This window comes from Dendronephthya gigantea, unplaced genomic scaffold (genome assembly GCF_004324835.1).
Source record: "Dendronephthya gigantea isolate DGI-Jeju-01 unplaced genomic scaffold, DenGig_1.0 000418F, whole genome shotgun sequence".
In the NCBI taxonomy this organism is placed as follows: Eukaryota; Metazoa; Cnidaria; class Anthozoa; order Malacalcyonacea; family Nephtheidae; genus Dendronephthya; species Dendronephthya gigantea.
This window is the reverse complement of record NW_021163428.1, coordinates 3,306-70,667: the sequence shown is the minus strand read 5'-3', so window position 1 is coordinate 70,667 and position 67,362 is coordinate 3,306. Positions and strand designations below refer to the sequence as shown.

At 37.0% G+C, this 67,362-nt stretch overlaps 4 long non-coding RNA genes across 6 annotated transcripts; all 4 read left to right on the top strand.

Moving 5' to 3' along the window:
* Positions 1-22,272: 22,272 nt before the first annotated feature.
* Positions 22,273-22,948, top strand: LOC114543215. Its single transcript, XR_003689929.1, has 3 exons — positions 22,273-22,286; positions 22,416-22,629; positions 22,769-22,948. It is a non-coding gene; the product is annotated as an uncharacterized LOC114543215 (long non-coding RNA).
* Positions 22,949-24,643: 1,695 nt separating this feature from the next.
* LOC114543214 lies at positions 24,644-25,999 on the top strand. Its single transcript, XR_003689928.1, has 3 exons — positions 24,644-24,914; positions 25,164-25,226; positions 25,960-25,999. It is a non-coding gene; the product is annotated as an uncharacterized LOC114543214 (long non-coding RNA).
* Positions 26,000-31,202: 5,203 nt separating this feature from the next.
* On the top strand, positions 31,203-31,644 carry LOC114543212. Its single transcript, XR_003689924.1, has 3 exons — positions 31,203-31,242; positions 31,443-31,518; positions 31,601-31,644. It is a non-coding gene; the product is annotated as an uncharacterized LOC114543212 (long non-coding RNA).
* A 585-nt stretch (positions 31,645-32,229) lies between these two features.
* On the top strand, positions 32,230-38,629 carry LOC114543213. Of its 3 annotated transcripts, XR_003689927.1 has the most exons (4): positions 32,230-32,275; positions 32,425-32,595; positions 32,943-33,023; positions 38,590-38,629. It is a non-coding gene; the product is annotated as an uncharacterized LOC114543213 (long non-coding RNA). The 3 variants fall into 3 exon arrangements; XR_003689925.1 differs by lacking the exon at positions 38,590-38,629 and having other exon boundaries at positions 32,943-33,160; XR_003689926.1 differs by lacking the exon at positions 38,590-38,629 and having other exon boundaries at positions 32,236-32,275; positions 32,428-32,595; positions 32,943-33,160.
* The last annotated feature ends 28,733 nt before the right edge of the window (positions 38,630-67,362 follow it).

Genomic DNA, 67,362 nt, shown 5'->3' with positions numbered 1-67,362 from the left:
CTTCAGTAAAGTTGAAAACTCACCGTGCAATGAAACATTGCATGTCGGCAAGTTAAAAGGCAGAAAATAACTGTCACCGTACATGGTGAAGACTGGCCGACGGTCACGTTCGGCAGACGAGGCTCTGCGAGCAAATAAAATACTCAGTGGCGAAGCCAGCACGACAGTTTAGCAGCATGACTGAAAATGCTTCATGGTAAGATCACATCACTAGTTATTCCGATAAATAAAAGAACAGGGGCCGGTTGTTCGAAAGGTGGATAAGTCGCTATCCAACGGATAACTCACTATCCAACGGATAAGTTTTATCCAGCGTGTGATTTGGGTTGCACGAAGCTTGTATAACTTTACCAGAGGATAAAAATCGCTATCTACCGGATAAATTTATCCAAGGTCCGGAGGTGGTTTAAATCCACTATCCAGTGGATAAATTCAAAGATACAAGGTAACACTGTAAACATTTATATAAAATAGGACAAAAATGCAATATTCCTCTTACTGTGTTTCAACAAACTAATACACATCATGATTGTATTCACTATATATTAAAAATGTTTTCGAAGTGCAATTTGTCGCAGCAGCGTTTCACGTTGCCTACACATTCCGTTCGACCGGCGATTTTTTGGACATCCTCGCATTTATAACAGGTGGTAAATTTACTATACGCTTCTAATCAGTTTATAAACGCGAATATGCAAAGAAAGATTCAACCTATTCCAAGGAAACTTGCTAATATCTAAGTAATTTCATTCACGAACATTAAAATAGTGTTTCTAAATTTGCTATTGGACCGAAAGGCAAAGCGTTGCAAGGTCAAGGAATAAAATTGCAATGTGTTTAATTAATAAAATCACTATGATGTGAAGTGCAAAGTTCGAGCAAATCACTTGTTCAAGCCTTTTCCATTCAGTAACTATACTCGAGAATTCGTAATGATTATGAATTCAATGTTGTAAATGCTTAGCAACAGCTGACGTTGTGGTACGAAATTTCAGAATAATCCTGTTTTCTTCTGGTAAATTTTAACTTATCTATTGGTAGCTATCCACTTCACTATCCACGCTTCCTGCAACGCGTTTTTATCCAATGGATAACTATCCAGATTTATCCGTTGGATAGGACTTATCCGTTGGATAAGTTATCCATCTTTCGAACAACCGGCCCCAGTTCCATACCTATACTTTTGTACGTGTGAAACTTTTCGCTTGATTTTCTTTTAATTGTGAGAATCCGACCGTGCAGCAAACATTGAAATAAAGCGATAACACTAAACTTGATTGTGATAGCCCTGAGTATATACCGCTATAATAGCTTTGTTCCTCATAATGATATGCTGGATTCCTCGTCCAGGTATAACTTCTAAAACACGCCTTATTTTTACTTGTATTCCAATGCACCTAAGTTAGTAAAAAACCTGACAAACCCGCTGGTAGGGTGTAAAGAATTTATTTCTAAATCAAAAACTCGCTCTTACATAAGCCACTTATTGAAAAATTTTCGCTATATATTTCAGTCAGATGGATCTCTCAGTCATTTCTCATTCCTTAGTGAACAAATAGTATTTCAGTGAATTGCTAGAACATACCTGAAAAACAGCTATAAACTTCAATTCTCAAAGATATGTTGCGTACCATGTCTTTGGATGAATGCGGATGTAAAGCGCGGTTACAGTTGGTGATAGGACATTTTCCACCAGCGAGTCTCTAATGAAATGAATAATTTGTTAAACAATTAATCTTAATCACACATTAAAAGTTATATATGACCGCATGGAAATGATGTGATGCATATAACGTGACAGGGTAATCTGTAGAAGCCTTGCTTATTAATCCAGCTAACCCTGACTAGTCCATTTATTTTGTAATGATCGAATTTTTGCCCGTCGGAACTACAGGACACAGAATAGGTCTTCACCCACTAATTATAATCACGACGACTTTGAGTGAAATCGCTCCGACAAACATCTTTCTTGCCGAATGCATTTGGTCCTGGTTATTTTTCCGTGCAGACCAGGAAGCTGCCTCATTTAAGCGACCATGTCCTGTCGACTTATCCGCATTCCCAACACTTGTTGCTATTATCTGGGATGTTATGTGTCTTCAGTACGTGGGCCAATAATTAGTATCAATTATCTTCTGGCACCAAAACACCATCGAACAATCATCAACAAAAATGAAATGATAATGCATATAATTTTGCCATACACGGCTCCTCCAGAATTGAAACCAGTCGAGGTACAGCGTTATTTCCATTGATTTTGTGAAATCTTTACTTGGGGGTTAACATCGAATTTTATCACATTCCCATATAGGGGAATTACTGAATAAAAAAATAATGTCCAACAGTCCTAATATGACATAATAATAAACTGAACATATACCATGTAGCCTGCAATATTTACCTTGCTTGGTATGTCAGTCCATCAAATCCATGTATGGCACAGCGATGGATGGAGGTGTAGTCAGTGATAAGAGAAAGGTAATAATTGTTAGCAACTCCTGGGTTGCCATACTTTATTTGATCTAAAATTGAAACACAAGGAACAAGTAAATTATTATATTATTGTCCAGGGTTGTGAGGCTATCAGCATTGTGATATCCCAGGTTCATGCGTACCGCTACCATGGGACAACATTCCTTAGCGAACAAATAGTATTTCAGTGAATTGCCAGAACATACCTGAAGAACCGCCATAAACTTCAATTCTCAAAGATATTTTGCCGTACCAATTCGACTCTATATGCCATAGAATCTACAATTGAGATTACAAGAACATAACTATCACACAATTGAAACTATAATTGTATATGAATCACAAGGGCCTATACAGTATAGTAACAGCATGTATTTTTGACTTCTATAACACAAGAATATACAGAACAAAATGCAGGTTGTTTTCTTTCATATTCACATAATACCTCCAACCCCTGACAGTTACATATATATTGGTAAATGCAATTACATAATAGGAAAGGAAGAAAAAAAATCTTTTTTTTATAACACCAGTGAAATATTGTGTACGCATAATACTTAGCGCTATGACCCATGCTGTCATGCTTCCATCACCAGATATCATGAAATCATCTTGGTTTTTTAATGTTGAAATTAATCCGTTTAATTTAAAAAGCACAAAATACCACCAAAATATAGCTCGAAAATTTCTAATCAAGAAATTAATCAATATTGCTGTTAACCTGACACTGCAGTGCAGCTCTAAAAATCATATCAAATTACACAGGATTACAAAATGGAAATATAACTCGCCTTTGGAATTTCGTTATTTTCTTCGTTATTTTTTATCCTGTCGTCTTTTAACCGTTACATATAAACTGTAAAGGCATTAGTTATCTTTTCTGATAGGATTTAAGTCAGGATGGGCAGAAAAACTCGAAAAATATAGATTTTTTTATTTGTTATTGTGTATAGCGAGGCGTTGCTCAGCCGCATGCACAAGTGGTTGTCGCGTGAGGTTAGAGGTGTCAAAAACGTAATGTTGCCTACCCCGTGGGGGTAAAATAAGCCCAGAAATCGATTTCTGGGTAAAATTGTCCCTAGAGGTCATAATTGTCAAATTTTCGCTAATATGGTGATAATTATATGCACATTTTCGGGTTTCCGTTTGTAAACACATTTGTTGGAAATATCACTACAAATCGCCAAAGCAACTGTATTTCGAGTAAAATATATGAAAATATTGATCCCAATGTAAGCTACAAATATTTGGAGGTTTTTAGGCGAGATTTTTGGAAGGCTTTGCGTATTTTTGCTTCTCTAACATTCAATTTAAAAAGTACAAGTTCTGCAATAAATATCTTGGCTTATAGGAAAGCTTTTGAAATGAACTAAAGTTATACAAATAGGTAAATGTTTTTTCTTTAAGATAATACAATTTCTAGTTGAATTGATAAAACACTTCCAGATAAAACCGAAATTATCTGTGTGCGCCGTTTACGACCGGACAGCAATGAGTTTAGTGGTCTCATATTTATTAAAATGGGTGAAGTATTCGCAGAGTAATCACAAGTTTAAATGAGCTTACCACTTTGAAATATCCTCTGATCGGACGTCTAACTGAGAGGATCCCTTAAACATCGAGAATACTTCATTAACAAGTGCCGCATTCTGTCCTGTTTGAGAAGGTACAAGAACTTCATCTTGGGTATTGGTTACTCTTTGCTCCGTTGGAAGTTCCATTCTGTTGTATGAGGACAACACTTGTAGTTGGTGTGATGAAAGGATGCAGATTGTCCGTTGGATGTTGTGCTTTTGTATTTGAGACGGACCACATTAGATATCAGCGCGAAATTGACACATTCATGGGATTCGAACCCATGAACTCCTAAAAAGGAGTATCCGCAAAATGTGTTCTTTGTGTGGCCAGGAAAAAGAGAGAGCTACAGGGCTTCTCCCAAACCGACTGGCAGACAATACGAAACGTAGAGGACAAGACAGTACAACACAACACAACACAAAACACACAACCGACGACACAACATCCAACAACCCACAACCCACTAACTCTGTAGCTGAAACGACAAAAAATATGGTGAGTTGTTCCTAGAAAATGAAGCATCACAATTAGCATGAAGGCAATTGCTGGCTGGGGTTTAACTGACGGCATGGATATGGGGTGGCTTCTTAGGGTTGGATACTGAAACTAAACTACGATCGTCTTTGTCTGAAAAACACAAAAAAAAATTATTAGTAGCTCCCTAGAAAACGAAAAGCAAAACACAGTTAGACAAGCAGTGAGCCGTGTTTCCAGATACGGGGACAGAGATTCTTAGCTAACAGCGGGGCCACGGGGTCTACTTCTATTTAAAAAATTAATTATACATACCTTGATCCTACCTAAAGAAAGAACTCACTTACCTGAGAAAAACGGTCGCAGACGGCTCTGTTTTATAGCCTGTAGGCTCTTGCATAATTCAGCAAAATTAAGACAACTTGATTGGTTATTTCTGTACACAGGTCAATTTGTCATTGGTCAATTTTTGTACTCCACGATTGGTTCAATAAAAACCAATCAGATTGGTTAATCTATATTCAAAATTTGATACCGTTTCTTTGATATTTGCAAGGTGATTGCACAACAAATGTTCGATTTCACACGTTTTGGAGCATATTCCAAGCCAATGTATCACAGTATGAGTGTATTTGTTCGATTATTTCTCTCATGAAGTTCACAAGAAATTACAGTTCAATCATTATTAAAAGGCTTTATTCCCCTACCAGCTTTAGAACCCCATCGAACAGGAAAGTCGGAATTTAAAAGGCAAGTAAATCTTTCAAACTGTTGTAGCACTTGAATTCTGTGGTACATTTAACTACTGAACCTTTCAGAATATTGTAGAATTGGGCATGGCATGGAATAATAGTAAATATAGCAAACTGACAAATTCGCAAATGTAGTAAATTTCAAGGCTAAATATTGCAAATTCCAGTGGAAATACGGCGTTTTACCGCCATGCATACATAGCTATTCACAGCTACGATATTCACGTGTTGTATATATTCAATATTACACATCAAAGCGGCCTAATTCTTTGGATATTGCCCAAATGCAAACGAAAACCGGTTGCAGTGGTTTAGCTCACATATTCAGGATTATTTTGATATCTTTAGCGTCAAAATCAAGCCTTTAGAAGATTTTTGCCCATTTTTTATATAAACATACCTGATGATATGAATTATCGCATCACCGGCAATAATATTTCACAATAATAAAAATTTCGGGCCAAAAGCCGAAAATCTGACCTAGGTCCGATTCGAGCTTGCCTTAAGCACGTGATTAGCAATGATTATCGCTTAGAACTTATAAAATGCTCTTTCTTTGATTATTTTGCACATACTACACACAAGAATTACTCAGAATTAAAACAGAATGATAACATGTCAAATTCTAGACATTTTGAAGACAACAGAGACCAAAAAAGCGAAAAAATATGGAATTTCCAAAATATATCTTGCAATGGGTGAGTAATTTCAGATAACAAAGCAAGCTATTATTTTAATTCTTGTTTTCACGTATAATACAAATGCAGGTTATAACTATATGCTGGTTGGAATATACTATTCAAAGAATCGTTTTAACCGCTATCGTTTACTGGTATTCCGGGGTCTTTAGCCCAAATACTTGCTGAGATATTTAATGTTTTTCTTCTGTGCGACAATATTGTCAGGAGTAATAGCCTAATAGGGACCAGACGGGAATTAGATATTATAGTACTTGTATATAATAATTGTAGGAAAAAATTATTCCCTGTGATATATCTTCATAGGAAAAAGTATCAAAACGGATTATTTTCAACATTAAAAAACCAAGATTATCTGATGATATCTGGTGATGGCAGGCATGACAGCATGGTTCTTAGTGCCAACTACTTCGCAGGGCCACGTGTTATGCCTACACCATATTTTGCTGTACAGTTCCATCATTCATTTTACACTGATGTTATATAAAATTTTTTTTTTATTCTCCCTTTCCTATTATGTAATTGCAGAACGAATATTCAATATATTAGTGTACCACATAAAAACTCATTATGACAATGGCTATCGGACGTCTATTGCATCGGAGATACGAATTGTGGTAAGCCAAATTCAATGTTATTTCTTGCGATTTTTCTATGATATCTTACATTGTTTTTTTGTAAAGATTCTTCAATGTTTTCTCAGTCTGCGAGCTGACAACGTCAAGGCCTTGTGCAAGACAAAAGTGGAAAAGTCAAATTCACTTCGTATGTTAATTGTTCTGAAAGGAAAACGTTGGTTAATGATGATAGTGCAAGGCATGTCAGCTATTCTGCTTCCAAAATTCCTTTTCTTGTTAGTGTAATACATTCTCATTTTTGTTTTAGTTCTGCAGAAGATAAGACAACCGGGATTGTTTCACTGCCTTACAGCGAGGCGATGAATGTTATTCCTGTGTGCTTACAACAGGTAAACTTTTCTATCATAATATATCATCTGGCATTAAGTTTCGATTGAAGTTCAACTTTCTTCATTTTCTAGAAATTGGAATGGGAGGTGTTGGATGTTGTTCTGAGAAACTTTCCGGAGGCACTGCAAGATAAAAACTTGATACATTCTCGAAAGCACTACTTACGTTCAATATGTACAGTGTTATCTAAAATGGTAAGGGATGTAAAGTTGTGCACTTTTCACACTAAAATCATGAACTAAAAATTTTACTTTGCATTCAGGTTTGAAATTATGATTTTCTTCCTGGATTATTTCGTGTTCCTCATGATATGCGCCGACCTCATTTGTACGCTAGAATTTTTCCAGTACGGTTCTTATCATTCAGTTTTTTGCATCTATCATAATATCTTACCATAACTATACCAAAACCATACCATACCATAACCATAACCATAACCATATAATCATATCATATAATCATATCATATAATCATATCATACCATAACTAACCATAACCAAATCATACCATACGATAACCATATCATACCATACGATAACCATATAATCCTAAAATTATATCACACCATACCATACCATACCATACCATGACCAAATCATACCATACGATAACCATATCATACCATAATTATATCACACCATACCATAGCATAACCAATTTATACCATAATTATATCATACTATACTAATGATTTAATTGGATCTTTTATTGTAACATGTGCAGGTATTAACAGAGCTGTGTACGTACCACATTTTTATTGGGCAAGATGAACAGGTAAGAACCTGCTTCACTTTATTTTCAGCGGTTGTCTGTTCTCGCTTAAACGTTGTTGTATATTTCGTCTAGTTTTGTCTGATGCGTACTTTGGAGATTGGTTTGGTTGCTCATTCCACGACGTTAAGCGTATCTTGTCTCACCATATGTATGTTAGAAATGTCTTCAGTTATGGCAAGGTATGGCTACTTAAGATTGTCTGGAATTTGAGACGTTTTTTATGTCCATTAGTACTTTGTAAAGAATGAAGTTGATTTAAGTAATTGCAGCGTTTTGAAGTTTATTACTTTCGAGATATTTGAAATCGTGCCTTGATAATGTGCTCAGTGAATTTACAGAAATGTTTTTCAATAAACTCCAGCCTAAATGTAACGTCTCTTGTTATGCGAGATACTCCTTCACAAGATTATTTGGGTAATAATTTCTAAATTTTCTGTCCTTAGGCTGCTCCCAACATATCTGGAAAAGTTTACTAAACTTTCGCCAACGCCTCAAGTTGTCATACCACTGTTAGAATTTCTCTCTGGTATGTTTCTTGAAGTTACGTAAATTAAGAAATCTTTTATGAAATATCAATGTACCCCCTAAGGAGAGCTAGGTTGTATAAACACTCAATCGTATTCGACGAAAAGTTGCTAACATTCTTTTAAAACGTTTAAATAGCATTGTCAAAGCTTCGTGATTAGTACAAAAACTTCACAGCGATCCATTTGAAACAAGTCATTGGAATATGTTTGCCTCACACAGCATCATCGAGGTTTGTTTAACGCGATAACATCTCAAACTTTTTATTATTGGCTTTGTGAAATTGAATAAAATATAAACGAACTGATATGTTTCACCTTAGATACTCTCAATACACGGTAACTCTTGCTGATAATGTCATTTCATCCTGGTTTGTCAACTGTCCACTGTTGTTAAGAAAACAATTCGTGCCATTGATTACAAAAGTAAGTCCACATGTCATTCTATGGCCACGGAGATTGCTTGCTAAATTTTCAATAGATATTAAGAAGTGGTGTTTAAACTTTATACAGCTTAGGCAGTGTTGTTACATAAACTTGTCCATTTCATGTTACATAATTTTGCTTATATGCAAGCTCGTTTTCAATCATTTGTCCTTGTATTCCTTTAGAGTCTTAACAACGCAGATATATCTTCAGATGCTGCAAACCCATACCCTTAGTCACTAATCCCCCACCAAATTCCATTCACTCCCAAACTCCCTTGAGAAATCAAAGGAAGACTCAAGCAACACACTTAGTTCAGAGATGATGGAAATCGTGGGTGATATGATGGTCAAATATACATTTTCTTCTTATTTGACCCAACCAAAAAGGTCTGTATGTTGGTTTCGTATTTTTCTGCACTGTGTTTCAGGGAAGATGACTATTTTGTGTTTTTATAGAACTGCAGTTGTTGAACGACTCCTGCGCAATGGAGCGTCAAGAAGTTGGTTGCTTGGCAATGTGTTGATCACGGTTACAGTCAACAAGCGGGCAACTTCGAACATGTCATGCGCATATTGTTCGGCAGGAAAAGTGTTTGTGTGAGATGATTCACTGCAGAAGGGCACGGAGCCTGAGGTTTTAAAAGTTGAGCTTAGAGAAACAAAAACGAGGCCTCAATTAGTCAGGTAAGGAAAATTCTTTCAGTATCATTGTTTAAATTGGCATACACTGTCTGCCCAGCGTATTCATGCTTAAACAACAAATATATTTGCAAGAGCGACCAAGTTTTAATATTCTTCTAGTGAAAGCTCTTAGGAACGTATTTGACATTTCCATTGATAACGACAGTAATATCGTGTGTTTGAACGTTAAAGATGAACTCAGGGATATTCTAAACAATACAAATTATGGCCCTAGAGTTATTTCCGATAAAAACCTGTCGAAGTTGGTTCGTCATATTGCAATGCATGTTAAATAAATTTGGTCAGTAACTTAGGGTAATTTAAATGTCCGGATGTGATATTGACGGTATACGAATGTTTTTCTTTTTAAGATTGCGTCAGTTATTCACCAAAATCAGAAGAAACTACAGATACCTAGGCTGTAATTGGTTACAAAGAATACGTCAGATCAAGAGGATTCGAGCTAGAGTTTCTCATGCGGTACCGGAACAATGTAGGTCGCTAGACTTAAGGAAAGACGCTCGTAATATAATAGATTTTACAAAATATATCCTTTGGTAATTCTTATGAGTTGCAATAAAACCTTTACAATTGTTCATCCTTCACTGATGAGCTCAGAATGTTTCGTTATCACGTGGTCAATGCACGACTCTTGCCCTGGAGGAGGAACCCAATCCGGATATAAATGACTTTTTTATCTAAAGTACTTCACGGAAATGCCTTCAGTTGAAATATGAAGAAAGTCGGGCTGATGTTTCAAAGATTTTATGACGCGAAGTTGAATCTTGGTTCATCGTTTCTTCAACGAAACGGGCACTGATAAGACTTCACAGATAAGATATCACAGTGGAAGCCAGTGCTCTTTCGCTGTAGCTTGCCTAGCGGCACAGAGGTCTCAACAGATGGTAGGAAATGACAACAGAGAGCGAACATGATAAAATTTTTATGAATAAAATTATTCCGAAAATAACAAAAAAGATCAACCTGGTTGGGTGACATCTAGAGGTCTAATTTTATTCTTTCTCCAACTATGAGATTTGATGTGAGCCTCATTTTTGTTTCTTCTGTCCATCTATTATTTCTTGAAAACAAATACCATGAAACATGGTTCAAAATATTGAGACATTTTATAAGCACGATGTTTGTAGAATACTTTGCAACGCTTAACAAAAATCCGTAACTGGTATTTTCAATTTGTGTTTATAGCTTCAATCTCGTTCTACTGCAGTTTCCGATAGCACAAATGAAAGGTAGGATACATTAATTGTAATTTAAATTTTAATCTAAATTTGATGAAGTATCGTATACTTCAAAACCTTCAACACACTTTGCTGGTATTACTAAATGACGCTCAGAAAACTTCGAAACATTAATTTTGCACTTTAGCGAGTTTCGAATTATGGAGTTTTTTATTGCTGAGAGAAGAAGCACTGGCTGAAGCCGTTGCTAGATCATTCCTCATTTTTTTCATTTTCAGTAATAATCAGTATTATTCACTCGCATATATTTATGTATCTTTCTCTCTGTAGTGGCATTCGCAAGTAAGTGAAAGGAGTGAGCCGTTTGAACCCGTTCTTACTTACGGTCACTTATTGAAAATTACTAGCTATACTATTTACAAAAAGTGCTGAAAGACTTCTCTTTAGGCCTCCACTGAAAACCATTATTCCATTGCACTCTTTCATTCATCTCTATAAAAAAAATCACTTTATATTTTGAAACATCTATGACATGAAGAGAAAGTGCAACATTTGGAGAGAAAAACTCACCAAGTGGAAAATTATCAAAGAAAGCCAAGTCAAACCTTCCCAACCTTAAAATTTGCAACCCGTCACCAGAGTTGTCGATGGGAATTAAAACATTTGTTGAAGTTTGCAAGTCGATTGTATTGCTACAAATATCACGAACATTTTTTTTTTAATTTGTTTTTATTCTAATATCCATTCTACTTTACATATTTCAGTATAAAGTTGTTTTGTATTGACAAGCAATTGCTTTTGACTTACAGATGTGATTTACTACAATATTGAAAATGGCTTGATGACGAAGGTGGACTTGGTGGAGTTGTTGAGGATTATGCCATTGCAATGGCGACATAATTGATGAAATCAATGGCGAAAAGAATTCTTTAGTCAACTAGAGTCGTGTTAGAGTACCATGTTTAGAAGGCGCTTGCGACGGACGACGAAAAACAGCGATTAAATTTGCAAAATATTGCTGAAATTGTGTTTTAGTGGGGGTTAAGTGAAATGAAATATGTCGTATCGCAACAAAACATCGTTATTTCTTTGGAAATTTATAATAAATATATTAAAAGCATTTTTTTCATAATATGGCGAACATTTTTAGAAATAGAAAAAATTAGACTTTTCCGGGTGAATCAGTAATTTTATGCCTAATTAGCAGTTGACCTGGAATGGTAAACATAATTTGCTTGTAAAATATAAAACTGATGATAATTTCACCCTCCAGTGACCACCCCTAAAAGCAACCATTCTGAACCATATAAGCAATTCAGAAAGACTGTAGCTTTGATAATTCAGGATTTAGAGCTATGGCGGTTATGACCGCCATGGTCATTTTACCCTAAAACAATTGAGATAACCTGTTTTGCATGAAATGCACACAAACTCCTTTACAGGGCCTTGATAGTAAATATACCTGAGTTACACGGGCTGTTGATATCACAATTGTTTATCTCTTCACGCACTTGCATAAATCAATCATTAGCAGGGGATGGGTTAACTTGCAATTCCGGACTTGACTTGATATGTTCATATCAGAGAGATGTCGGTATTGGAGAGGTACATATTAAGACATGTTTACATTTTTTAATTGCTGCTGCCATCTTCTTTTTGGATATATGTGAACGAGTAGATAAGTTATGGATTTTTTCTGATAACAGCACCGATTCATGTATTGAAATGCAACGCTCAATACCCTACACACAACTAGTAGCGTAGTAAAATTCAAGATAAATAGTACGATAATTTATTCAGCTTTAGAGAGATTACATGTTCTGACGTTTTGGGTTCATTACGAGAGCTAAATCCCAACAAGGCTACAGGACCCGATATTATACCTCCTATTGCTTAACGAAAGATAGTCTCTACTATGCTTAATGCTAGCCTCCTCCGCAAGCATATCTTATGTATTAATATTAGGCATTTATATTTCGCTTGGGTTAGCTGTGTCGGGGAAGGCAAGGAAAAAGTGGGAGAGATCAGCAATTTTTTTTCTCGCTCCCCGACAAAGCTAACCAAAGCCAATTATAAATGCCTAATATAAATACATAAGAGATGCCTGCGGAGGAGGCAAGCTTAATGCATTATACAATAAGTAATCCGACATGGAGTGTGACCGTTGGACTGGAAACGGGATGAATGGATTTCAGTGCACAAAAAGGGCGATCGCCTTTCCAAAACCAATTAGAGCACCGGTTACCATACTGATAACCGTTGACAAAATTTTCGAGCATCTTCTTTGAAAGCAATTGAGTGAACTGACGGAAAAGATTTTGACAATTTAATTGGTAAAATACGGAAAATAGCCATGCCAAATTGCCATATTTTGTATTCGCGTGGAAATTGAGAAACTAATTTAGTTACAAACTTCCAGCCGTAAGATTCCGGCTTTTCTCTATCCTTGTTTTAAGATTCCGGCTTTCTCTTCCTTGTTTTAAAGATCCGGCTTTCTCATTCTGTTAAAAATTTCGGCTCTTCCATTCTTTGTTTTTAAGATTCCGGCTTTTCTCATTCCTTGATTTAAAGATTCGGCTTTTCCTTTCCTTGTTTAAAGATTCTGGCTTTTCCTATTCCTTGTTTTATCGTCCCCCGTTCCCTTCCTCGATTCCCCGTAACTGGTTTTAAGGCTAGTTTCCACTCAGGAAAAATCTCCTTTGGATCGGAATGGACAGTAAAATTTCTTTTGTCGCTGAGTTCTCAGGCGGCGTTTATACAAAAGAGAACTTTTCCCTGCCGATCCAAAGAGAATTTTCCTGAAGTGGAAATAGCCTTTAAAAGATAGCCCTTTTCCGCCCCTCCCTTGCATATGAACTAACCGCTAATTAAAAATTTTTGCGCTATCACATGACCAGCCTTAACCAGGGTTTTCGCCGCAGCGTGGGTCGTGGAGCGTAGGTAGAATAGCCTGGCCTGCGAAGTTGGAATATGTCAATGTACACACACACCCGAATTACGAAAATTGCACTTGTCAGCAAATCGTCACAAAGGTTTAGTAAAATGTCACGTACCCTCAATATTCCATTATGAATAGGAAAGTTTACTTGAACGAGATCCGCATGTCTTCGGTTATTTGATACAAAAATCAATTCATATGAAGAAACATTGGCGTTGAATTAAAATCGTATCATCATGCACATGGGATAGAAACTTCGTCATAATTATTAAGTCGTTTTTTGGCTTCACCGAAAAAATAAGCCTGGAAAAATTTGGCATAAAACGATAGACAAAAACATGATTATCTTTAATTTAATTTCAAGATCAAAGAACGTTTTTTGGATCAATATTTAAATATAAGTTACGCTTGTGTTCCTTACAACGGAAACAAGACCACGTGAATGAAACAGCTCACAAATTTTATAAATCTAGCAACATCTATTGTTTGCTTTACTTTAGTTTATTGAAAGGTTCCTGTTACTGTTTCAGGAAAGTAGCGGTAGTATATTTACTGTGTTTTAGGCAGAAAATGGTTGTTTATAACAATTGAGTCTCATCATAGGTAAGTGAAGTTTCCTTCTCTTACAACAACAATAGGGCCATTGGGATACCAGATATGGATACTGCACATCGACAACTTTACAAAAGAAGGTAAGAGTTTCCAGCTTCCCGCCTGCTTCAGGGTAGCGCAGAAAGAAATAGGAATTTTTTCCCCTACCACGGTTAGAACCAATATTTTACAAATAACCTAGTGAAATGCCACTCTGACAACTTTATGATGGTCTGGGACTTTTATTGTTGTCTTCAGATTTCCTTCCTTGGTGTATTTTGAACTGCCGTATGATCGTTTGTTGGTATCATGATTTCATTCTGCTGGGAAATACTCAATGAAAATGCCTCACTTGAGTCGTTGTCAAATTTGTATTTCAATTGACACATCTTGTTACAAACATACACATCAGGCCTCTGTGTTGGATGATGATGATATCATCGTCTTTGCATATTGCGATTCTAACTACAGAAGATATTTTGTCCTCGAGCAAATCTAATTTGTCTTCTGCTTTTACATTGTAATTCTCGTTCAATATCGTCAACAGGAATCCTTCACCAGTATGTTTTTAGCACGTAAACATTGTTATTGATATCAACAGAAAGGGCCATTAAAATATTGCCTGTAATTTCAGGTAATTCAATCTGTTTAATTTTTCCTTCCTCCTGGATAATCATGATTTTCTAATAAGGCGGAGTACGAGGGAAAGTAAGAACACCCCCTGACTTTTCACAGCATATGGAGAAGCTCTTTTTTTTCATGAAGGGTCTGTTCGTTTGGAGGATGAGGCAATTCCTCTTTTATAGAATTTCTTGCTGAAATTTCGTGCCAGCTTATTATTGGATGAAAACTGCGAGTGGGAAGTTCAATCGTTGGCATGCAGGCGGACACTTCAAATGAACATTTATTACTGAATTTGCAAACATATTGAAACAAAACATAGTTGATTAACATAACCGACAGACGTTCTCCACCCGTTGAGTTTTATTCAACAACGATTTGACTCCATCGTTCAAAGACACTGAGAATATCTCTTGAATCAGTTGAATGGCTTGTAAGCTATGCAGCTTCTTCCAAAACGATAAACATTCGGTGATTGCGGTCTCAGGACAATCGAGATGTTCCACTATTTTTGAAACTATTCGTAGCTTCGCTGCAAAAATTCGATCTTCGATACTAAATGCCTCATTCCAGAAAGCAGTGGTTGCTGCCTTGCGCGCTTCCTCGAATCTTTTTCTCGCAGTTTCTAACTCTCTGTCCGAGTTGATTTTAAGCTTTTTCCTGGCTGGAGGAAGCTCTATTGCTTGGTTTAAGATACCAGACAGAATAACGCTCGAAAGTTCACCTGGTTCGTCCTGAGTTTCGCTCTCTTTCTGCTCAAGATTTGATTTATCGAGAGAAACACTGAGTAACTCTACTCCTTCTTCTAGAAAATTATAACTGGCGAGTGAAGTTGATCTAGAAAGGCCATCGATTTTAGACTTGATATCATTTAACTCGCGTACGACAATCTTACGAATTTCGCCGTCTTTCAGTTTGTCTGCCGTCGAGGCTATGACCTTATTCCATAATAAACCAAGTGTTGAACTGAGTATACTTGTCACAATTAAAGTCGTATCGCGTTTCTTATTAACTGTACCCAAAAATTAAGGCTTTATTAAAAGCATCTGCTAAAAGGTGAGGAGGCAAAACATCATTTAGAACCAAAGCTTCTTGAAGCGATACCCTTTGTACGAAGTTCATAATGAAAAACGGTTATGGTAGGATTCGAACCATCGATTTACCACTTCTGAGACCATTGTCCTCGCCACTAGACTGCAAGATCTTGTGCTGGATGGCCATGGTTATTTAGTTTACTTTATCCTTTTACGAAGTTCACAATAAAAAATAGTTTTGGCAGGATTCCAAATATCGATTTAAAACTTTGGAGAAAATTGTCTTGGCCACTAGACCACAAGTTTTCGGGGAACGGCTATGTTTATTTGATCTACTTTATCGTTTTCACGAAGATCATAATGAAAAAACGGTTATGGTAGGATTCGAACCATCGATTTAACACATGGGAGACCATCGTCTTCGCCACTAGACCAAAAGGTCTTGTGCTGGATGCCCATGGTTATTTAGTTTACTTCATTCTTTTCATGAAGTTCATAATAAAAAATGGTTTTGGTAGGATTCGAAACATCGATTTACTACTTAGGAGACAGTTGTCTTAGCCACTAGTCTGCAAGGTCTTGTGCTGAACGGCCATGGTTATTTAGTTTACTTTATTCTTTTCACGAAGTTCATAATGAAAAAAGGTCATGGCAGGATTCGAACCATCGATTTAACACTTGGGAGACAATTGCATTAGCCACTACACAGATCTTATGGGGAATGGCCATGGTTATTTAATTACTGTATTTCTTTGACGAAGTTTATAATGAAAATCGGTTATGGTAGGATTCGAACCATCGATTTACCGCTTGGGAGACAATTGTCTTCTCCAATCGACTACAAGTTCTGTGCTGAACGGCCATGTTCATTTAATTTACTTTATCCTTTTCACAGATTTATAATGAAACACGGTTATGGTAGGATTCGAGCAATCGATTTGCCACTTGGGAGACCATTTCAGTTTGACAACCTTCAATCCAGCTGTTTTTGTAGCATTCTAGTAAAATTTTGTATGTTCCTTCACAGGCAGCTAGTGATCTAGAATAAAAATAACCAATGATTCAATATTTTGTCCACCACCACCCAAGGTGTGTGTACATAGCTTTTACTTGTAAACAACTCTAATATGTCTTTCCCTGAACAAGTAAAGTTGTCGGGTTTAAATAGAAATAAACACACTTACAATGATTTCACAACTTCTTCTTCTTCTCGTTCCCGTTTGCTTCTATCCGATTCGTTAAACAAGTTTTTAAAGAAATTCTCTAAAGCTGATAACGTGATGTTATCATTGAATCACCATCTTTTGGTGTATGGAAATGAATATTGTGTTTTCGTACTGCTTAATTCACGACCAATATGTCGGTTGGTCGGCAGCTCTATATATTTTTTATGATATTTATCTCATCTAACGAGTTTCGTACATCTCGACCAATTAATATGGCATTTAAGAGTACTAATTGCACGGATTTGGATGGATTGGCTGCGGATGGCATAACCTTGAGTATTTGTGGAGATATTGCTTTTCGATGTCGGGTCAACATACAACGAGTTGGTTTTGAATCTAAATACAAAGTCTCATTTGCGATTGCTAAAGAAACGAAACATGGATTTGTTAGTCTAGTCCTGTGTACGAAGCCTTCAAGCAGGATCTAACAATGTGTGTGGATGTTTCGTCTAATCCTGGTCCTCAATCTTTTGATAATAATCAGTCGGATGAGATGTATCAACATCGAAAGCAGTTACGTTTGATGAACACGTTTCGACCCGCTAATAATCCTGAGGAGCTTAGTTCAATGCTTGGGCAGTTGAATCTACAGAAAGGTTGGTTGTTCCATATGACCTATAGGAATATTTGCTATAATACCTACTTCGCAAACACCACCGCCACACTATACAATCACTATCATCCTGCAAATCATCAGGAAGCTATCCCTGTTAGAATCACGGACCGTGTCCCAAAGCCTGTAAATATATATGGCAGAAATTATATTAAGAGAATCAATCTCATCAATATTCCTTTATCAGGCATTGCCAACACTCCTGATACAGCTGTTACTCAGCTTTGTTCTTTTGGTCTTCTCAACTGCGGTCTATTCGGAACAAAGCGAATTTAGTCAAAGACTATGTGGTTGAGAATGAATTTGATATATTTGCGATTACAGAAACCTGGCTTCACCCTGACAAATTTGATCATATATCTTTTGGGAATTTCACCCCGAAGGGCTACTCCTTTAACAATATCTCGAGACAACAAGGTAGAGGGGGAGGCATTGGTATACTATACAACAACACTTTAAAAGTGAAGCTGGACTCGGCGAAAATGTTCTCACACATTAAGTCTTTCGAAGTGATGGGTATGCAAATCAATGTGTCATCTCAAATTCTAAATATAATCGTATTATATCGACCTCCATGTAGACGATAAGTCGGAATTAACAACAAAAAAATTCTCAATCTTGTTGATTCTTTTAATCTGGAACAACGTGTACAACAACCAACACACTTTGCTGGTCACACGTTAGACCTTATCTTGTCTCGCCATGAGGAAAATATTGTTCAATCTATTGACGTTCATGATCCATCTATATCTGACCATTACACGGTTACATATGAACTCAATTTTAAAAAACCATTGTTTCAGAGAAGGGTCGTGGAGTCACGTAAAATTAAAGCAATCAATATGGACTCGTTCCTTAATGAAATTAGGCTATCTCCGATTAACACTGGGAACACGGCTGATATAAGTGCGAAAGTCAACCAGTACAACTCGGAGCTGCCCAAAATTCTGGATCATCATGTACCACTTATTTCCAGAGAGATAATTATTCGTCCAGCTGCACCTTGGTACACTGAACAAATTAAAAACGAAAAACGTATCAGAAGGAAACTCGAGCGGGTATGGCGTAAGTCAAGACAATCCTGTGATCGTCTAAAATACAGTCAGCAATGTCGCCGTGTCAGTGAGCTATTATAGGAAAGTCGTACTCGTTATTATTCTGAAATTGTTAGAGATAATGGGAGTGACCAAAAGAAATTATTTAAAACCGTTGGAAAGTTACTACATTATACCCCTGATTCTCAATATCTGTGTGCCAATCTGATGAGAATCTAGCTAACAATTTTATGACTTTCTTTGAGGACAAAATTAATAAAATATATGAAATCTAACGGAATCCACTTAGCTAAATAAAATGTCGTTGTTTGCAGCTAAATGAAATGTCGTTGTTTGCAGTAATCCTCAGTTATTCTCCTGGTTTTCATCGTTCCCAGTCTCTTCATCCTTACTGCGAAAACTGGTTTGAAAATATTAAAGATTTGGTGGAGAAATACTTCAAGTGTGTGGTCTTCTTTTTTCTTTATATTTTGTTATGTAAAAATGTAATATTTTGGTATGTTGATTTTTTTAAGTTCGTGGTGTATTTCTATGTAGCCTCAGTCTTATCCTAATGGGAATTTTTTTTAGATGTGAAGAGAGGACGGCCAACCGAATTAAAGCTCTAAATGTGCTTTGTAACATATTAGGAACGTTATCTCCACTATATGAGGTATAAAATTTTAGTACTTTGAATAAATTTTAGTCCATTTTTCTAGACATTAGCGATATTATGAATCTTTTTCTAGTTTTATAACTCCTTGTTTTTTACAGGAAGAAATACTTGAGAATTCAGTGTTGCCACATTTAGACCACATTGTCAAAGATCGGGATATTTCTGTGCGGATCCGAGCTGTCCAGCTTCTGGTCGATGTTATTGAATCCTCTGATTCACCGAAAGTTTGCGATGTTTTGCATATAATCGAGAAGGTACTCAATACAATCATTTTCAGACGGTTTCATTTCTCCACTCCAATTTCCCTCTTCATTCGTGATGAGCTGATACTGTACTTCAATAGAAAACTCTTTCTTATCAGTGAAAGCTTCCTGACCTGAACCTAACTATATATCCGCAAATTGGATCGTTTTACACGGGGGTCGTGAATGCAAACGCATCAGTGAAGTAAAAGGATATATATTTCATTTATCAATTCCAGATTGCCACTGTCCAGTTGATCCTCTCAAGCGATACGTTAAGCCGTCATGTAAAGAACATGTAAGGTAATTATAGAGACTGCAAGGTATATGTAGGAACATCTAGAGACATAAAATTACATCTAATCACTGTAATTTGTCTTTGTTGCTGCAGCCTCAGGATGAAACAGCATAGAAAGACATCAAGGAGGCTGTATTAGGATTAGTACGCTTGTTCAAGGTAATGAAGGACATGCAGAGATTGTCCACACATATTCGTTCATTGTGATGAAGTTATTTTCGTGAACAAAAATAAGTGTAATTTAATGCCACACTTGCTTCTCTTTCAGTAATTTCATTCTATTTTTGCAGATGAAATTGTTTCGTAAACCTCAAGAACGAGCCGAACGAATATTCAATATATTAGTGTACCACATAAAAACTCATTATGACAATGGCTATCGGACGTATAATGCATCGGAAATACGGCTTTCGGTAAGGCAAATTCAATTTTATTTCTCGCGATTTTTTATGATGTCTCACATTGTGTTTTCTTAAAGATTCTTCAATGTTTCCTCAGTCTGCGAGCTGACAACGTCTAGGCCTTGTGCAAGACAAAAGTAGAAAAGTTTAATTCACTTCGTATTTTTGTTTGTTCTGAAAGAAAAGGTTGGTTAATGACGATAGTGCCACGTATGTCAGGTATTCTGCTTCCAAAATTCCTTTTCTTGTTTGCGTAATACATTCTCATTTTTGTTTTAGTTCTGCAGAAGATAAGACAAACGGGATTGTTTCACTGCCTTACAGCGAGGCGATGAATGTTATTCTTGTGTGCTTACAACAGGTAAACTTTTCTATCATAATATATCATCTGGCATTAAGTTTCGATTGAAGTTCAACTTTCTTCATTTTCTAGGAATTGGAATGGGAGGTGTTGGATGTTGTTCTGAGGAACTTTCCAGAGGCACTGCAAGATAAAAACTTGATACTTTCTTTAAAGCAATATTTACGTTCAATATCTACAGTCTTCTCTAAAATGGGAAGGGAAGTGAAGTTGTGTACTTTCACACCAAAATCCTGAACTAAAAATTTTACTTTGCATTCAGGTTTCAAATTACGATTTTCTTCCTGGAATATTTCGTGTTCCTAATGATATGCGCCGACCTAATTTGTACGCTAGAATTTTTCCAGTACGGTTCTTATCAATCAGTTTTTTGCATATATCATAATATCTTACCATAAATATACCAAAACCATACCATACCATAACCATACCATATCATATCATATAATCATATCATATAATCATATCATATAATCATATCATATAATCATATCATACCATAACTAACCATAACTAAATCATACCATACGATAACCATATCTTACCATAATAATATCACACCATACCATACCATAACGAAATCATACCATACCATAACTATGCATATCATACCATAATTATATCACACCATACCATAACCAATTTATACCATAATTATATCATACCATACTAATGATTTAATTGGATATTTTATTGTAACACGTGCAGGTATTAACGGAGCTGTGTACGTACCACATTTTTATTGGTCAAGATGAACAGGTAAGAATCTGCGTGACTTTATTTTCAGCAGTTGTCTGTTCTTGCTTAAACGTTGTTGTATATTTCGTCTAGTGTTGTCTAATGCGTATTTGGTTGCTCATTTCGCGACGTTAAGCGTATCTTGTCTCACCATATGTATGTTAGAAATGCCTTCAGTTATGGCAAGGTATGGCTACTTAAAATAGTCTGGAATTTGAGACGGTTTTTTATGTCCATTAGCACTTTGTAAGAATGAAGTTGATTTAAGTAGTTGCAGCGTTTTAGAAGTTTATTTCTTTGGAGATATTTGAAATCGTGCCTTGATAATGTGCTCAGTGAATTTACAGAAACGTTTTTCAATAAACTCCAGCCTAAACGTAACGTCTCTTGTGATGCGAGATACTCCTTCACAAATATATGATTTTTTAAGTAATAATTACTAAATTTTCTGTCCTTAGATTGCTCCCACAATATCTGGAAAAGTTTACTAAACTTTCGCCAAAGTCTCAAGTTGCCATACCACTGCTAGAATTTCCCTCTGGTATGTTTCTTGAAGTTACGTAAATTATGAAATCTGTTACAAAATATCAATGTACCCCCAAAGAGAGCTAGGTTGTGTAAACACACAATCGTATTCGGCGAAAAGTTGGTAGCATTCTTTTAAATCGTTTAAATCGCATTGTAACAGCTTTGTGCTTTGTACAAAAACTTCACAGCGATCCAGTTGAAACAAGTCTTTGGAATATGTTTGCCTTACACAGAATCATCGAAGTTGGCTCAACGCGATAACATCTGAAACTTTTTATTATTGGTTTTGTCAAAATGATTAAAATATAAACGAACTGATATGTTTCACCTTAGATACTCTCAATACACCGTAGCTCTTGCTGATAATGTCATTTCATCCTGGTTTGTCAACTGTCCGCTATTGTTAAGAAAACAATTCGTGCCATTTATTACGAAAGTAAGTCCACATGTCATTCTATTGCCACGGGGATTGCTTGCTGAATTTTCAATAGATATATTTGCAAGAGCGACCAAGTTTTAATATTCTTCTAGTGAAAGCTCTTAGGAACGTATTTGTCATTTCCAGGCTTCTTCAACTGATAGCAAAACTCGTGCAGATGATTCTAGCCAGGTGCCAAACACAAAATTCGATACCAAAGCATCTGACCTTCTTACCAACGATTTAAAGGCCACTGGTACCGTATGCTCAGTACAGAAATCTTGTGACTCAAACATCTTGTGACGACCAGCGGTGGGAAAGACTGAGATTTATGAAAGTTTAATTCCAAAACAACTCTTTGGTAAGCCCATTTATTTTCTCAGTCAAATTGTGCTCTGAATGTTTTCGCCCACAACTTGTCAACGATGGGTCAAACCTGTTCAATGTTTCGGTTGGGCATTCCGTTGGCGGAATGTCAAATTGATATTGTTGTATTTCAGATGATTTATCGGCCGAACTCAATAAAGAAGGAGCCAGACAACGCCTTGAAACTACAACAGAACTTCTTAGCAAGAGCACAGACAGCGTACATTGATTGTAGATCTTGTCAAAGATCGCCTCGCATCGTGTAGAGAAGATGAGGAAACTAATATTGAAGATACCCGGGATGATGTTGAAATGAAGAAAACCGAACTCAAGGAGTCAGGTTTGTAATGTTAAAACAGATCGGCCATTGTTCGCGCATTTACGAAATGAAAAAATTATTTGCCTGCATTTTAGACAGCGCAGAACAAAAGATGCTGCTTACAGAACACGGCAGATCTTCACCCTGGTCGATTTTATTACAAGATTCCGGTCAAAAGTTGAATCTTGGTTCGGCATTTGTTCAACGAACTCGATATTTGAGTCGTAATCCGAGATATGGACCAAGCGCTTTTATGGTAAGAATTTCTCTTCAAACTCGCTTGCATGAAATTTATTTCGTGCAAGAACATTCACTATCCATCCTTACATTGCTACTAACATGACTGGCAGGGGAAGCAGAAAAGAAAGAGATCTTTGATTTAGACTAGGTTTTTCATTTTACAATCGTTTCAGATTGATGTCGTACCAGATTCCAAAGACACTGTTTTACACAAGGAAGAAACTGAAGGCAAGCGAAATTACCTTTGCAATATGGAGGAAATATATATTATAATATGACTATATTTACCTATTTTTCTTTCACAGGAAACAGTCAAGGCTTATTAACTCGTGAAGAGTTTCAAAAGGTAGCAATTTTAAGATCACGAATCATCATCGTGCATTAATCTCAACATCTGTTTAATTTTAGCCTGTTCCTGGTAAATCCCTTCTGGATGCAAGTCCTTTGAAAACTTTTTTGAGTTAAAACGAGGATAAACTTAATGAATCCGTAAGTCAAGTAATAATAATGATAAATTGGTCTTACGGATCATTAAATACTGAGCATTATAAACCGGTAAACTCAGAAACCGGTAATCTCAATTTTGCACTTCGAATTACGTAATTTAATCCTTGTGGTTGAAGGTGAGGACTTGCAACGTTACTATTTATTACAGGGTGACGATAGCGTGGGGAATTCAGGGGTCGGTAGACTTAGGAAAAGACACTCGTAATATAATAGATTTTACAAAATATATCCTCAGGTTTTCCTATGAGTTACAATAAAACCTTTACAATTGTTCATTGATGAGCTCAGAATGTTTCGTTATCACGTGGCCTATGCACGACTCTTAATGGTTACTGTTAATCTGTTGTAACCACCTGCTGTACTGGTACGATGATTATCACATTTTGTTTGATCTTTACCTACCCGGGGAAAACACTCAGCCACGTCGAGGTTATTAGCTAATTCCAACAGCTTGTCGTAGTATTCATTGTGGAATAAATCTACAGAGGCACGCAGTTTTGCCATTTCATCCTTTAAAAGATTAATCTGTTTTATTGATTCCGCAATATCGATTTTTTTTTCTTCTTTAATTGGACCGTCAATGACAAAGTATGATCCAGAACATGTTGGGTGATAATGAGAGCAGCCATAAATTCAAATTTCTCCACGTTGCGAAAATGAGACTGTGCGTCACTATCTAATCTAGGAAATGGCTCTTCCTGCGATCCTCCAAACTGCATAAAATTGAGTGTTTCGTAGATAACTTTGAATGCATCCAAACAACCATCGCGGGATCTTATTCGTTCTACCCATCGTGTCGTGGAAGGCTTTGCGAGCTTGTTACGGGTTAAACCAAACTCTTTCATCTTTTTACTTAGATACTGTGAGCGGATAGGGAAACTGATAAAAAAGCTGGCGATATTTTGTGCCTGACTCAACATATTTTTCACTGGAAGAATTGAACACGCTTTGGCAACAATAAGGTTTAAACGATGACTGGAGTAATGAACATGCAACGCCTTCGGGTTTTTCTCTAATATTCTCCCAGAAATACCTTTTACCTGGCTGGACACAGCACTAGCACCGTCATATCCCTGGCCTCGACAATTTTGAAGGGAAGCCCGACATCTTGAAGTGTACTTTGACTAATGAACGGAATCAAATCCAAAGGCGAAACAGTTCGGTATACAAATGAAAATGTTCTTGAATCATGTAAAACTTCAAATTTATTCAAGGTATGTTATATATAATAATGCATAATATATTTTCGAAATATTATAAATTTGAAATTAAAATCAGTGTCTACCGTCTACTTTTTTGCATATTATAAAAGTAGCAAGCAAATTCAAATGACCATAAACCCGGCATTATTTAGAAATTCAAAATTTTGACAGGATGTAATTTTGTAGTTTTGATAGTTTATAAACCCCAACAGCCAAACAATTTATGATACTTATCCCTATATTGATCATTAAACCCTATAGAATGTATTAAATTATCCAGAAAGTATAAGCTTGGAGTTATCATTAAAAAGTGCCTTGCACCAGGTGAACTATATTTATTCAAATCTATTTACTAATTATTGTATTTTACTAATTTTGTATTTACTAATTATTGTATTTACTAATTATTGTATTTTACTAATTTTGTATATACTCATGTGTATGTTATAATGATAATAATATAAATAGAGTTGATGTTCGCGGTCATAAATGTGTTTTTGGCCCGACTTCGAACTCATTTTAGCCCGAGCGTAGCGAGGGTTAAAATGTGTTCCGCGAGGAGGGCCAAAAACACATTTATGCCCGCGAACATCAACTCTATTACTATAATATATAATAAACTATAAACTATTATTACTATAATATATGTTCAACATCGTCAGCCTTCATCCCCTTAGCTCAGTAAGTCATGCGACATTCCATGTCAGTTCCAGTAATTGTTCATCTCAGACCTTGAAAGAAAAAAAAAAACACTCCAAACACTCCAAACACTCCAAACACTCCAAACACTCCAAACACTCCAAACACTCCAAACACTCCAAACACTCCAAACACTCCAAACACTCCAAACTCTCCATGTCTTCTGACCTGGATTCAAGTTTACTGCTTTTATCATCTTTTTTATTTCACGTTTCCATTTTGAACATGTCCAATTGCAAAAAAGTATCCAGCCGACTTAAAATAGTTTTATTTTTGCAGTTACTTTCCAGAATATACCGTTTGGTTAAGACTTGTGTATTATAGTATATCATAGTTTTAAAACTTCTTTTTCTGTCAGATATTTTCAATAATTAGCTATCGAGACCATCCTCAGTTGTTCGGGCTGGAATACACAAGCGGTCAGCTGAGAAATTACTCGTCTCCCGACAGGTAGTTTAAAAAAGCAGATTTTGTATGAAGCTATATAAAATATTTCTTGTTCTGAATGTTTGTATTTCACTCAATCTAGGGACATATTATTGGCTGGTTAGCTACACGGGGTTAGAGGCAGTGGAAATGGAGATGTTTGTGTAAAAACGACCCCAACGAAGAGACGGTACTGTATGCTTTTTTATAGATGATTGAGCGAAAATTATGGTCAAAATTTTCCTGATGAAAATCTCACACTGCTAGATTGCCGTAAATACGAACCCTCATTTCATTCTCCTCCTGACGTATGGGATCTTATATAACACACAAACAATTACACTTCTCGTCAGGTATTCCTATTATTCAGTCCAATACATCACATACAGCAAAAGAAGAATTGTTTTTTTAAGATGATATATTTTTCAAGGTTATCGTTGGGGTCCATTGTATAACGTTGTGGACGAAGAAGTAGAAAGCAGTCATTTAAAATTCCTCGCTGCGTCTCCAGGTAAAATATTTCTCTTTTTATTTCACTTTAAATTTTTGAAATATCTCCAAAAGCTGATATTGTCTTATTACTGGTTCCTTGCAGGAAATTTAACCGAAGATGTGTAGAGATTTAACTGCAATATTTCCTACAGCGGTCTACTTCATGCAGTCACCCAAGACGTAAGTTGACAATTTCTTATTTTGTACTTTTCTGCAGACAAAATCCTGTGTAGAGAATATTGCATTTTTACTGAGTTTTAATGTTCTGTCAAAATCTGGATTAAGGCTGTTTTCCACTCACGTGTTTTTCATACGCACGTTAGTTTTCTGCATATTTTAGTATGCATTAGTTGACCTAGATTTACAACAATAATCGTTATAAAGGAAGCGAGAATAATTTAAATTGGCAGATTGAAGCTTATTATAATCATAACCATGTACGTACGGACTCGAGTTTACTTGATAGCCGATAGCGTCGACAGCAAATGACATTGAAACGTTTGTATGAATATTTCGAAGTCCTGACAGTATAATTAATATCCCGTAGGTTATTTCAAGCAAATATTTGACTAGCGTCGTCGAACAAGGCCAGTTAACCGCGTCGTGGATCGTAAACTGACCTCAATACAGAAAGTCCCCACTTTATCCAAAATACAAAACATTTTGTTCTAGGCCTCTCAGTTCCCGCCTCGCCGCATATAAGGAACGTTAAGAGGCCTAGGGACTACGCTGCGGTAACTCTGGTTGCTGAGTTGACTGGGTCCGAATCCATGAAATGGTAGATTTGAAATTTTCTCGCCAGAAGTACGGCTGGAATATTAAGTCTTTTAAAATCCAATATATATTTCAAACGATTTTAAATATTTTGTAAGGACTTTTCCTGGAGAATAAAGAAAGACTTATCATTAATGCCATCACAATGCTCATTGCTCACGAAGGTATATCTTTGCCAATAAATATATTTAGTGTTCAACCCTAAAATATACATATTCTGACTGCTATTACCTTCACAGGTGTTCAATATATACATAAAATAGTTAAAATGTCTCGTCTATTTGCAGGAGACCAAAACAAAATATCAGATAAAGATCTCGAAGCACTGTTTCACGCTTTGAGACATTAGGTTGGATCCAAAGCAGGTTTCACAACGCTCACTAGGTGAGAAACGTTTATCTTTAACCATAACACACGCTGTTTACTCAACCAGCTCACTTTCTCTACACCGTGTTTCTGTTTTGTTTTTACAGCTTCTATGAGAAGGTTGGTGTGAAAACTGTGAAAGCTTTGAAGAGGAATAATGAAGCCGTGACTCACGCCGCTGTCGACATGCTGTGTGCTCTGATGCAGGTAAAGAGAGGGCTTTCCTTTAAGCGGCCAAAATGGTCAGACCGGTCATATTTAAATTTAAAATAGAGTATTTCGTTAAGAATATAGTTGCGAAATTTCCGAGCTAGACAGATGCAAGTAACGATATACTTGAACGCAGAGTTCTTGAAACACTCTAAAATACCAGTAATCTGTCTGTACCGAGATCAACAATAGGACCGGTCTGGCCGTTTTTTTCCGTATAAAGGAAAGCGCCAACACTTTAACGATGAATTTCCTGGTAATATGTTGCCAAATCTGTCACTGTCATTAGTGTTACCCCTTTAACTTGCAATCCACATAAACTCAGCCAACTTCGAAATCTGAATGTTAACAGGATCCAATTTTATCGAAACCAATTCTGTTTTTTTATATAGCCAACGCACGATAACTATGACATTCGACAAGAACAGATAAACAAAAGCTCTTTGTTATCCTCTGAAAAATTTCTAAGCAGTTTGTTGGAAATTCTCACGATAAATGTGGTAAGATGTGCGGTGTTGGTTGCCTATAATCTATGCTGAACCCTTGCATTTTATTTTTCCATCCCTCTTGTATGTATATAGCTTTGTTTTGGAAGAGAAATTCCCTTGCAAAACCCAGCAAGTGATTCGTAGCAACTGCCTTTCTTATTTGAACCTCCTTTCTAACTAAACACAAGAAATAGATTAACCATGAAAACTTTTCTTCTATATTCGTTCTACTGGGGTTTTAGTTATAAGTGGATTGCTTGATTTTCTGACGTTTGCTCTGTGTCCTCCTTACAGGTTTGTTCTAGTTGCTTTGCAATATATTAAAATAATACGGGGGTGAAGTTGGACATTCATGTTAAACTAATAGTAAGGTGTGATTGCTTCCAATATTTTGAATCAACTCATGTAGTCTGTTACAATAAATCGACTATTGCATATTCCTCTTAGTGAGACAACAGATGATGAACAGTTTGGGAAATTACTGGAAAAAGTTGCAGGTATGCTACAAAGAAATTTGAGGAGCTTTTCATTCAACTTGTCTTCTTGGTAGTTTATGGCTCTTTGACTGAGGTTGAGAGTTGATTAAATAGCCTTTCTCTCTTTACCTTTTTGGTGAAGTTTACCACGTCCACTAGCTTGACCCAAGCATAGGAGCAACTCATGAAGTCTGTTATTTGTTTGTCTAGAAATGGGTCATTGCATTTATCGATTGTTCCAGGTAGGTTTACGACAAAACTAAATAATAGCCCCAATTTTACCATTTCTTCACTTATGTATGTTTTACTATTGCCCCGCTAATGGTTCTTACCAATCGTGGTTTTGAATTCGTTCCTCAACAATTTCAGCATCCGTCGACAACAATTGTGAAAGGTGCTGGCATGGTTCTGAAGGCGATAATCGAGGTACGTTTTATTCCTTCATTCATCCATTGAGAATTTTCTGCCTTTGACGAACGTCATTTATAACGCTCTGCATTTTTTAGCCGTGATGAATGTACATATTAGTTCAGTTGATATTTAAGAGGTTTTAAAGGGTCTTAATTTTGAGAGGTATTATACACACTTCAAATCAAGCCAGGAACAGATGACGGAAAAATGAGTGAACTATAGATCCTCCAGCAGGAATCGAACCTACGCTTTTTGATGCCGGTGAAATGCTCTTGTCACTGAGGACGTACAGTTGACTCATTTTTCCATCAACTGTTCCCTGCTTGAATTTGAAGTGCGTATAATACCACTCGAAATTAAGACCCTTTAAAACCTCAAGAATATTCCTGCATCGTGTGAAGTGCCTAAAATCATCTGTTGATATTTAGTTTGAACTTCACTTTAGGAAGCTGATGAAGAAACCGCGGCAAAAATACAAGTTCTGGCGCTTGCCGAGGGCGCTCTACCAAAACGCTTACGCATGGCCATGTTTACGCAAAGCACTGATAGACGTTCGCTATTGAACAGGTGCGAATTAGTGTGATAAATTAACAAATTGTTGCAGAGGTATAGCCTCTATTGCATCCGCAGGACCTGAGTTGTATTTTAGCAACATTCTCAGATTCATCTTAAAACTTGTGATTTTATAATCCTCTATATACTAGCCATGTGTAAATAGTTCAATTGAGACTAACAAGCATACTCCATAAGTAATTTATAATCATTATTGTTGGCATAGCATCATCCAACAGCAATGGCATTACTTACGAGAATAATGTTCGTATTAAAGTAGTTATAGTTTTTAATGTCTAAAATATACAAGAAAGTTTAAATGCGAGATTTCCTGTTCATAATTTTTGGTGATTGAGGTGATTCTGACTAACCAATCGTATTCATGACTAAGTGGTATCAACTGCTTTGGTAACTAAACTCCATCATTCATCCTTAAACTGTGCCAACTGCCCCACTGACGAAATAATTAAATGGTAATTCATTCAGAAGTGTAAAACCTTTTTGTAAAGAAAATTTTGTTGAAATTTTGTTGGAAAGTTTTTATCTTTCCTTCAGCCACCAGAGACTGAAGAAGATCGTTTATCAATTCGTGACAATGTAAAGCTTGCAGAAGTACGTTTTAAATCAACAATCGTGTTCCAAAATTTCATAATGCATGCTTGCATGTACGTATAAGCCTGTTATTTCACGTGCTATACTTGTGTCTTAGAGCTCTGGAAAAACGAGGGGAACGTTGAGGAATCAACTTGAAGGATATCTCTCGCATTGGAGGACAAAAATAGGATTCAAATCCAGGAAAGATGTGAGAATTTAAATCCAGTTTTTTTATTAAAAGTAAGTGTTCATATTAAGAAAATGGGAAAATGTTCTAGTCGTTTGAAAGATGAAAAAGCAATGATATTTAAGCGGATCTTTTTTACAGATTCAGTCAAGATCTGACAGCGTACAACCTGATTTGGAATTACAAGGTGAGTCTCGAAGTTAAGGTTAGTTTCCGTTGAAAATATAGGAAATGGAAATGTAATGGAGGATTTCCTGTCGCTATGAGTATAACAAGACAAATTCAATAGTCCTGACCTCTTTCTCTAAACTGTTCTCGTAAAAGAGTATGAAACAATTTCTTATGTTTTCAATGTGACACACGCGAGAGGAACTTCTGGGGCACTCGAATCTGATTTGCACGCATTTGCAATGGAAAAAGATCTGAGTGGAAACTACGTTGTCTTTTAATCACCTTTAGTTTGAAGTCCTGTATGAATGTTTAGCTGATGAACTGAAATAGGTTAGTGATAAGCCTAACTGCTCTAGCTTTTTAACAGTTCTTCATAACGTCCCCCCTTATTCCTCGATAGGAATCAAACTCAGTAACGTATCTCTGCTATCAGGTGACTATTATTTGAGAGTCTTGTTGGAACAAAACGACGAGGAGACGCCGATAACAAATGTGTGAGTCCACGACATTTATCTATCAGGGTTTGCAAATATTCAAACTACTTTCCATGTGCTTTTCTGTCTGGCTTCCCCCTATTCTCTATATTGCTGCACAGTTCACGCAATGTTATTTGTCCTGCAGAATGTAGTAGAGAAGTATAGAATCATGGATGAAACCATTCAAGATTCGATCGACTTTTCTATTTTGTTTTCAGGCTCGAGTTGTCTAACGATCTGTATCACTGATTCCTATTGACAACTAAACCAACTATGAAAGCAATGTGCCTTCAGGTGAGGATGTCGTTTAGCGCGAATGTAGCCATGTGTAGCCTTCGAAGAATGAATTAAACAAATTGGAATATTTCATTCACAGGCGATGACTAAAGTTTATGGAAAATATCACGAAGAGATTGGAGCTTTTAATGACACCAAGCTAAGGATCATCTGTTATTGATCCAGTGTTACTGCAGGAGCCTGAACTAAACTAACTTTATTCATACTGTTTCGTATTTTTAGCATTTACATGAAAATGGCATCACTAACAGGGATTGGAAGGTAAGCACGCCCTAATTTATTTATCACTACTGTCTTTATATCCTAAACTTTAACGACCATAATTTAACTTTTTCTTCTCTAGCCAGAAAATGTTTTATTGTGTTCCTCGTATGACGAAACGCTTATAAAGGTTTGTGTCGGTTGTGCATTGAACTTGTGTTTAAATTGCCCTTTAAATTGTCTTTGAAGAAACCATTCGATGTGACCATTGCCAGCAAATCCTGGAAGTCACTATAATCTCAATTCCGAGTTTTGTCCGTGATTTCGTTTTATGAAAGCAGAGCGCATTCTGCAAACGTTTTAGGTTCAGTTATTTCTCATTGTTACAGATCTCAATGATAACAATTAATTTTTTCGATCAGAATTCCTATATGGAAACACTCTGTGGTACACCAAGTTACCTCGCTACCCAAATGTTAATCCCGTAGCCTGAAGAACGATCCTACGAGAAATCGTGTGACTGCTGGAGCCTGGGAGTTATACTATATGTTTGGTATGCCATATACTTCAGTTTACTCAAATTCACGTAGTGAACACGATTTGTAATAAAGCTGGAGGTAGCTTAACCTCATTTCAAAATTGGAGTACGTCAATGAAAAGTTAACGTCTTTTAGACTTTCCGGATCTTCTTTATTTTCAAAGCAGGCAAATAACCCATTGGAGAAACAAGTCAAAGAAGGGTCGTATAAATTTCCGAACAACCTCTGGAAGAATGTTAGCAGTGAAGCTAAGGATCTTATAACAAAACTGCTTACTGTTGGTCACAGAAAATGCATCACGGTTTCAGAAGCTCTGGAACATCCTTGGATGAAGGTGATGATGAAATTACTAACCGCCTTATAACACCCCGCATCTAAGATTTTTCAAAATCGGCTGACCTTTTTCGTCTGAAGTCCCAGCTTTTTCGAATTGTTAGAATTAGTTTGGTTGAAGTTTAGAACTGATACAGCTATCCAGCATAAATAAAGTCAGTTTAGTTCAGGTTTCCTCCTGTAGTAACACTGCATCAATACGGGATGACCCCTACTGGACCTCCATGAAGGACAATTTAGAACTGATAGAACTATACGGTATAAATAAAATTAGTTCAGTTAGGAGAGAAAGCTTTTAAAAGTGTTAGATTGATCCACGATTTAACAAGTTTTTTTTGTCTTTTGTAGGATAAAGAAATGATAGAAAAAGCAGAAAAAATGATAAAACCGACCGTGGATGGAAGATCAATGTCTCCGCCCTTATAAAAGGTATGTTGAAAACTACGATACTTGTCCCGTTCTTCCGTCCAATGACCCTTATTTTCAACTCGCAATTGCAATGAAACATTACATGTTTGCAAGTTACATCGAAATTTAACCAGCTTTCCGAAACAATCTCAAGGCGCTGTTACACTACGCAACTTTCCTTGCAAATTGCAAAACCATTCTACTCCTGAGGCATCTAAAGTTGTCAAATACGAACATCTATTACGATCTGCTAACGTTTCCTTAGTATTTCGAACACTCTTTACAAATTAACATCCTTCGGAATTATAATTGCATTGCAAGTTGTAAGGAAAATTGCATATTGTATAGTAGCGCCTTCAGTAAAGTTGAAAACTCACCGTGCAATGAAACATTGCATGTCGGCAAGTTAAAAGGCAGAAAATAACTGTCACCGTACATGGTGAAGACTGGCCGACGGTCACGTTCGCAGACGAGGCTCTGCGAGCAAATAAAATACTCAGTGGCGAAGCCAGCACGACAGTTTAGCAGCATGACTGAAAATGCTTCATGTAAGATCACATCACTAGTTATTCCGATAAATAAAAGAACAGGGGCCGGTTGTTCGAAAGGTGGATAAGTCGCTATCCAACGGATAACTCACTATCCAACGGATAAGTTTTATCCAGCGTGTGATTTGGGTTGCACGAAGCTTGTATAACTTTAACCAGAGGATAAAAATCGCTATCTACCGGATAAATTTATCCAAGGTCCGGAGGTGGTTTAAATCCACTATCCAGTGGATAAATTCAAAGATACAAGGTAACACTGTAAACATTTATATAAAATAGGACAAAAATGCAATATTCCTCTTACTGTGTTTCAACAAACTAATACACATCATGATTGTATTCACTATATATTAAAAATGTTTTCGAAGTGCAATTTGTCGCAGCAGCGTTTCACGTTGCCTACACATTCCGTTCGACCGGCGATTTTTTGGACATCCTCGCATTTATAACAGGTGGTAAATTTACTATACGCTTCTAATCAGTTTATAAACGCGAATATGCAAAGAAAGATTCAACCTATTCCAAGGAAACTTGCTAATATCTAAGTAATTTCATTCACGAACATTAAAATAGTGTTTCTAAATTTGCTATGGACCGAAAGGCAAAGCGTTGCAAGGTCAAGGAATAAAATTGCAATGTGTTTAATTAATAAAATCACTATGATGTGAAGTGCAAAGTTCGAGCAAATCACTTGTTCAAGCCTTTTCCATTCAGTAACTATACTCGAGAATTCGTAATGATTATGAATTCAATGTTGTAAATGCTTAGCAACAGCTGACGTTGTGGTACGAAATTTCAGAATAATCTGTTTTCTTCTGGTAAATTTTAACTTATCTATTGGGTAGCTATCCACTTCACTATCCACGCTTCCTGCAACGCGTTTTTATCCAATGGATAACTATCCAGATTTATCCGTTGGATAGGACTTATCCGTTGGATAAGTTATCCATCTTTCGAACAACCGGCCCCAGTTCCATACCTATACTTTTGTACGTGTGAAACTTTTCGCTTGATTTTCTTTTAATTGTGAGAATCCGACCGTGCAGCAAACATTGAAATAAAGCGATAACACTAAACTTGATTGTGATAGCCCTGAGTATATACCGCTATAATAGCTTTGTTCCTCATAATGATATGCTGGATTCCTCGTCCAGGTATAACTTCTAAAACACGCCTTATTTTTACTTGTATTCCAATGCACCTAAGTTAGTAAAAAACCTGACAAACCCGCTGGTAGGGTGTAAAGAATTTATTTCTAAATCAAAAACTCGCTCTTACATAAGCCACTTATTGAAAAATTTTCGCTATATATTTCAGTCAGATGGATCTCTCAGTCATTTCTCATTCCTTAGTGAACAAATAGTATTTCAGTGAATTGCTAGAACATACCTGAAAAACAGCTATAAACTTCAATTCTCAAAGATATGTTGCGTACCATGTCTTTGGATGAATGCGGATGTAAAGCGCGGTTACAGTTGGTGATAGGACATTTTCCACCAGCGAGTCTCTAATGAAATGAATAATTTGTTAAACAATTAATCTTAATCACACATTAAAAGTTATATATGACCGCATGGAAATGATGTGATGCATATAACGTGACAGGGTAATCTGTAGAAGCCTTGCTTATTAATCCAGCTAACCCTGACTAGTCCATTTATTTTGTAATGATCGAATTTTTGCCCGTCGGAACTACAGGACACAGAATAGGTCTTCACCCACTAATTATAATCACGACGACTTTGAGTGAAATCGCTCCGACAAACATCTTTCTTGCCGAATGCATTTGGTCCTGGTTATTTTTCCGTGCAGACCAGGAAGCTGCCTCATTTAAGCGACCATGTCCTGTCGACTTATCCGCATTCCCAACACTTGTTGCTATTATCTGGGATGTTATGTGTCTTCAGTACGTGGGCCAATAATTAGTATCAATTATCTTCTGGCACCAAAACACCATCGAACAATCATCAACAAAAATGAAATGATAATGCATATAATTTTGCCATACACGGCTCCTCCAGAATTGAAACCAGTCGAGGTACAGCGTTATTTCCATTGATTTTGTGAAATCTTTACTTGGGGGTTAACATCGAATTTTATCACATTCCCATATAGGGGAATTACTGAATAAAAAATAATGTCCAACAGTCCTAATATGACATAATAATAAACTGAACATATACCATGTAGCCTGCAATATTTACCTTGCTTGGTATGTCAGTCCATCAAATCCATGTATGGCACAGCGATGGATGGAGGTGTAGTCAGTGATAAGAGAAAGGTAATAATTGTTAGCAACTCCTGGGTTGCCATACTTTATTTGATCTAAAATTGAAACACAAGGAACAAGTAAATTATTATATTATTGTCCAGGGTTGTGAGGCTATCAGCATTGTGATATCCCAGGTTCATGCGTACCGCTACCATGGGACAACATTCCTTAGCGAACAAATAGTATTTCAGTGAATTGCCAGAACATACCTGAAGAACCGCCATAAACTTCAATTCTCAAAGATATTTTGCCGTACCAATTCGACTCTATATGCCATAGAATCTACAATTGAGATTACAAGAACATAACTATCACACAATTGAAACTATAATTGTATATGAATCACAAGGGCCTATACAGTATAGTAACAGCATGTATTTTTGACTTCTATAACACAAGAATATACAGAACAAAATGCAGGTTGTTTTCTTTCATATTCACATAATACCCCCAACCCCTGACAGTTACATATATATTGGTAAATGCAATTACATAATAGGAAAGGGAGAAAAAAAATCTATTTTTTATAACACCAGTGAAATATTGTGTACGCATAATACTTAGCGCTATGACCCATGCTGTCATGCTTCCATCACCAGATATCATGAAATCATCTTGGTTTTTTAATGTTGAAATTAATCCGTTTAATTTAAAAAGCACAAAAATACCACCAAAATATAGCTCGAAAATTTCTAATCAAGAAATTAATCAATATTGCTGTTAACCTGACACTGCAGTGCAGCTCTAAAAATCATATCAAATTAGGATTACAAAATGGAAATATAACTCGCCTTTGGAATTTCGTTATTTTCTTCGTTATTTTTTATCCTGTCGTCTTTTAACCGTTACATATAAACTGTAAAGGCATTAGTTATCTTTTCTGATAGGATTTAAGTCAGGATGGGCAGAAAAACTCGAAAAATATAGATTTTTTTATTTGTTATTGTGTATAGCGAGGCGTTGCTCAGCCGCATGCACAAGTGGTTGTCGCGTGAGGTTAGAGGTGTCAAAAACGTAATGTTGCCTACCCCGTGGGGGTAAAATAAGCCCAGAAATCGATTTCTGGGTAAAATTGTCCCTAGAGGTCATAATTGTCAAATTTTCGCTAATATGGTGATAATTATATGCACATTTTCGGGTTTCCGTTTGTAAACACATTTGTTGGAAATATCACTACAAATCGCCAAAGCAACTGTATTTCGAGTAAAATATATGAAAATATTGATCCCAATGTAAGCTACAAATATTTGGAGGTTTTTAGGCGAGATTTTTGGAAGGCTTTGCGTATTTTTGCTTCTCTAACATTCAATTTAAAAAGTACAAGTTCTGCAATAAATATCTTGGCTTATAGGAAAGCTTTTGAAATGAACTAAAGTTATACAAATAGGTAAATGTTTTTTCTTTAAGATAATACAATTTCTAGTTGAATTGATAAAACACTTCCAGATAAAACCGAAATTATCTGTGTGCGCCGTTTACGACCGGACAGCAATGAGTTTAGTGGTCTCATATTTATTAAAATGGGTGAAGTATTCGCAGAGTAATCACAAGTTTAAATGAGCTTACCACTTTGAAATATCCTCTGATCGGACGTCTAACTGAGAGGATCCCTTAAACATCGAGAATACTTCATTAACAAGTGCCGCATTCTGTCCTGTTTGAGAAGGTACAAGAACTTCATCTTGGGTATTGGTTACTCTTTGCTCCGTTGGAAGTTCCATTCTGTTGTATGAGGACAACACTTGTAGTTGGTGTGATGAAAGGATGCAGATTGTCCGTTGGATGTTGTGCTTTTGTATTTGAGACGGACCACATTAGATATCAGCGCAAAATTGACACATTCATGGGATTCGAACCCATGAACTCCTAAAAAGGAGTATCCGCAAAATGTGTTCTTTGTGTGGCCAGGAAAAAGAGAGAGCTACAGGGCTTCTCCCAAACCGACTGGCAGACAATACGAAACGTAGAGGACAAGACAGTACAACACAACACAACACAACACAAAACACACAACCGACGACACAACATCCAACAACCCACAACCCACTAACTCTGTAGCTGAAACGACAAAAAATATGGTGAGTTGTTCCTAGAAAATGAAGCATCACAATTAGCATGAAGGCAATTGCTGGCTGGGGTTTAACTGACGGCATGGATATGGGGTGGCTTCTTAGGGTTGGATACTGAAACTAAACTACGATCGTCTTTGTCTGAAAAACACAAAAAAAAATTATTAGTAGCTCCCTAGAAAACGAAAAGCAAAACACAGTTAGACAAGCAGTGAGCCGTGTTTCCAGATACGGGGACAGAGATTCTTAGCTAACAGCGGGGCCACGGGGTCTACTTCTATTTAAAAAATTAATTATACATACCTTGATCCTACCTAAAGAAAGAACTCACTTACCTGAGAAAAACGGTCGCAGACGGCTCTGTTTTATAGCCTGTAGGCTCTTGCATAATTCAGCAAAATTAAGACAACTTGATTGGTTATTTCTGTACACAGGTCAATTTGTCATTGGTCAATTTTTGTACTCCACGATTGGTTCAATAAAAACCAATCAGATTGGTTAATCTATATTCAAAATTTGATACCGTTTCTTTGATATTTGCAAGGTGATTGCACAACAAATGTTCGATTTCACACGTTTTGGAGCATATTCCAAGCCAATGTATCACAGTATGAGTGTATTTGTTCGATTATTTCTCTCATGAAGTTCACAAGAAATTACAGTTCAATCATTATTAAAAGGCTTTATTCCCCTACCAGCTTTAGAACCCCATCGAACAGGAAAGTCGGAATTTAAAAGGCAAGTAAATCTTTCAAACTGTTGTAGCACTTGAATTCTGTGGTACATTTAACTACTGAACCTTTCAGAATATTGTAGAATTGGGCATGGCATGGAATAATAGTAAATATAGCAAACTGACAAATTCGCAAATGTAGTAAATTTCAAGGCTAAATATTGCAAATTCCAGTGGAAATACGGCGTTTTACCGCCATGCATACATAGCTATTCACAGCTACGATATTCACGTGTTGTATATATTCAATATTACACATCAAAGCGGCCTAATTCTTTGGATATTGCCCAAATGCAAACGAAAGCCGGTTGCAGTGGTTTAGCTCACATATTCAGGATTATTTTGATATCTTTAGCGTCAAAATCAAGCCTTTAGAAGATTTTTGCCCATTTTTTATATAAACATACCTGATGATATGAATTATCGCATCACCGGCAATAATATTTCACAATAATAAAAATTTCGGGCCAAAAGCCGAAAATCTGACCTAGGTCCGATTCGAGCTTGCCTTAAGCACGTGATTAGCAATGATTATCGCTTAGAACTTATAAAATGCTCTTTCTTTGATTATTTTGCACATACTACACCAAGAATTACTCAGAATTAAAACAGAATGATAACATGTCAAATTCTAGACATTTTGAAGACAACAGAGACCAAAAAAGCGAAAAAATATGGAATTTCCAAAATATATCTTGCAATGGGTGAGTAATTTCAGATAACAAAGCAAGCTATTATTTTAATTCTTGTTTTCACGTATAATACAAATGCAGGTTATAACTATATGCTGGTTGGAATATACTATTCAAAGAATCGTTTTAACCGCTATCGTTTACTGGTATTCCGGGGTCTTTAGCCCAAATACTTGCTGAGATATTTAATGTTTTTCTTCTGTGCGACAATATTGTCAGGAGTAATAGCCTAATAGGGACCAGACGGGAATTAGATATTATAGTACTTGTATATAATAATTGTAGGAAAAAAATATTCCCTGTGATATATCTTCATAGGAAAAAGTATCAAAACGGATTATTTTCAACATTAAAAAACCAAGATTATCTGATGATATCTGGTGATGGCAGGCATGACAGCATGGTTCTTAGTGCCAACTACTTCGCAGGGCCACGTGTTATGCCTACACCATATTTTGCTGTACAGTTCCATCATTCATTTTACACTGATGTTATATAAAATTTTTTTTTTATTCTCCCTTTCCTATTATGTAATTGCAGAACGAATATTCAATATATTAGTGTACCACATAAAAACTCATTATGACAATGGCTATCGGACGTCTATTGCATCGGAGATACGACTTGTGGTAAGCCAAATTCAATGTTATTTCTTGCGATTTTTCTATGATGTCTTACATTGTTTTTTTGTAAAGATTCTTCAATGTTTTCTCAGTCTGCGAGCTGACAACGTCAAGGCCTTGTGCAAGACAAAAGTGGAAAAGTCAAATTCACTTCGTATGTTAATTGTTCTGAAAGGAAAACGTTGGTTAATGATGATAGTGCAAGGCATGTCAGGTATTCTGCTTCCAAAATTCCTTTTCTTGTTAGTGTAATACATTCTCATTTTTGTTTTAGTTCTGCAGAAGATAAGACAACCGGGATTGTTTCACTGCCTTACAGCGAGGCGATGAATGTTATTCCTGTGTGCTTACAACAGGTAAACTTTTCTATCATAATATATCATCTGGCATTAAGTTTCGATTGAAGTTCAACTTTCTTCATTTTCTAGAAATTGGAATGGGAGGTGTTGGATGTTGTTCTGAGAAACTTTCCGGAGGCACTGCAAGATAAAAACTTGATACATTCTCGAAAGCACTACTTACGTTCAATATGTACAGTGTTATCTAAAATGGTAAGGGATGTAAAGTTGTGCACTTTTCACACCAAAATCATGAACTAAAAATTTTACTTTGCATTCAGGTTTGAAATTATGATTTTCTTCCTGGATTATTTCGTGTTCCTCATGATATGCGCCGACCTCATTTGTACGCTAGAATTTTTCCAGTACGGTTCTTATCATTCAGTTTTTTGCATCTATCATAATATCTTACCATAACTATACCAAAACCATACCATACCATAACCATAACCATACCACATCATATCATATAATCATATCATATAATCATATCATATAATCATATCATACCATAACTAACCATAACCAAATCATACCATACGATAACCATATCATACCATACGATAACCATATAATCCTAAAATTATATCACACCATACCATACCATGACCAAATCATACCATACGATAACCATATCATACCATAATTATATCACACCATACCATAGCATAACCAATTTATACCATAATTATATCATACTATACTAATGATTTAATTGGATATTTTATTGTAACATGTGCAGGTATTAACAGAGCTGTGTACGTACCACATTTTTATTGGGCAAGATGAACAGGTAAGAACCTGCTTCACTTTATTTTCAGCGGTTGTCTGTTCTCGCTTAAACGTTGTTGTATATTTCGTCTAGTTTTGTCTGATGCGTACTTTGGAGATTGGTTTGGTTGCTCATTCCACGACGTTAAGCGTATCTTGTCTCACCATATGCATGTTAGAAATGTCTTCAGTTATGGCAAGGTATGGCTACTTAAGATTGTCTGGAATTTGAGACGTTTTTTATGTCCATTAGCACTTTGTAAAGAATGAAGTTGATAACTCTTATATCGGTAACTCTTGCTGATAATCTCATTTCATCCTGGTTTGTCAACTGTCCACTGTTGTTAAGAAAACAATTCGTGCCATTGATTACAAAAGTAAGTCCACATGTCATTCTATGGCCACGGAGATTGCTTGCTAAATTTTCAATAGATATTAAGAAGTGGTGTTTAAACTTTATACAGCTTAGGCAGTGTTGTTACATAAACTTGTCCATTTCATGTTACATAATTTTGCTTATGCAAGCTCGTTTTCAATCATGTCCTTGTGTATTTCTTTAGAGTCTTAACAACGCAGATATATCTTCAGATGCTGCAAACCCATACCCTTAGTCACTAATCCCTCCACCAAATTCCATTCACTCCCAAACTCCCTTGAGAAATCAAAGGAAGACTCAAGCAACACACTTAGTTCAGAGATGATGGAAATCGTGGGTGATATGATGGTCAAATACATTTTCTTCTTATTTGACCCAACCAAAAAGGTCTGTATGTTGGTTTCGTATTTTTCTGCACTGTGTTTCAGGGAAGATGACTATTTTGTTGTTTTTATAGGACTGCAGTTGTTGAACGACTCCTGCACAATGGAGCGTCAAGAAGTTGGTTGCTTGGCAATGTGTTGATCACGGTTACAGTCAACAAGCAGGCAACTTCGAACATGTCATGCGCATATTGTTCGGCAGGAAAAGTGTTTGTGTGAATGATTCACTGCAGAAGGGCACGGAGCCTGAGGTTTTAAAAGTTGAGCTTAAGAGAAACAAAAACGAGGCCTCAATTAGTCAAGTAAGGAAAATTCTTTCAGTATCATTGTTTAAATTGGCATACACTGTCTGCCCAGCGTATTCATGCTTAAACAACAAAATATATTTGCAAGAGCGACCAAGTTTTAATATTCTTCTAGTGAAAGCTCTTAGGAACGTATTTGACATTTCCATTGATAACGACAGTAATATCGTGTGTTTGAACGTTAAAGATGAACTCAGGGATATTCTAAACAATACAAATTATGGCCCTAGAGTTATTTCCGATAAAAACCTGTCGAAGTTGGTTCGTCATATTGCAATGCATGTTAAATAAATTTGGTCCGTAACTTAGGGTAATTTAAATGTCCGGATGTGATATTGACGGTATACGAATGTTTTTCTTTTTAACATTGCGTCAGTTATTCACCAAAATCAGAAGAAAACTACAGATACCTAGGCTGTAATTGGTTACAAAGAATACGTCAGATCAAGAGGATTCGAGCTAGAGTTTCTCATGCGGTACCGGAACAATATAGGTCGCTAGACTTAAGGAAAGACGCTCGTAATATAATAGATTTTACAAAATATATCCTTTGGTAATTCTTATGAGTTGCAATAAAACCTTTACAATTGTTCATCCTTCACTGATGAGCTCAGAATGTTTCGTTATCACGTGGTCAATGCACGACTCTGCCCTGGAGGAGGAACCCAATCCGGATATAAATTACTTTTTTATCTAAAGTACTTCACGGAAATGCCTTCAGTTGAAATATGAAGAAAGTCGGGCTGAAGTTTCAAAGATTTTATGACGCGAAGTTGAATCTTGGTTCATCGTTTCTTCAACGAAACGGGCACTGATAAGACTTCACAGATAAGATATCACAGTGGAAGCCAGTGCTCTTTCGCTGTAGCTTGCCTAGCGGCACAGAGGTCTCAACAGATGGTAGGAAATGACAACAGAGAGCGAACATGATAAAATTTTTATGAATAAAATTATTCCGAAAATAACAAAAAAGATCAACCTGGTTGGGTGACATCTAGAGGTCTAATTTTATTCTTTCTCCAACTATGAGATTTGATGTGAGCCTCATTTTTGTTTCTTCTGTCCATCTATTATTTCTTGAAAACAAATACCATGAAACATGGTTCAAAATATTGAGACATTTATAAGCACGATGTTTGTAGAATACTTTGCAACGCTTAACAAAAATCCGTAACTGGTATTTTCAATTTGTGTTTATAGCTTCAATCTCGTTCTACCGCAGTTTCCGATAGCACAAATGAAAGGTAGGATACATTATTTGTAATTTAAATTTTAATCTAAATTTGATGAAGTATCGTATACCTCAAAACCTTCAACACCACTTTGCTGGTATTACTAATTGACGCTCAGAAAACTTCGAAACATTAATTTTGCACTTTAGCGAGTTTCGAATTATGGAGTTTTTTATTGCTGAGAGAAGAAGCACTGGCTGAAGCCGTTGCTAGATCATTCCTCATTTTTTTCATTTTCAGTAATAATCAGTATTATTCACTCGCATATATTTATGTATCTTTCTCTCTGTAGTGGCATTCGCAAGTAAGTGAAAGGAGTGAGCCGTTTGAACCCATTCTTACTTACGGTCACTTATTGAAAATTACTAGCTATACTATTTACAAAAAGTGCTGAAAGACTTCTCTTTAGGCCTCGACTGAAAACCATTATTCCATTGCACTCTTTCATTCATCTCTATAAAAAAAAATCACTTTATATTTTGAAACATCTATGACATGAAGAGAAAGTGCAACATTTGGAGAGAAAAACTCACCAAGTGGAAAATTATCAAAGAAAGCCAAGTCAAACCTTCCCAACCTTAAAATTTGCAACCCGTCACCAGAGTTGTCGATGGGAATTAAAACATTTGTTGAAGTTTGCAAGTCGATTGTATTGCTACAAATATCACGAATATTTTTTTTTTTAATTTGTTTTTATTCTAATATCCATTCTACTTTACATATTTCAGTATAAAGTTGTTTTGTATTGACAAGCAATTGCTTTTGACTTACAGATGTGATTTACTACAATATTGAAAATGGCTTGATTGACGAAGGTGGACTTGGTGGAGTTGTTGAGGATTATGCCATTGCAATGGCGACATAATTGATGAAATCAATGGCGAAAAGAATTCTTTAGTCAACTAGAGTCGTGTTAGAGTACCATGTTTAGAAGGCGCTTGCGACGGACGACGAAAAACAGCGATTAAATTTGCAAAATATGGCTGAAATTGTGTTTTAGTGGGGGTTAAGTGAAATGAAATATGTCGTATCGCAACAAAACATCGTTATTTCTTTGGAAATTTATAATAAATATATTAAAAGCATTTTTTTCATAATATGGCGAACATTTTTAGAAAATAGAAAAAATTAGACTTTTCCGGGTGAATCAGTAATTTTATGCCTAATTAGCAGTTGACCTGGAATGGTAAACATAATTTGCTTGTAAAATATAAAACTGATGATAATTTCACCCTCCAGTGACCACCCCTAAAAGCAACCATTCTGAACCATATAAGCAATTCAGAAAGACTGTAGCTTTGATAATTCAGGATTTAGAGCTATGGCGGTTATGACCGCCATGGTCATTTTACCCGAAAACAATTGAGATAACCTGTTTTGCATGAAATGCACACAAACTCCTTTACAGGGCCTTGACTAGTAAATATACCTGAGTTACACGGGCTGTTGATATCACAATTGTTTATCTCTTCCCGCACTTGCAATAAATCACATCATTAGCAGGGGATGGGTTAACTTTGCAATTCCGGACTTGACTTGATATGTTCATATCAGAGACAAGTCGGTATTGGAGAGGTACATATTAAGACATGTTTACATTTTCAATTGCTGCTGCCATCTTCTTCTTTTGATATATGTGAACGAGTAGATAAGTTATGGATTTTTCTGATAACAGCACCGATTTCATGTATTGAAATGCAACGCTCAATACCCTACACACAACTAGTAGCGTAGTAAAATTCAAGATAAATGGTACGATAATTTATTCAGCTTTAGAGAGATTACATGTTCTGACGTTTTGGGTTCATTACGAGAGCTAAATCCCAACAAGGCTACAGGACCCGATATTATACCTCCTATTGCTTAACGAAAGATAGCAGAAGAAGTCTCTACTATGCTTAATGCTAGCCTCCTCCGCAAGCATATCTTATGTATTAATATTAGGCATTTATATTTCGCTTGGGTTTGCGGTGTCGGGGAAGGCGAGGAAAAAGTGGGAGAGATCAGCAATTTTTTTTCTCGCTCCCCGACAAAGCTAACCAAAGCCAATTATAAATGCCTAATATAAATACATAAGAGATGCCTGCGGAGGAGGCAAGCTTAATGCATTATACAATAAAGTAATCCGACATGGAGTGTGACCGTTGGACTGGAAACGGCATGAATGGATTTCAGTGCACAAAAAGGGCGATCGCCTTTCCAAAACCAATTAGAGCACCGGTTACCATACTGATAACCGTTGACAAAATTTTCGAGCATCTTCTTTGAAAGCAATTGAGTGAACTGACGGAAAAGATCTTTGACAACTTTAATTGGTAAAATACGGAAATATAGCCATGCCAAATTGCCATATTTTGTATTTCGCGCGGAAATTGAGTAACTAATTTAGTTACAAACTTCCAGCCGTAAGATTCCGGCTTTTCTCTATCCTTGTTTTAACGATTCCGGCTTTCCTCGTTCCTTGTTTTAAAGATCCCGGCTCTTCCCATTCTTTGTTTTTAAGATTCCGGCTTTTCTCATTCCTTGATTTAAAGATTCCGGCTTTTCCCTTTCCTTGTTTTAAAGATTCTGGCTTTTCCTATTCCTTGTTTTATCGTCCCCCGTTCCCTTCCTCGATTCCCCGTAACTGGTTTTAAGGCTAGTTTCCACTCAGGAAAAATCTCCTTTGGATCGGAATGGACAGTAAAATTTCTTTTGTCGCTGAGTTCTCAGGCGGCGTTTATACAAAAGAAACTTTTTCGTCCCCTCCGATCCAAAGGAGAATTTTCCTGAGTGGAAACTAGCCTTTAAAGATAGCCCTTTTCCGCCCCTCCCTTGCATATGAACTAACCGCTAATTAAAAATTTTTGCGCTGTCACATGACCAGCCTTAACCAGGGTTTTCGCCGCAGCGTGGGTCGTGGAGCGTAGGTAGAATAGCCTGGCCTGCGAAGTTGGAATATGTCAATGTACACACACACCCGAATTACGAAAATTGCACTTGTCAGCAAATCGTCACAAAGGTTTAGTAAAATGTCACGTACCCTCAATATTCCATTATGAATAGGAAAGTTTACTTGAACGAGATCTGCATGTCTTCGGTTATTTGATGCAAAAATCAATTCATATGAAGAAACATTGGCGTTGAATTAAAATCGTATCATCATGCACATGGGATAGAAACTTCGTCTTAATTATTAAGTCGTTTTTTGGCTTCAGTCGTTTTTTGGCATAAAATGATAGACAAAAACATGATTATCTTTAATTTAATTTCAAGATCAAACAACGTTTTTTGGATCAATATTTAAATATAAGTTACGCTTGTGTTCCTTACAACGGAAACAAGACCACATGAATGAAACAGCTCACAAATTTTATAAATCTAGCAACATCTATTGTTTGCTTTACTTTAGTTTATTGAAAGGTACCTGTTACTGTTTCAGGAAAGTAGCGGTAGTATATTTACTGTGTTTTAGGCAGAAAATAGTTGTTTATAACAATTGAGTCTCATCGTAGGTAAGTGAAGTTTCCTTCTCTTACAACAACAATAGGGCCATTGGGATGGGATACCAGATATGGATACTGCACATCGACAACTTTACAAAAGAAGGTAAGAGTTTCCAGCTTCCCGCCTGCTTCAGGGTAGCGCAGAAAGAAATAGGAAGTTTTTTCCCTACCACGGTTAGCACCAATATTTTACAAATAACCTAGTGAAATGCCACTCTGACAACTTTATGATGGTCTGGGACTTTTATTGTTGTCTTCAGATTTCCTTCCTTGGTATATATTTGAACTGCCGTATGATCGTTTGTTGGTATCATGATTTCATTCTGCTGGGAAATACTCCATGAAAATGCCTCACTTGAGTCGTTGTCAAATTTGTATTTCAATTGACACATCTTGTTACAAACATACACATCAGGCCTCTGTGTTGGATGATGATGATATCATCGTCTTTGCATATTGCGATTCTAACTACAGAAGATATTTTGTCCTCGAGCAAATCTAATTTGTCTTCTGCTTTTACATTGTAATTCTCGTTCAATATCGTCAACAGGAATCCTTCACCAGTATGTTTTTAGCACGTAAACATTGTTATTGATATCAACAGAAAGGGCCATTAAAATATTGCCTGTAAATTCAGGTAATTCAATCCGTTTAATTTTTCCTTCCTCCTGGATAATCATGATTTTCTCATAAGGCGGAGTACGAGGGAAAGTAAGACACCCCCTGACTGTTCACAGCATATGGAGAAGCTCTTTTTTTTCATGAAGGGTCTGTTCGTTTGGAGGATGAGGCAATTCCTCTTTTATAGAATTTCTTGCTGAAATTTCGTGCCAGCTTATTATTGGATGAAAACTGCGAGTGGGAAGTTCAATCGTTGGCATGCAGGCGGACACTTCAAATGAACATTTATTACTGAATTTGCAAACATATTGAAACAACACATAGTTGATTAACATAACCGACAGACGTTCTCCACCCGTTGAGTTTTATTCAACAACGATTTGACTCCATCGTTCAAAGACACTGAGAATATCTCTTGAATCAGTTGAATGGCTTGTAAGCTATGCAGCTTCTTCCAAAACGATAAACATTCGGTGATTGCGGTCTCAGGATAATCGAGATGTTCCACTATTTTTGAAACTATTCGTAGCTTCGCTGCAAAAAATTCGATCTTCGATACTAAATGCCTCATTCCAGAAAGCAGTGGTTGCTGCCTTGCGCGCTTCCTCGAATCTTTTTCTCGCAGTTTCTAACTCTCTGTCCGAGTTGATTTTAAGCTTTTTCCTGGCTGGAGGAAGCTCTATTGCTTGGTTTAAGATACCAGACAGAATAACGCTCGAAAGTTCACCTGGTTCGTCCTGAGTTTCGCTCTCTTTCTGCTAAAGATTTGATTTATCGAGAGAAACACTGAGTACTCTAATTCCTTCTCTAGAAAATTATAACTGGCGAGTGAAGTTGATCTAGAAAGGCCATCGATTTTAGACTTGATATCATTATAACTCGCGTACGACAATCTTACGAATTTCGCCGTCTTTCAGTTTGTCTGCCGTCGAGGCTATGACCTTATTCCATAATAAACCAAGTGTTGAACTGAGTATACTTGTCACAATTAAAGTCGTATCGCGTTTCTTATTAACTGTACCCAAAAATTAAGGCTTTATTAAAAGCATCTGCTAAAAGGTGAGGAGGCAAAACATCATTTAGAACCGAAGCTTCTTGAAGCGATACGAAAGCGTGCGTCGTGGTTTGTCTAGAACGTCGTGGCCTTTAACCTCTGGCTTGGACCGATGGTAGAAATTTGGTGGAGGAGAATTCGAGATTTGTTGTGACACTTGAAGATAATCTTGTTTAGGTGCTGACGTAGATAAACCAGGTGATTCGTCATCTAACAGGGAAATAGTTGGAATGGATTCCTTGTTTTCTGCACTTCGAACTCCGGAGCGCAAGAGTACATCGTCGGTAGGAATGTAAGCCATGAATGCTGCGATGTGCATCTTTCGTTCGTCTGATGACATGCCTTTCCAATCGGCATATGTTTTACGAAACATGTGGTAAGCTGGTGCTAGGACGTAAGGACCGTCATCATATATGGCTTTGACAACATTGCTAAATAAACGGATACTGCATGCTTTCAAGGCATCTAGGCACTCTGAAAGTGTCGCGTCTCGATGACTACGACCCTCTGAATGCACGTGGGCGGATATTTCATCTTTTGACAAGACGTTTTGCCACTCAATTGGATTTTGGCCGCACACTCCGTCAATGGAAGCTTGCTTTCGAACGTTTTTAATCATTTTGTCCCTCATTTGCTTCTCTTTATGAGTTTCAAAATAATCCACGAACTGACTCGCGGGACGATTGCTGGTGTGTTCCTTTTCTATTTGAAGCCATTTTGATTTCAGTTGCAATAGCTTACGGTTGTAAATATGAGTACTTTCGCTTCCGTATCTTCTTCTTTGCACGTGGCACCACCGAAAATATCACTCAGGATAATTTTTTTTTGGATTGAAGGAAAATTTAACGACTGCAATTTTTTATCTACATTTGCTTGGGCATGCTCTTTGCCCAAAAGGTAAATGGTCTTTCCACTCGTTTCCTTAAGAATCCCGCTAGAAAGTGCTTCGTCTTCATCTGTACCAAAAGCAAGGATGTTGGCAAGAGCCGGATTCCCTCTTTTCACTGCTTGCCAAAAATATGCGAAATCCTGCGCTGATTGATTTCGATGGATCAGAAATGGTCCTGGAAACCAGGGATTCCTTAAACTCTCTCTTCCAATTACTGACATCTGCTTGTAGGTCGTTTGTGTCACGAGATGATTTGCAATGTTTAATGTAGTGTCACAAGCCAAAGGCGTAGTAAACCTGGGATTTGCTGATGAATGCTTGATTCTTGTCAAGCAAATCTGGGTCCATTTCGTCAGCAGTGGGTCTTTGCTCAAGGAGTTTAAGGATAACTTCCTGAATTTGATCGATACTAGATCTGGTTTTTGTTTCCCCATACAAATAACGGTAATTATACAGCTGCTTGGTATCCCGAATAGTGGTTGACTGTAATGGAGAATCAAGTTAATTCAGATACTTCGATTTTTCGTCTTCAATAACCCTTGGGGCACGAACATCTGTATGAACCGTTTCTTTCACTTCTTTGTTGAGAGAGTGCTCTCTTGAAATAAAGGATTTGGCGTGCGGACGTGTTGTATTTCCATGCGCTGTTGCGACTACGAGGACGGCATTCCCGGTGTTAAAATAGTAATGCATGATAATCGTGGAACATTTCAAAGTATATGACTTCAAATTCTTTAGACGACTATAAGATTCATTATTTCTGCTATTAGCATAATAAATATGACATATCTTGTAAATTCCGTCTGATACATTTTCATCGTATTCTTATGCGCTCTTTTTCTAACTACAGCGTACAAGAGCTCCTTGCCTACGATCTGCCGAACCCAATTTCGAGCATCGCGGACGTCGCAGGTACCACCAACGATAATGCCATTGTCGTCTTTGTTCACCGAGACCTCTGTCCGTAACCTTAACTTCATAAAACCTAGTTTGCTATTTTTCTCATAGTACCCAAGTGTTTCATAAGTTTCGATATCAAACGGATGCTTTACTTTTGCAAGTTTTTGGCCGACAACGAAGGTTGAGGTTGTAGAAATGCTTGTTGGCTTGATTTCTGCCTTTCGGTCTGCAGGAATATCCTTTTTTAAACAGATCTGGAATATTTTTTTAATGTCAGGGCTGGAATGACTGTAAATTGGAAGCCTTTTATCACCCCTGTAATGGACAAGATTAGGCAAATCAATGTCAAATGAGTAAGACGTATTATCATTTTCACTGTTCTCATGAGTTGACTGATTCGGGATCACTGGAAAATGTGATAATTTTCTTCGCTGTTTCCTCTTTTTATTGTTGGAAAAAAGATTTCATCGTCCTCCGTGAGATCCACAGTTTAGTTCTCTCGCGCTTTTTTCTTCTTTTCGTCGTTTCCCGATAAATTAGTTTTTCTTTTGGACATCTAGAAAAGCGGGTCATTTTTGTTATGTAAGTGCTCCTGTTTCTGCTTTTTTCTAGTCAGATGCCTTAAAACAGTTACGCATGCAGTTAAATATTAGTTTTGGATTGTCATCTTGATTACTGATGATTGACATTCTTGCATGACCCTTACCATGACCAAATTAGTTAGTAGATAATAATACCTTGTCACTTGAAGTACACTAGCTCACCGGCTGATAATATTTTCATATTGTGTTCAACTCCATTCAATAATTGTTACGTATTATGCTAGCCTCATCGAGTAATTGTATAAAGTATTATAGGAAAAATTAAACCTTGAAATAACCTATTGGAATAAACTGTCAAAATTAAAGGCGTGTGCATGTGAATCTAGAATTCTCCATTACAATTTACATAAACAACGTGTCATATATTAAGGTAATGTTTCGCGAATATTTCACTCAATTTAAAATAAAACATTTGCTAAAAAAGGATTTGGTGAGATCCTGAGGGGAATTCCCCTGTCTCCCGGTTCTCCCATTCCACTGTTCCCTGTTCCCCGGAAAAAGTCTTGTGCAGCCCTACTTCGATTACTGCTCGCCCCTGTGGGATACTTGTGGCAATCTGCTCAGAGATTTCAATTTAGTTGCAAAGAGTTCAGTTTCGTGCAGCGAGGGTTTTAACAGTGCAAATTATGAACCTCTTGAAACTAGACGGTCTGGTGCTAAGTCAGTATTAATGTACAAGATACTTAATAACCATACTGCGCCCGCTCTTCGGGAGTCTTTCGTGAGAAGAGAAATAGGATCCCAAAACCGAATCGAGAATACCTTAAAAAAGTTTCAAATATAGCCGCGCTATGCTTTGGAATCGGCTCACAAACGAAGCAAAATCAGCTGAGTCGCTCGTTAGTTTAAATCAATTGTTGTTGCACACTGAAATGCGTCCTAGTTACCTGTGTGTGAAACCTATACTGTATTCTTATTACTGTCTTAATAATTAAACACGCCCCTCGTGGAAACCAGCCTAGAGTTGATGGGGCTGGCATGTTTCTTGTGATTTCCACGTTTTCATGCGATTTCCACTTCTGTTCGTGAGCTTTCCTTCGTGTTCATAATTTTTTTATTCCTGTTCACTCGTGTTCGTGATCTTTGGTTCGTGTTCATGATTTTTTGACTCGTGTTCATTCGTGTTCATAATTTTTTTATTCGTGTTCACTCGTGTTCGTGATCTTTGGTTCGTGTTCGTGATTTTTTGACCCGTGTTCACTCGTGTTCATTCGTGTTGATGATTTTTTAACTGGTGTTCACAAGCGTTCATATTTCTTGAGTCGTATTCTGACTCGTGTCCACTGGTGTTCATTCGTGTTCACTCGCGTTCTGACTCGTGTGTTGTTTTTGAACAGATCATGGCAAGAATCGAACCTACGCTTTTGCGATGCCGGTGAAATGCCCTTGCCATTGAGAACGTATATTTGACTCATTTTTCCATCCACTGTTCCTGGCTTGAATTTGAAGTGTGTATAATACCACTCGAAATTAAGACCTTTTAACCTATTCGATTCTTGATAATACAATCGCGTTCTTCCAACAGCTCCGTTTTAACCGTGTACTTAAGGGTAGACGGCTTGGTAAAGGAGACAATAAAACCTGACACAGGTGGGTCATTTTGGTATGACCAAAGCTGGTTCAGGATACTTAGATAGATAGATAGATAGAATTCTTTATTATTCTTACAAGAATAGTACTCAAAACACACGTTTGAGTTTACAGCGTTTTCTAAGATTAAATATATTACAGGATAAGATTTACTGTTATTTACATAATTTTAACTATTTATTATTATAAAACTAAGACAATAATTGGCTGTAATCTACAAGACCAAGACAACAATAAGTGGATTTATTATACAAATTTAAAAAGGCATCTGTTTATGAAAGTGCGTTTATAACGTTCGGTTCTTATTACAGGTAACTCGAACTCATGTCCCCTCTGTCTTAATTGTCTATTTAACTTATTCGGCAACAATTCTTGTAATGCATTATTTTTATTGTTTGTAATATTCTTCCATAATTTCCTGTCTCTGTCCACAATAATTTCTTTAAAATCATACTTTTCTGATATGTAACCATTTCGATATGCACGGCCAATGAATTTTTCGATTTGATCAATGTACTTGCTATGGGTGCCTCCCCAAAGTTCAATCCCGTAAACAAATAACGACATTATTAAGCTTTTGAATAAAAGGTCTAACTGTTTGGTTTGTATACCATAATACTTACAAACTCTCAATATGTACATTCTTCCTCCTGCTTTGCTAATCATTTCATTAAAGTGTAAGTCCCATTTATCTGGTACATTTTCCAACGTTATTCCCAATAATTCCAGCCATGATTTACGTACGATATTTGGAATGGGAGTCGGTAAGGGTGTTGGGATTTTACTTTGTATGACCATTTCATATGTTTTTTCCATATTGAGCTGCATTCTATTTCTTTCGGACCATTCTTTAATAATGCTTACCTCAATCATTGATGTATCTCCATAATCATACCCGGGGATTTCTAATGTCAAGTCGTCAGCAAATTTCACTAATTCATTTTGGGTGTTGACCGTTTTAATATCATTTACCATTATCGAAAACAGTACTGGACCCAACACAGTTCCTTGAGGAACTCCTCTATTGATGTTAACGTAGTTTGTTCTAATTCCATCAACCTTTACTCTTTGATGACGATTGTCCAAGAAACTAATAATCCAGTTAATAATATAAGGATTAAGAGGAAGGTTTTTCAATTTGCTACAAAGGATGTCATGCGGCACACTGTCAAAGGCTTTCTTTAAGTCGAATGAAAAGACTCTCACATATCTGGCACCGTCTTCCAGCCATTTTAATGCCATATGTTGGCACTTAATCAGGGCCATTATAGTGTTGTGGCCGTTTTTATAAGCAAATTGGTCTGAATCAATAATGTCATGAATAGAATGTGCAATTTCGGCTTTATATATACATTTCTCAAATATTCTCATAATTATGTCGGTCAAGGAGATGGGTCTTAACCGATTGCAATTCTCTACAGTCGATTCCTTAGGTATTGGTACAATATCAGCTCTTTCCCAAGCTCTCGGGACGTTAGCATTTCTCAAAGATAAATTGAATATTTGTGTGATGGTTGGTGCTAATTCGACTCCAAACTCTTTCCAAAACCAATGTGGTAAGTCGTCGGGGCCTGCTGATGTACGTTTTTGATTTTGAAGAAACTTGGAGACCATTTCTACTGTTAACTTAGGAACTCTGGTACCTTCTGGAATTTCTTGTAACTCTGATGATCATATCATCGTCGTCGTCATCATCATCTCTGCCTTTGTTTTCCTTCACATGTTCACATCGTTTAAAAACTTCTTAATAAGAAACTTTCGCTTATCAACGGCACCTTCTATTGCTTCTTCTTGGTCAAAATCATCATTTTTAATAAACATATTTTCTTATGTACCGGATCTTTCTTCAGTTGTCTCATCCACAAATGGCGCTTTAAATAGATATTTTCTAATTCTTCCTGGAGTCTAGCATGGCATTGAAGTAAGCTTCCTTTTTAGCATAGTGCTCATCAAAACCACTGTTTATAAGGCTTTCTTTCATTTCCTCGAATACTGTGTTACTTCTATGTTATGCTTCTTCTATTAACGGCATCCAGGGATCCAATTCTTCTTCACATTCTGAGTCCGTTGTCGTCGAACTTCCAGATTGCTGAGTGGAAGTGGTCGAGACATCATCTTGGAAATCACTTTCTTGACTGTCCGAGTCTGTTTGAGACATGCTTCTTTCTTGTTCTCGTAGTAGGCAATACTCCCGTTCGGGTCTGCGCTGATTGTAACTGCGGCTGAAATATCTTCTGCAAAATTGGCAGCTCATCCCCTTAGCACTAGAAGTGTGTAAATGCCTTGTTATCGAGCAGCAACGCAGTTTTATGAGCAGATGTCTGCTCATGTGTAGTTATGAGGATGTGCTAATCTGCTCAACGGTACTTTTTCCTAGTCCAGTACATTCACACAAACTAAAATGTTAGCAATCCCTTATGTACTTTCTTCGTTTCCCCCTAGATAGAGGTTGTTCGTTTGCAGTGCTTAGGTAAACATTAAAGTTTCTCTCCATCTCTTCTTGATAATAAATTTCTCTCCATCGCGCTCTAATAAATTTTCCAGACACTCCTCCATATCGAATTCCTTTGGTTCTTTACTCTGTCGAGGTACACATATTCCTTTCTTACTCCACTTTAACCATCTCTTGCGTTCCTCTGTGCCCATATCGTGTACTTGGTCGAGATGATTTGCTAACCTTGCTAAATTTGTACTACCACAGCTAAACACAGGACAGCTCCTACGAGTGCGACGCATATTTAGATGATTGCTCAACAAATTCCTAATAATAATTGGCTCATTTTTTTCGTAAGTCAGGTATTTTATTAGGCCCATTTGGGCCCTATATGGCCTTATATGGCACTATTAGGCCCGATGGCCCGATTGCTGCATGACTAGGCGTCCTAACCCGGACAAGTCCGGGCTTTTCAATGCAAACTCTTGCTTACGGAAGAAAAAGTCAAACGATCTAAACAAGAAAACAGTGTAGTGCCCGGACAATATGTTTAAAATATTTGTAAAATTGTTCTACTTAATTACATTGTTACAAGCGTTAATACGTGTCTTAATTTATGCTTCAAGCATCGCGTTGTCCATAACACCAATATATATTTCGATTCGCTCTAAAAATGCACACATTTTCGCATTCGCAATACCCCCCTTTTTCCTCCCTTTGAGGAGTTTGGGCCTGAAATATCTCATTGAGCGGATGAGCATCTGCTCATGAGCATTTATGAGCATGTGCTCATAGGCCCGTTTGGGACTTATATGGCCTTATATGACCCTATTAGGCACGATGGCCCGATTGCTGACTGCATGGGCATCTTAACACCCGAATATGGACAAATATTCGATTAAACATTCTGGAATAAATGTTCCCTTAGAACATTCCTCTGCAACACTGCAAATCTATACGTCGTATACGTACACATCTTTTTATTATATGTATACGAATATAACGCCCATACGATATGTGACCTTCCACGGGAAAACGTACGTTAACGATATTTCGTTGAAACGGCAAAACGAACGGATAACGAACGGGTAGTGAACGATCTGTAATAACGTTTCAACGAACCCAGAAAACGTTTTGACGAATTCAGCTAAAAATGTGAACGTTTAAAGTCGAGAATACGAACGGATAAATAAACGTTCAATCTGAAGCCGTTTGAACGATTTATGTTTATAAACGGTTTTAACGAATTTGTCTGAACGCCTGTTGCGCGTATAATTGACGCAAGATATTATTGACTAATTTATCTAATTAAAAGAATAGGAAATATTTTCAAACAAGTAACATGTGTTGTTCCAAGTATGTGTGTACATAAATAGCTATACCTTCATTTGAATGTTTAACTAAAATTATTAGCTATACTACCTAAATTCCATTATTTTATACTTTATATACATATATACATTGGCGTTTTGCATCAAAATTCGGGTTAATCGTTAGAAAGCCTTCAGTTATTAGTATATATTGTCATCGTTATGTCAAATTAATGCATCATCTGCAACTATACCCATCAAAATATTCAGCGCGTGTTCATTTGCAACATCGTTACAGGTTTTGTAAATTTTTCCACGAACAAACTCTATGTATGAGTGGTTAAAGACATATAAACAAAGACGTACAGGCGATACAGCATGCATCCGTTTGTTATATAAGCAATATGACTGAGATATATTGTATATGCACGGGCGTTGCACAACTAAACAATGAAACATTGTGGAACACTGAAACATTGTGGAACAATGAACAATGCTTAATTGTTAGACACTTGACACTAGGAAGCGGTGAATAGTGATTAGTCATATTAGTTGCAGTTAGTGTGAGAGGCAACAGCACGAGCCGGAGGCACAGCTTTTAATACATTTCTATAAAACGAAGAAGTTTTTGTTGTGGTTCTAATCTAGTATACGTTATTGGGTTATTCCCCCTTACGGCCCCGACGATTCCGCTGAAAGATACAAAGAATAGGGGTCGTGTAACATTGGTGGATGATGCTGGCGAGAAAAGGAAAACCAACGAAATCTAGACGCTGACGGTTAAAAGGCGAGGAAAGAATAAAGAAACGGACCGACGACGACGCGACGCGAAGTCGAAACATTATAGACATTCTATCTATCTATCTGCTCTGTTTCAGGTACATGTTATTTCCTTACTTATTTGCTTTGGCCTTGAAATTTGCGACGAACCACATGTTGTGTCAGTATTCAGTAAAAAGTCTTTCTTTTATATGTTGTTAATGATTGAGAGCGTGTAGTGATAAATTTTGTTGATGTGTGGTTTCTTGTCTTATGTTTCTCGTTGTTTTATGTGTAAGGTGTAGACATTTGATTATATTGTTCACCACAGTTATACATAAAATATTTCATTGTGTCCGGCCCGATCACTCGCAGTCGCACTCGTGCCGATAATTCACTACGGGAGTTAGTAGACCATACTGTTGTAGGTATGACTGAACAGACTGAGCTCATTAATAAGTTATCCGAACTGTTGAATGCTATTGAGAAGTCTACAACCACAAATCAGCAAAGCCAAGAGCAACTTGCTGAAAATACTGAGAAAGGTATTCAGAGCCACACCGACCTTCTCAAATTACAAGAACAACAACAAGCTCAATTGACAACACTAATTGCACAAAACACACTACAGGTGGGCCCTGCTCTCCAGCCCACACCTTTTTTTGGTAAGCCAACTGATGATATCACAGCATTCCTCAACCATTTTGAACGCTATGCTAATTTTTGTGGGTGGGATTCTAAACAACGTTTACGCGCCTTACCGCTTTATTTACAGGGTAATGCGGGTTCTTGGTATGCTAGTCTAAATACTAGTTTTCACGAGCATGATAATTTAGTTAAGGCATTAAAGGACCAGTTTAGCAATCCGGCATCAATTTGGCTTTTGCGTCAGCAATTGTCAGCGAGAAAGCAGCATGGAGCTGAGTCTGTGGCTAACTATGTAGCAGAACTAAGGCGCATTTCTAAACAGTTAGGTCTAAGCGACATCGAAAGCATGCACTATTTTATTCAGGGCCTTCGACCAGATTTAAAAAGTCATGTTATCCTAGGGCAACCAAAAAGTCTAGCAGAGGCAGAAAACCTTGCCCACCTAAAGGAAGCCGTTTCAATAAGCACGCCTGGTTTAGCACAATATAAGCTTGAATCTCAGCTCGAATCTGTTGTTAAAAGTCTAGAGAATCTTGTGAGTAAAACTGACCAAAACCAGGTACCAAATGTAGCAGCTTATAATCGCTATCCAAAACCTGCGAGATCTAACGAAGTAAGCAACCCAAGTCGCGACAATTGGCGCCAGCCCTCATCATTTCATCCAAGGCATGAATCAGACCACATTGCAAAATTAGTTCGGGAAGAGGTACGGCGACAGACACAGTATCTAATACCCCCACATCGCCCGTCAAATTCTGGTGTGCCCTCTAACCGTAACCGTCGCACAACAGATGGGTTACCTATATGCAACGAATGCAATAAAGTTGGCCATATCGCTCGTAACTGTAGAGCAAGAGGCATATCACATCGTCCTAGTATGCAACCTCACTATCAGCATGCACCTCAAGGTAATCAATATATCCACCCTGAAGCGCAACATCAGCTTTCACAGGGAGCTCAGCATAATTCACATATTCGTTCTGATGCTCCTGTATTTCACCCTCAACAAAGAAACACTGGTAATAATCCTTTCCATTCGAAGTCGGGAAACTAATTGCTGCTTCTTTATACCGAGACGATAGGGAAGCAAATTTTTCAGGGAATTGTGAAGAAACGAAATGTCTCGAAATGTCTAATGAATATGAGATTGATGATGATCCATATGATCAATTTACTGATATATCACACACACTAGTTAATATAGAAGAAGAAGAGCATGATTTTGCCAGCCTCCAATTTGATATTGAATTAGGAACCAGTATACATCCTGATCTTATAGGTATTGATTTTAATTTGTCCACAGATGAGCCTGTTAATGTAATATATGAAGAGGGTATTTCCTCTGGTCTACCAAAGATAAATTGTGATACAGTTTCAATGAATTTATTAAGTCCAGTAAACAAAAGGTCTGCAGATAATTTAGAGGTGAATGAGTCACCATGTATAAATGTACCACAACAAGTCCGACCTAGTACTAGAGAACAATGTCCCTTACCTTGTACAGATGTACCAATCTGTGACGATCTAGTTGATTTGTCATTTGAAGGAAGTAAAGAAATTAATAAAGAATCGAGTGTTGTTTTGAATTCTGACCTGGAGGGCCTATCATTTTCTGTCCCATCAGCAAATGTACATTCTGTTAATTCTAATCATATTACATTTGAGATTCGCAATAATTGCCCATTCGTGCGAGGCCGAGTAAGTAACATACTGACATCATTTTTATGTGACACTGGGGCATCTGTTACCACAATTAGTGAGACTCTATTTAACAGAATACCAAATCTCAAGAAAGTGAATAGCAATAAAGTGTTTCCACATACCATCAGAACTGTGAGCGGAGAAAGTATGCCAATCAAAGGTTTAGCATTAGTTCCTTTCCAAATTGGTGAATACAATTATACATATTACGCATACATCATAGAAAATTTAACTTATGATGCAATTCTTGGGTCTGATTTCCTCAGTTATTACCAGTCTGTCATAGATTTTGACAACAATTCACTTGAATTATTACTACCTAGTGAAAAGTCACTGCCTAACCCAGCATTAAATATTTTCTGTTCAGTACATGCACACCAAACATGTGTTTTACCACCAAATACTGAATCTGTCATACCAGCAACACTGAAATGTGACGTAGATCTCCCACCAGATGGCGTACTAGGTATCATTGAGCCTAACCCTAGATTAGCAGAACGATTTCAAGTTTGCGGTGCAGCAACACTTGTTGAAGTGACGGAACAATCTACAGTTCCTTTTCGCGTAATTAACCCAACATCACAGCCGGTAACTATTTATCGCTGCACTAATATTGGTCAGTTCTCTTTACATGAAGAGCCACCAGTTGTTTCCGTTATAGGTACAAACAATGTACTACACGATAAGTCTCAACGTAATAGCCAATTGTTGGAGTCAATAGACCTTAGTAATTCGGACCTCGATAGTAACCAACAGGCAAAACTAAATGAGTTCTTGCAAGATAATCATGATGTATTTGCGCTTAATGATGATGAACTAGGCCAAACATCACTAGTAGAGCACCATATTGACACTGGTAATTCTCAGCCAATCTATCGACAACCATATCGTGTGTCTCCTGCAGTAAGAAATAGTATTGACACCCATGTGCAAAAAATGCTTGATCAAGGTATTATCCAGCCCTCAGTCAGCCCATGGGCAGCTCCAGTAGTCTTAGTTCGGAAGAAAGACGGCACTGAACGTTTTTGTGTCGACTATCGACAACTAAATAAAGTCACTCGGCGAGATTCACATCCAATTCCCCATGTTCAAGACACCCTCGACGGTTTGCATGGTACATCATATTTTTCATGTCTTGACCTGCGATCAGGCTATTGGCAGGTCGAAGTCGATGACGAATCGAAACCAAAGACAGCTTTTGCGACACGCAGCGGACTATACGAATTTCGTAGAATGCCCTTTGGGTTAGCAAATGCTCCATCAACCTTTCAACGCCTAATGCATGCTGTTTTACGTGGTCTCCACTACCAAATTTGTTTAGTGTATTTGGACGACATTATAATCTATTCGCGCTCATTCGATGATCATTTAAACCACCTTAATGATGTATTTAGTAGGCTCCGTTCTGCAAATATTAAACTTAAGCCTAGCAAGTGTTCATTTGCACGCTCGAGTATTGAATATCTTGGGCATATAGTCACTCGTGATGGTATTCGACCAGATCCCAGTAAGATTGCAGCAGTCGAAGACTTCCCAGTCCCTCGATGCGTTCGTGACGTCAGAAGTTTTCTAGGCTTAGCTAACTACTACCGTCGATTCATAAAGAATTTTGCATTAATAGCCTCGCCACTCAATAAACTAACGCATAAAAATATACGGTTTTATTGGGACGAATCTTGCGACAAAGCGTTTCACGCCTTAAAATCGTGTTTTACGTCAGCACCAATCTTGGCTTACCCTGATTTCTCTCTACCTTTCGAGTTGAACACCGACGCTTCCTCAACTGGTATCGGCTTTGCATTATGCCAAACTCAAGATGGTCGCAGTCGTGCTATTGCATACGGCGGTCGCGATTTAAACACAGCGGAACGCAACTACAGTACAACCGAACGGGAAGCACTGGCCATCGTTGAGGGAATTAAGAAATTTCGCAATTACCTTCATGACCAGAAATTCGTGATACATACAGATCACCACGCACTCCGTTGGTTGATGTCTATTAAAGATCCAAATGGTCGACTTGCGCGCTGGGCTTTACTGTTACAACAGTACGATTTTACCATTGAGTATAAAGCCGGCAAGCAAAATTCAGATGCAGATGCCCTTTCTCGTCGTCCGTACGGCACTCAGCTTCACGTTACGGCATACGATTTACCTGGTGTACCCATTGGCCGAATTCGTGAACTACAACGCCAAGATCCTGAACTCGAGGATCTCATTACCTTCTTAGAAACAAATGAACTGCCAGCTAACAACGACAAAGCTCGCTCGTTTGTGCTTTATGGCGACAAATTTTATTTGGATGACAATGGCCTCTTATTCTCCCTATGGACGCCCAACAAACGCACCCAACGTGATATATGTTCCCAACTCGTAATCCCAGACGCTTTAAAACATGAAGTTTTGGTTTGGGCTCACGACGACGTTACCGCTGGTCACCTTGGAACACAGAAAACATACGGAAAAATTCGCTCTCGCTATTATTGGCGCTATTATTTCAGCTACTGGATACATACTTTATGTTAAACTAAACACAAGAGATTCCATTGTACACTTTTGTTTATACTCTTTGACGCGCAAACGATTAAATTAATTAGCGCAAGGATCAAGTTGTTTACAGATGATAACCAAACATTAATACAGAATATCGCATACGCAAAGTTCGTTTGTATGCGAACCAGCGTAGTAACGTGTGCTTGCATGCTGTCAAAACTTATTTGGTATAAATACTACATTAAATATCCACACCATTTATACACATGAAATCCACATTTCAATTTCAGCAATGCATTGCGCGGTAATAAAATATTTAAAATATAGGCTTGGATATTTACCTAGTGCACACAATATGTTCCGTGCAGCAACACCAGTAGCCTAGCTTTAGCCGCGGTCAAGCTTGTCGCGGAATGTCGCCTATACACAGTACTGTCAGTAGCAAGTCACTAGCAACTAACACGGGACGAAAAGATAGATTTGCCTGTATGCAAATGTATGGGCAAATTTATTGCCAATTTCAAATTCGATCGTATATGACCACATTTGCACCATTGCAAATTTTTAAATTTGCCTCGTGTTTGCACCTAGTGCGATACAGTGATTGCCGCGATGCCACAGGGTGCAAATTTAGTGCAAATTTATGGTAAATTTATAACATTGCACATATTGCGATTGTAGTGTGATTTTGTTGTGAACATAAAATTTGTGATTTGTATCACGCGTGTTGCCATTTTCGTGGAAAATGCAAAATGAAACTTGTTCAAATTATGCTGGTCGGTTTGATTTGTTTGCGTGTGCTTTCTATTTTTGTGTCGCGCAATTGAATTTTTTAAAGTGTAAACGAAGGTAAATAAAAAATGATTTTTTATTATTTTTAAAAAATATATTGAAATCGTACATATATATAAGACAATAATATAAACACGTAGAGTCATAGATTCAATATAAACCTATAGATGTTCAAAAATATCCTGAATAGATCCTAATGCGTACAATAATATAGCTACATGCTATTGATAAACCGATATAATTTATATACATTTAGTTAAAAAATGTCTATACAACAGAATTCGAAGCCGGCAACCTATTTTTTTCGCATATCGTTCTTATATTGTATCTTCTAAAATCTTATAAAATTTTTCAAATTGATTGTTATTTTCCATACTCTCCAGTCATATATACTTCATATTTTTTTATAAAACATGAACATGGAATTTTTCATCATGTAGACCACAGTTAATAGAACATACATGGTTTAGAGACTACATATAATTAATTATATATACGGTATATAAATATATATATATATATAAGTAGTTACTATATATATATATATATATATATATATATATATATAATATATATTATATATATATATATATATATATATGTCGTCGGGAAACATTTATGCAAAATTGTTCCTTATTCGCCACGTGTCTATCGTATTTTGAACAAATAAACCAATAGTAAGGTCTGAATTAACATGTTGTTCAAGAGGATCTAAACCAAGCTATAATTACTATTTGTTAATTGGGCAAAAATACAAAGACATGCATGTGACGGATAAAGAACAATTTTCAGCATAAACCTGCAGGGCAATAACATAAATAATGAGTTTTATTGTACTTCCATCTATAGTATCCAAACCATGTATATTCTAGCTAATAACTGTATGTAGACTAAGGTGCAAGTTTGCCGGGTTGAGAAATCCTCAACAGTACTAGTACGGAAAATAGCTATGCAAATTTGACAGATTGATGGCTATATTTGTTTTCCATACTGCTCAGTATGGCTCTACAGCATAGAAATACTGGACCATACGTCGTCAGCATATGTGACTTAATGAGTTGCACATTTTCTTACGTAAAGTGTACAAAATTTACGAATTAAATTTGGTTTTTCCATACATCCAAAAAATAGGTAGCGCTGAACTCTTATACATATAGTTTAATCATGCAACAGACTAGTTGTTCACAAAAATGGAAACATTTTAACGGTAATTAAGTGTAGTTTAATAACCTGTTTTTAAATTTAACTTTCTTCCATCATCAATGGATGCCATATTTATCTAATTTTTAATCATCCAATCAGGGATGTCACTTGGTGGCAAACAAACCATTCTTTCGCCCATAATTCTTTCTTTGAACATGGAGCGAGCCTTCTCCGAAATTCGCCTGGTATATTTCCGGTCCAAGCTTTCCAACACGCTTTGGAATCTCTCGCTACGCCATGACAATGGGCGGGTTTTTAATATTTTCTTCGTACCCAAAGCGTCATCGTCGGATTCGGACTCGTCATCTCTTTCAATTACCTCTTCCTCGCTGTGCTCGGGAGACATACATGATATTTTCATCCCCTTTCTAAATTCTGCCTTTTCAGCCTCAGGCCAAGAGGTAGTTTTATATAGTGCATCCAGCCGGCGTCGAAGTTTCTATAAATATACGAGAAAACAGTGCATTAGCTGTGTAATCATTAGCTATGTTGATCTGAACTAGATTATTTTATGATAATTATGTCTCCCATAGATTTCTTGTTATTCTTATAGTTGTATTTAAGTTGAATAAGAAATGCGTATTATTCTTTTTGAGGCCCAAAAATGGCAAAGAGAGGGATTGATGTCCCAAAAATTAACAATGTTTGAATGTCCCAAAAAATTGCGAGAATTTGAGATGAAGTTATATGTGTCGAACGAGAGGTTGGAAACGTTTTGTAAATCAGGTTCGTAATTTCCGTGCATTAAACTAAAGTATACAAATTTGCAAATTTGCAAAGCCACATTTTTGGCATCTCATGACATTTCGCAACCAAACGTTGCATTTCTACTAATTTCAGTACGCTCTTTTTAGCTGTGGTGATTTTAATGGGTTATCTTGCATGTATAAAAAAGTTGCCTATAATGCAAAAGGTCCATTTAATCTTTATGTTTGATGATTTAATCTTTGTATTTGGCTCGTGAGAGCAAAACGTGAAATCCGTCTCATGGTTTTGAACAACGGCATATGCTCTGCGAAAGTTGGAAAGGCAAACGAGGGAGCTTAGTTACGTTTTTACATTGATTTCTTACATCTGCCTTGCGATGGCGACGTCGTTCATTTTGCAAAATATTACTTCTCTGCCCTGAATCGACCTCCTTGCGTCTCCTCCGCATTGTCAAGAAATGTGCCTTCATTGCTCCTAGAAAATGGTATCAGACTGATTCAATCTTGAAAGTTCGTCCGAAAAAGGGCAACGTTCTCGGGATAAGTGGGATTCATGCAATTGTCTCATCTAAGAGAAGATTGGTGAGGTACGTTTTTCGTTTATGGCACCAGAGTCAGAGGAATATAAACTCAACTATTCCGGCATATATATAATCAATCACCTAATCATATATTTATCATTTATAGACCAGGGGCCGGTTGTATCAAAGCCGGATAGCGCTATCCACCGAATAGTGATTTTTTCAACCGTTCTAAAAATGCTCGAAAGGGGATAAAATTTCAGCTTGAAAGCAACAATTATTAAAGAGGATCTTCAATTTAGGAATACTAAGATTTAATCAAAGTTGTAGCAAATAACGGGCGATTTTGAAGCAATTGAAAAAACCACTATCCGGTGGATAGCGCTATCCGGCTTTCATACAACCGGCCCCAGGGGCCGGTTGTTCGAAAGGTGGATAAGTCGCTATCCAACGGATAACTCGCTATCCAACGGATAAGTTTTATCCAGCGTGTGATTTGCGTTGCACGAAGCTTGCATACTTTATCCAGCGGATAAAAATCGCTATCTACCGGATAAATTTATCCAAGGTCCGGAGTGGTTTAAATCCACTATCCAGTGGATAAATTCAAAGATACAAGGAACATTGTAAACATTTATATAAAATAGGACAAAAATGCAATATTCCTGTTACTGTGTTTTCAACAAACTAATGCACATCATGATTGCATGTATTCACTATTAAAAATGGTTTCGCGAAGTGCAATTTTTCGCAGCAGCGTTTTACGTTGCCTAGACATTCCTTTCCGAGCGGCGATTTTTTGGACATCCTCGCATTTATAACAGGCAGTAAATTTACTATTGTTCAAGTCTTTTCCATTCAGTAACTATACTCGAGAATTCGTAATGATTATGAATTCAATGTTGTAAATGCTTAGCAACAGCTGACGTTGTGGTACGAAATTTCAGTATAATCCTGTTTTCTTCGGGTAAATTTTAACTTATCTATTGGATAGCTATCCACTTCACTATCCACGCTTCGTGCAACGCGTTTTTATCCAATGGATAACTATCCACTGGATAGCAGATTTATCCGTTGGATAGGACTTATCCGTTGGATAAGTTATCCATCTTTAGAACAACCGGCCCCTGGAGCGAGGGGAATTCGATGAAATATTACCCCGAAAGGGAAAATATATCCCGAGGGCTTCGCTTCCATATGAACGCAAATTCTCGATTTTTCCCGGTAAGCCGGTATTAAAACACGATCACACACGCTTGCCTGCAAAGGTAGGATAATAAGTGGGATAATAGGCGGTATGAATTGCATATGAAACGACCTTCAAACTCATCTCAGCAAGCCGAGCTCTCCTGGCTAACCGGGCTATCCCACCTCATATGAACAGGCCCTTAGTTCCTTTCGAAATTGATTATTTTTACGGTCTGCTAACATGAATGTATGAATATCAGCATCTCCACTTAACGATACTCCGCCGCAGCTTGTTTTATGCCGTGGGTCAAAATCAAACGTAAGCTATGGGAAGTTTTCAAAAATTCCTACTTCCGAACAACCCGTGTACCGGCGGTAGCAGTTTGGGTCTATGCTTGAAGCAAGAACAAATTGAAACGGAGGCTAGGTTTGATCGGATTCAATTTTTATTTTTCAAGGAACAAGCCCTTAAAATCGTTAGCTATCTCTAAGTTTTGATGTGAAAATTAATAATGATAGATTGATAGTCCTATCACGTGTTGTATCAATCAAAATAATTTGTGACTACACCCCCGGTTAAGCTTAACACGTGCGCCAGACTGATTCGTCATCTTCGTTGCCATGTTTCGTGTTGAAAAAATATTTAATGGCTTGAAAATTGACTCTTGTATTCTATATTTTATCCTATGAATTAATGGCTTAACGTACTCCTTTTGTGTATGAATATTAATGTCAAAGTAAGTATGTATTAAAATGGATTCAAACCGCATGATTTTGTGTTTGCCTAAGTCGCAATATACATTCCGGGGATATTTTCATTAAATTTTTACAGCTAAAACCCAGAAACAAACGTAATTGAACTGTCTCTCCTGACGGGATAGAAAACTCTACAAACATTCGAATCACCTCAAATATATTTTCATGCATGGATGCTGAGACCTACTGTACACACGTTTTTACCCTGTCAATACCTGTTTGCATTTTGTCATCCAGGGCTGAAAGTGAAAGTTACTTTTCAAATAAACTGCTTGTATAAACTGCAATATACCCCATCTTTACTAGCTATAATGCTCAATATGCACACCGGTTCCTATTTAGGCATGCATATATAAACAATTTAT